Source organism: Durio zibethinus, chromosome 26 (genome assembly GCF_047325235.1).
Source record: "Durio zibethinus cultivar Kanyao isolate XHJ-2024 chromosome 26, ASM4732523v1, whole genome shotgun sequence".
Classification (NCBI taxonomy): Eukaryota; Viridiplantae; Streptophyta; class Magnoliopsida; order Malvales; family Malvaceae; genus Durio; species Durio zibethinus.
In genome coordinates this window covers 8,928,039-9,000,127 of record NC_143187.1, presented here as the reverse complement: position 1 = coordinate 9,000,127, position 72,089 = coordinate 8,928,039, and the positions used below count along the sequence as shown (strand labels likewise).

Here is a 72,089-nt window from a genome sequence, read left to right as displayed (position 1 = left end):
AAACTGGCAATGTAAACCGTGCTAATCAGGTTAATGCCAATTCCAAGATAGCTCATTTTGACGGTGGATTTTTCAGCATTAAAATGGATTTTAAATTTTTATAATAGGATTGGACCTTAATTGTGAACTTGACGTATAAGTACAAAGATTAAAAGTTCAAAAGTATATTTGTATTATTTTTATTTATTTTAGTTTTTGGTTTTATTTATTATTTTATTTTTGTTTATTCGGCCAAAAAGTCAAAAAATTAAAAGACTAACTGCTTATGGAAATACTTGGGTATTAAGATTGCATGGAAAAACAAAGGTCACAGAAAAATCTTAAAATGTTTTTGTAAATTCCGTGAAATTTTGGATTTTTCCAATTGAAGTAGGATTTAATCTTTATATGAAGACCTTAAAGTTCAATCAACAAGCACAAAGAAGTAAACAAGTAAGCAATTAAGCAATTAAGCATGCAAGAAACAGTAGCTAAAGCATTGAAAATTTTTTGGGTTTTGTTTCGGGAATTCGATTCAAATTTTTTGCTGTTCTTAAAAAACTGTTTTGGTATTTGGTTCTCTAGGCTTCTATTGTTTTAAATTTTCTGATTTTGGGATTTTTATGAAATTTCTAGGATTGTAGAATTTAGATTTTTTGAGGTTATTGTTTAATTTTTTGGGTTATTGTTTACTTTTTTAGATTTTTTAGATTTTTTTAATTTTCGGACGAAATTTGAATTTTTCAATGGGTTCATAGTGTTTGAAAGATTTTATGACAACTAGTTTCTAGGTTCTTTGAATTTTCTAAGAAAGGGTTGAATTTTTTGGCATTGTTTGAAATTTTGGGTATCGAAATTTGGGTTTTTGACCGGTTAGTTGAGTTTTTTGATAGAATTTTTAGAGAGAAGTCAGAGTAATTTTATGCTAAAGAAGAAAGGAGATTGGGATATATGAGAAAAAAGAGTTAGTTTTTTTTTTTATACTAGGCCTTAGATGGCATCATTTGAAGGAGGCCAAATTCACACTTCAACCCAAGGTGACCCATGCGTCAATACGCTCTTGACCCGACCTGATCGTAAGTTTTTCATTTTCATTTTTATTTTATTTTATATTTTATATTTTGTGCTTTTTATTTTATTTTTTATTTTTATATTTTTTATTATTTTCATTGAATTAAAAGTGATAAAAAAAAAAGAAAAAACTTTAGCAGGATTTTTTTGCATGATTTTTTTATGATATTTATTTGCATATTATGATATTTTTGTATGAATAATTATATTATATATTTGCATGATGCTTTGCATGGATCTAATTTATTTGCATGATTTATTACATAATATTTTGTATAGATTCTATTTACATGATTATGATTTATTTGCATAATATTTTTGCATCATGTTTTTTTTTATGATATTTATTATATGATATCTTTGCACAATTTTTTGTATGATTTTTATTATAATATTTTGGAATGATTTTTATATTTGCATGATTTATTTTGCATGTTTTAATTATGATATTATTGCATGATATTTTTCTATGATATTTTAATAGTGTAATTGTATGATATTATTTTGTAAATAAATAAAATGAATTGAGATTTGATTTAATAAAATATTTAATAAATTTGATGACGAATTTTTTTCAAATAAACAACAAATTCATCTTGAATACTTTTAAGGTAAGAGTTTTTTTTTTTTTTTTTTTTTATAAAAGCCTAAAGAATTTTTTCTAATATTTAAATATCAAAAGTAATAAAGTGTAATAAAAAATTATTTTTGATTAAGGCTTAAATAAGACAACATGTGATTAATTTGGTATCAATTTTGGGCGTTATGGGATGCTAAAACATTCCCTATACGTAATCGACTCCTAAACTTAATTCTATTGATATAGATCTAAACTTATTCTTTTTATAGATCCTGAGTTTAAGTTTAAGATAACCTTAAAAAGGATAGATTCATATAGATAGTCAATCACACTTATATAAAAAAGATTGATGACGATTCCATATTTTTTGTGTCAATAAATAGGTTATTAGATTTTAAATATTTTAATAGTTTGACGACTTTGCTAGGGATGGTTAGAGTGTCAAGCCATTAATGAGTTGTGTGTTACCTTAAGTTTTACTTTGATAGTTTTATTATGTAATTATTTGTGATTATTCATATGCACTAACCTATTTATATGTTTTGTGGTTTATGATTTTTTATGTGTACTAATTTATTTATTTGTTTTTGTAGATTTTGATTTTTTAAATGTACCAATTTATTTAATTATTTGGATTGACAAGTTGATTATTTGGGTTAACATGTTTTTGTAGGTTATATCTGAATATTGTCATAGCTATGGTAAATAAAATCAAATATTTAATGTTAATTTAATTTTTTTTATTGAAATACATGTTAATATAAACATTATCGACAAAATTAAGATGTATAACAATTTTTTTGCAATAAAAACAATATTTACATAACTAAAATTAATTATAAGTTCTTGATGAGCATAATCTAAACACTATTTAGATAAACCAACCCTTTTTCAACATAGACATAAATAAACATATTTATTTTTAATAAAATTTTACTTATAGAGTTATTAAAGATAGATATAATATGCGAAAAATAAAATTAAAAAAAAAAAACATGTCTAGTTCATCATTCATTTTTAATGTTTAGTTTTATCATTTACTTTTAATAACCAAACATATTTCATTTCTTATTTTTATACTTTAAAAAATAAAATTCCCCTTTTCTTATATACAACGAAATGAAGAATGAAAACATAAATCAACATTAGTTAAAGATAGTTTTTTATTAAACCTAAAATTTAGTTCAGTTGGTTCATTAATCACTCTTAAATGGTAGCATCCAAAATATTTGAGGTTCAAATTCTAATACCTATCTTAATACCTATTATCTATTATTAGACTATAACCTATTTTGTACCCAAAAAAATTTATTTTTATTACTTCACATTTTATATGTTACTTTTTGTGTTAAAAAATAGTTAAAACTACTTAAGTAATACAAGCTTTGAATTTCACAACCTGTACAAGATCATTTTGCATAAATCTAAACAAATTACTTGAAGGAAGTAGAAGTTTAATAATTTCAAAATCTCAAAAAGTAATTTACTAGTTTTTTTTTTTACAAATTTAAAAAAAAAATGTATATTATAATGATTATAATTAAATTGCTTATCATCAAAGTGTTAATGTTCAATTAGTAAATTACTACATCAATAAAAACAAATTTTCTAGAATGAGCTTTAATCTGGGGGTAAATATGATCAAAAGATTTTTAATGGGGGGAAAGCTTTTAATTTCCAAAACTTTTGAGCTTTTTTTTTTTTTTTCTAAAATAAATCTAAAAGAAATTTAAGAATTTAATTGGGCAGCTACCCCCACTTTACATAGATCCATCCCTGACTACTATAATCATTTTTTAAGCATTGATTTTTTACTATTTTGTTTTTGGTTAATCAATCAACATGTAATCAAAATTTTGGTTTAAGACCAAACGATATGTTCTGTTAATATTAGCTTCAAGTATAAAAAAAACAAAAAATAAAAAATTGATTTAAGAACTCATAGAGTGTTTCAAAATCTCTTGTAAAATTTAACAATATATGGAGATAAACCAAACTTTAAGTAAATGAAAATACATTAATTTATTTGCGTGAGAGAGTTCATTCCTATATATGTTGAATATCACTTAACTTATTTGAATTGAAACTTATACGCACACACACACACATACATATATATATATATATATATATATTACTTTTAAACAATTTTCAATGTCATAAAATATTTTATTCACATGTGAATTACCTAAGCAAAAACATCATATAAAGGTCTACAATTACATACAAATTGTCTATTAAAAATAACTCTGTATGCAGAAAGATATATATAGAATTTCGACTATTTCGATTTTAGTCATGATCAACTTTAAGGGTGTTTAGCACAACTCCATCATGTATATATCCACAAAAGCTAGCATGACATGACAATTAAATTAAAGAAAACCATGAATTGTGGTAATGCAAGGCTAATGGGGTAGCTAATGCACTTGTAACACTGATTAAGGATGAAATATTACCTTCAATAATGTATTTATCTTTTACTTACATATTTAATGTAGCCTTTTTAATTTCACCATAGATGCCCTCTAATTGAAAGCCTAATTAAGTGACAATTGTTGCTCAATCATCAGCCATTATAGTTTTTTTTAATTTTAATTAATTATAAGAGCACAAACAAGTGTTTTATTTGTTTGATAAAAAGAAAAAATGTAAAGCAATCTAAAAAGAAGCTTCTAGAGAAAAAAAAAAAAGGGATGGGAAAAGAGAAAGGAAAAGAAAAAAGCTTTCAGATAAACAATTGAAAATAAAATATAAGAGAAAGGGAAAGAAAGAAAGAAAAAGAATCAATCATAATTATTTTAGCATAACAATCAGATGGCTTTGGACAATAATTGGTGTGGGTTGTTAAATCGCCAGATATACTAGTGATTAAAGAGAAAAAAGTACAAAAAGAAAAACAAAAAAAAGACAAAAGAGTAAAAAAAGTCATCAAACAAAAATCCAATAATTATTTAAACTCTTGACATTTTATTGTGAACAATAAAGTCTTTAATTTTCTATTTCGATTCAATTAAACCCTTAATCGGATGAAATCTAATCACATGAAAAAATCAAATCAATCAATCCTTATATTACAGTCACTTGAACTCTTAGAGAAAGAAGAAGAGAAAATATGGAAGAAAAAGAAAAACAGTTATTTTATTTAATTTTCACATATACTAATTGCACTACATAACTTTTATTTATGTTATGATGTCACATGAAATTTTATTTTAATTGATAAAAAATTTTATAGAATTAAGTTTTTCATCCAAATAAAGACTTAATTGAATGCAAATAAATATTAGAGAAGTTAATTGATTACAATATAAAATAGGAGTTTGGATGATTTTTTAATTATAATTTAAGAACTTTTTATATCCTCTAGCCAAAAACAAAAATTGGGCTCTGTAAACATCTCTTCCCTTTCCACTTTGTTCTTTTTAAAAGAACTTTAACTTTTAATTTGTTTTTGAATCTATTAATACTTTTTGCTACAACCAAATAGAAAAATTATTTTATTTATGATTATATTATAGGAATTCCAATCTAAGTTTCTTACCTTTGTTATCAAAGACCAAATTGTTGATTGCATACATAGAAAGTAAGGTTTTTCTTTATTTTATAGTAATTATTACAATAACCAATATCATAATCATAATTAGGAATTTTCGAATGTATGCAAATGTGAAATAGAAGAATGTGTTAGGCTAATTAGAATTTAGTTTTCAATTATGTGTAGTTTTGTTGAAAAAAGTGTTTTCAGAATGTGTTTATATTATTTAAAGATAATTACTTTGGAGGACACATAATATTATATCGAATGTTAAGATTGGTGGAAGATAAGAGCTTTATAACAAATTCAGTATACAAAAGCTAGGAATTTTGGTATACATGTTTTTTTGTTATAAATTTTGTGATACATGATCTTACTATTTTTCAAGAACTACTCCATACATGAATCAGATGCTAGATTGATACGATCTTTCTTTACATTTATTCTCTATTGAAAGAGTAGTCTTTAAAAAAACCATTTGTAAAACACCAAAAGATATTGGTGAGTTTAGTTTATATAGAAATTGTAATTTCACTTTTTTTTATGCTGACTATCTTATGTTATCTTTCTTTCTTTCCTATTCCTTATTATAGTATATAGGCATTCTAAATAATCATTAGAAGAAAAAAAGGGTAAAAAGCTTAAACATTTATCCATTTTGAAAAAATAAAACTATAAGTCTCAAAATTTTTTTTCTAAAATGTGTCACATGCATTCTTTCAAGTATTTATTAGTGGAACTTCTTTTCAAATATTATTTACATTAATTACTTTTTAAATAATTAATTGATCTGGTGATACACCAAACTTAATTACATTATACTATGTTCAATGTTTTCTTGTTAGAATTAATCCAAGCTCACCAAGTCATTTATAGGCCAAAATCGAAATTTAAACATTGACCTCAAGTGGATGAGAGCTAAAACCCACTGCATAAAGGTCGTCGAAGCCTTTGCCAATGAGGGGAGCCATCGTAAGAGATGTTGAAGTTTGTAGTTGTTGATGATCGGATTTGCCATGCCAAAACAAAGGAAGAATGAGTTAGAAAAGATGAAAGGATTGAGAAAATGCTACTCTTGATCCTCTTTTTGATATAGTGCAAATTAGTTTAAGTGGACTAACCATTTGCCTTTTTATATGGGGCCAACAGCAAAAACCCCAATTGTTATATTATAACCCATCCCATTATGGGTGTAAACACGTAATTAATATCGATATCACATTTAATGTAAATCATACTATTAATTTGGATATATTACAATATAGTACCAAAACAATTATTCGTAATTTGACATTAATTGACCTAAGCTTATATTAATTGACCAGGTTAGTCCACAATATGAGAGAAATGCAACAATTTCCTACTTGGACAACATAAGTCAATTCTGAATATTTTGAAAATATAATGTAACACATACACACACACACACACATATATATATATATATACTTATATTTTTTAAAAAATAAATACATATCGACATAATGGTTATATATATAAAAAAAAAAAAACTAATGGTCATATAAAAAAAACTATCAAATATGAGTAAATACCTTAATCATTATACAACGAAATAGGGATTTATAAGCCCGATAATCTATTTTACTGATAGAATATGAATGTGTGTACTCACATGCTCCATACAGCTTTAAAGTGTTTATAAGCCTTTAGAATGTACTATATCAACAGGATACATCTATGTTGACTTATGAATACTTCACCAGCAGTAACAGAAATAACAAGTATTTATAAGCCCTGAGAATGCACCATACCAATAGGGAATGTGTATATAGACCTATAAACACTTCAGAAGTCATAGTATGACAGTGTGAAATGGAAACGACATGAAAACAAAATCTATATCCATTTTATTAGGTTCTTACATTTAAATTGAATGATGCATTACTTTAAAAAAATCACATAAGACTAATCTTGAATGTCCCATTCAACAAAATGCCATATTCAACAAAATACACGTAAACAGAATACATATGTGGCATATAAAAATTCATCCATCATAGTTGAAACTAATTTGATTACACATAGCTTCCACTAACTCAATACAATAGAAGACTCTACAAGCCCTATATAAGTGTTATGTTGTCAAAACACTTTAGCAGTCAAAATCAATTAGTGTTTACACTAGAATGAGCTATATACATTATGTGCTCTTCAGTTTACTCCAACAATGGATTCTATTACTCTCTCTCTAATTGATTGAACGATGATATCCATTTATTCAAAGTGTGAGAAACTTCTAGCATTTAAGAGAAAACTAATACTACAGATTTACCACAAAACATCTCCAGCATCTTCAGAATGAGAACCATAAAATAGAGCCTTGATATGAGATTCAACAACCAACAAACTTACTTGTAGCTTCATCATATGCTACATTTTTTGTTTCCATAATTGAAGACGATGTAAATATTTATTTCATATTTTTTGAGGAAAAGTTTTTTCTAGCCAATGTTACTAAAATTGGCTTCATATAGCATATAAAAATATGATTAAATATCTGATTAAATCTAAATATTAGATCACTTATGTCTAATCATAAAATCACTTAATTTTTTTTAAAGTACATCTACAATATACACAACTTCAAAATGTGTACTGACTTGAGCACAACATTAGATTACCCACTATTAAAGTATACTAAATGTTCAACATAAGCTCTTTCACTATCGATATGAAGACTTCGAGATTTAAACGATATGTCACATTTTACAATAAGCCCTTTACTAGAACAACTATGGTGCATAGCAAACCCACTTACTACTCATTGAATGTAGGTTTTGAGACCAACTGAATATACCTCTAAATTTATCATGATGAATCTCACTTAAATTTTTCATCGAAAGTGACATAACAACATGTTTATGTCTCAAACAACAAGTCAGTGTCTATAGCTACTTATATGATATCATCAATTTAGAGCACCTAAAATACACTATTGTTATTAGCAATGAGACATAGGCATTGATCACCAATATTTTCTTTGAATTGACAATCTCATTAACTTCTAAATATGATGAAATGGATGCCTTTTAAATCTATAAAAGGACTTATTTGAGTTTATAAACTGAATGTTTTATTTTAGAAAACCACATAACCTTCAAGTTACTCCATTTAAACATTTTAATATTTAGATGATACAACTTAAAGCTGAATACGCCATCAATGTTGTAAAGATTCTAAAAGAATCAATGCTAGAAATATGATAAAAAGATTCTTCACAATCAATTCCTTATTTTGTTTAAAGCCTTATATTACAAAATTCACTTTAAACTTTTTTACTTAGCTTATGGAGTACCATTTAACTTATAAATGCATCAACAATCTATTAGACTACAATAATGTGGTCATTCATCTAAACGTCACACATCATTATAAAATAGATATAAATATATAATTTCATCCTGCATGGCATACATTTAACTCAAAAGTTAGAATTACCAAAAGCCTCTTGAAACATAACAAAATCAAAAGACACATGAACACCACATTCATATTCTTCTATAAGTTCAGGTATAGTTCTAGAAATGAGATTGTTAGGATCAACTGTTGGTTTAACTGGTTGTGACATTTTTCATCAATAACTAAATTATCCAAAGGATTGACACAACATATCTAACACTAAAAATGACTTTATGGAGTTCAAGACCTAATACTCTTATTATCTAAGTCATCCTCTAGATAGATCCCATAATCAGACATGATGATTATAGTTTTTCATGATAGATGACTAAATTTAAAAATCTTTTAGATAGATCTTATAATCAGACATGATGATTCTAGTTTTTCATGATAGATGACTAAATTTAAAATTTCCAAAGCCGATGTAATAACCAACAAAATGCCGAGATAGCTTTCTCCAATTTTTTTTTTATTGTAACTTATGGGCCTATAATTTTATATTACAACCCTAAACTCAAAAAGCAACTCAAAAATTAGCTTCTTGTTTAACCATAATTTACAATGACTTTTAAGAACTAATTTTGCTTAGAACTTGATTTACATTGAATGTTGTAGTCTTAAAGGTTTCATTCCACATGAAATCTAGAAATATGGAATGGGTGGAAGGACTTAACATATATCACACTATATATATAAGTATGTAGTTTCCTTTCACTGCAATCTTATTTTATTTCAATATTCCAAGCATAACATACTAAATGCCAATACCAAAATTCAACAAAAGACTCAACAAAATAATAAAAAATTACACCTAATTTTATCATACAGACTATAATATTCATCACTTGTGTTTGACTTCATGGCCCTAGTTTTGTGTTTTTGAAAACTTAATAGCGAATTTTAAAAAACTTTAAGGCTTTCATAGAGATAGATTTTTCACTTCACATGATTGAAACTTGAATGCTCTTTAGTAAAGGCAATAAAGTGCCTACATTAACGAAACGCAATAAAGAGAGATAATTAAAAAATGTCAGTATGGATTAGTTTTTAAACTTCTTTGCATTTTTTAATCGCGATTGTATATCAGCAGCAATGTTTCTTTTAATGCAATCTACTTTTGTGCCAAGTTCGAAATGTCTTTAACGTCCATGCCATAACAAGGTAGGCTTTATAATTATTTTGCCAAGATTAGAACTAACGACCACGTTATTAATAATATGCATAATTGAAAAAGATTGCCTATGTTCATAAATAACACTAACATCCCTTCACCAAAAGCAAAACATATGGTATCTAGATTAGATTCAAATAAAAAAAGTTAATGGAATACCTGGCTTCACTTTCTAATCTAAAAAACTTTTACATATTGCCTTTTTATACCTAATTTATATCAAAAGTGACACACATTTCTAAGTTTCTCTAATTTCAGATTTTAGAAACGTTTATGAAATTAAATAAGAAGTTGACTGCACAAAGTTCTTTGTAAATGACATTTAATGGGACCTTTCTCAATGTTCCATTTGAAAATAGTGCTAATTTATGTCATTTAGATGATAAAATAAGATTACCAACTTATAATATCTCTTCTTTTTATCTGGTTTAGCACTCATGGTATTTAAATCTTACGCTTTCTTCTGTACTTTTGGGTGGATTTCAATCACATTATCACCTAAAATGAAGCTATTAAAAAATATGCCACAATAAAAATTGGTCTTGTATTTCAATGTTGGTCATTTTTGGAATGTACTCATGAAAATTGTCACCTCATCCAACTTGGTAATGGTGAACGATCTATGTGGTTCAATATTTTTACCTTATGAAACTTTTCAAATTAACTTTAATGGCAACTTTAACTATTTCTGTGTATGACACTCTATCTAATACATTCACTAAAGGTATACTTATACGTCATCAAATAATTTTAATTGGAGTGTCTTTAGGAAGCATACTATCATTTTGTCCTCAACCGAGCTCTTAAAAGTGGGCATAGAAGGTGATCAATTTTTAAGCTATTTTTTTTATTCATTATGCCCAAAATCGTAAAAAGTAATTCACCCTAAATGACCTTGTTATAAGACAGTTGCAAACACGAAACCTAAATTGGAGGTTTTGTAGAATAACTCAAATAGATATTATGCATGTAAATAGAATCATGTCATAATAGTTAATCTATTAAATTCAAGTTTTGAAAACTTCTATAGTTTACTAAAATGGATAATACAGAACTATTCGGATATAATGCTAAAATGACTTGCAATCGATAAAATAGTTAAATCACATTATACCTCAACCAAAATCCTCTTTTTCCCAAGCAACTTTCAAAATAATAACTAGTCTAACAAGGAAAATGTTACTATTTTTACAAATTATAGTAACTATTGCAACTATCATAAGAAAATTTTCTTATTATCATTTGAAATAAATTACTTGAAAAAAAGCCAAAAATCTTCATGATAATTCCCACGACAAACATGCTCTAATCAATTAGATTAGTAATATACGTAATCTAAAAATATTCACCAAATTATTTGACAAAAATTTAAAATAACTAAAATATGCCATCATATTTAGAAAATTGAGTCTAACAAAATCAATTAATTTGATTTAAAGTAAATATTCAAATAATAAGATAATTTTATTAATTAAATGAATTTTTACATGATTGAATGAATTATTAACGGATTAGGTAAATTTTAATTTATGAAATTATGCTAATCATTGTACCCAAATAATTCGTTTAGAACCCATTTAAGTAGGCCTAATATTAAAAAACAAAAAAAAAAAACCTATTAATTTTTAGATCCAAACTATTTTGTAAACTTTTAATCAAAATAGCCTTAAGCAAAATGGCAAAAAAACAAAAGCCCAAATTTGAATTTTAATATTGGTTTAAAACAGAATGACGAAAATTTAATTCTAATATTATAAATGGCCCATTTAAAAAAATTCAAAAGCCCAAAACTAAAAATTAAATGGTCCAATATTAATTAAAAAGGCCCAATTCAAACAAAACCTAAGGGCCTAATTTAATTAATATCATTGGCAAAATATAAAAGAAACTTAAAGGCCCATAATAATTAAAACTAAATGGACCAAAATAAACTAGTGTAAATAGCCCAATATTAATTAGATAGACAAATATAACTGATCCAATTTGAACAGCCCAGCAAGGATCAAACTAATGACCAAAAATAAAGAAAGAGAACAACACCCTATGGTTAAGAATTACAGACCGAAACAAAAGAAAAAATGGCCCAGGAGTATTCAAAAGAAAAGGCCCAACAAGTAGCAGCCCACAACATATTAAAGTTAAAGGGGCCCACCATAACATAAACTATGCACCCTCCCTAATTTTCTTCTTCAACCGATCGGGTGAAGACGCAGACAGTCGAGTCCTTTGACCCGCCCGACTATATCTCCCATATTTCAGACCCTTTTTCAATCCTTTTTCAGTCAATTTCATTCTCAAACATCAAGCCACAATAAAACAACAAATTTCAGCAGAAAAAGCACAAAAACAGTGCGAGATTTTGTCAAACCCGACCAAAAATTAAACAACCCATGTAAGGCTCCTTTTCAGGTTGAATCAGTGAGTTTGGGGTGAGTTTGCTCTGATACCAATTGTTAGAATTAATCCAAGCTCACCCAGTCACTGGTAGTGTAAAAGCCAGGGCAATTGGCTTGACATTCTACGCTACATGGGTTGTGTCAAGAATTTAAGTTGAGCAGAATCAATTGATAAGCACAATACTGTATCATCATTCAATAACACTTATCATCAATTTATTTTATATTGATGCTTAGATGTTTATGCATCAATCAACAACACTAGCAAGCTCAAATCTAACAACACTCACAACATTTGAAATGGAAAACAAGCAGTGATTCTGGACATAAGACATGTCCGCTATATATCACCTATGGGAAACATTTATAAAGCAACTAATTAATTAGATAGTTGGATAGAGAGCTTCCATCGCGAGGCCGCATAGACCTTCGGGGCTGTCAAAATCTCTCAGAATCCTCATGTAGCCATTCTCACCCCAACTTTCTCCCCATGAATTCTTGATCAACCAATACTTTGTACCGTCTTCACTAGTCCCATATCCAATAATAGTGACAGCATGAGTCAGAAAATTCCAGCAGTTTCCACTGAAAACTCCTTCCTTGTAAAATTTAAAGTCTGTTCCACTCCCGTCGATGGAAATTGAGACAGGTTGGTTTGTTACAGCTTTAAGTAAGGCTTCCTCATCATTGGAAGGTACCTCCTCATAGTCACTGATATCAGCAACTTGGGCTTGCTCCTTCTCTATGGCACAAGTTCCCTGCGTTCCCACGTATAGGTAGTTTTCCTCTGTGGTTAGACCCTGGTTTTCAATAATGTATTGGAATGCACTTGTCATCAAACCACCATTGCAACCCAGGTTGCCGCCATTTGTGCTGCAGTCCAATAGTTGTTGCTCAGACATTGAGATCAACTTACCAGTTTTAATCTGGGTAATCCCTTCCATGGCTGCCACTGCTGAAAATGCCCAGCAACATCCTATAAAACAAAATACCTCTTGTTAAGTGACTTGTTGGAGTCAAACTTTTTGAGATAAGAGAATTGAGAGGATGTTCTTAATCTTAGGCCTTACCACATTCGCCCTGGTCCTTAACAGAGGTGACAGCACCTTTCTCCCTCCAATCCAAGCTTGTTGGAACTTCTGTCACGGCTTCATACCTAAATGATGATGTTGTGGTCGTTGTTGTTGGGTTGTCCCGCTTCTTGTAGCCAGTACGAGCCGCTAGGAATTCATCATGAGTCATGTCTGCGAACTCATTAATGCTTAACTTATAAGTCCTGTTCCCTGCATTGTTGAAATTCTCTATATATTCCAAGTTGTCCTTGAATATCTTAAAACGCTTGTCCTTCTCTGATTGGTTCTCATAAACTCGACCAAAACGTGCCATCCATTGCTCGTGGTTGTTAGCAATGGCAGCTTCAGGCAATGTGCGGGACATGGCATGAGATGCCAAAGTCCCGAAAATGAAAAACAAGACAAGGCTTAAAGTCATTGTTTACACAGTGAAGAAAAAAAAGGAAGTAGAGTTTTTACTAAATTGTGTAGCTGTGAAGAAATAAGCACCCAATGTCAGGTATATATAGTAGTTTACAAGAGACTCTTATGATCTAATAATCGGTCCATATGTTGCAGAAAATTAATCAATCTTCTGCTTGCCAAACAATGTTTATCTAAGTGTGAAACCTGGAAATATTTTTTGGGGGTAGCCAGCCACTATGTAAGTGTTGAGTACGTTAGACATGCCATCTGATTGACTTCACTAAGATGATGCCTTCGTCAAGTTCATAGAACTAATCCCAGCTAATGATTCAGATACTTTCCAAAGATATTTTCAAATTTGGAGAATCTTCATGACTTGTGGGTTTTGTGTGCATATATTTTCACTTTTGCGCCAATTGTTGTTTCTTTGTCTTTCTGATGCATTATCCTCGCCATTTTCTGAAATGAATCACATTTCATAGGTGAATTTCTCTAAAAAGATATAGATTTTTAATAATGATGTTCTCAAAATCACTAGCTAATTTTCTCTGGTTTTCTTAATTTCCCATTTTTTAGAGTTTTATCTTTTTGGAATCGAATTTACAAAATATTTAAAGAACAAATTAAAAAGAGGGCAAAGAATACATAAACCAAATATTTGCAAGCGTACTGTTTATTCTTTTTTTTTTTTTTTCAATAAAACACAAAGCAATTTCTGCAAGACTTGATTCTTGTTTACTTTGTAAGTGTGTGTAAACTTCTAGCTCAAAAGGTGTTAGGAAAATGGGGTCCAGCCTCATGTAAGTGGTTTTGGATCAAATAAAGGTCATGGGCCTTGATCTTTCATTTTACACAGAGCCCTAGCTACTTAATAAAAAAGAGGTGAGGTTATTTTAAGTGTGTGTCGAAAATCAAGTAGAGAAATGAAGAAAAGCCAGGAAAAGCAGAGAAAAAAAAGAGAAAAGAGAGTTGGTTGAACGGAGTTGACCCGTGGTCCAATTGAGTTGGAACTTTATCATGAGGTTTATAATTCAGAGCTCTACATTCTGAACAGTGAAGATCGGGTTTGAAACTCTCTAGGAACAAATTCAGGGTGTATTTGTTGAGTCACTTATTTGGTGAGATTTCTCCAATTGTTTTCTCTAGTTGTTGTTTAGCTCTAGTTTTAGCTAAAGAAGAACTTTGTATACATATTATTTGATAGTGAAGATTTTTCTGATGGTCCGTGATTTTTTCCCTCTACATTGGAGGGTTTTTCACGTAAATCTTGCTGCGCTTTATTTTTCCTGCGTCTTTAATTATTGATTGTTATCTATTGCTTCTGTATTGTTATGATTATTGCTTCAGGTGCAACAACTGGTATCAGAGCAAAGGTTATTTTGAGACATCGATACAGAACCAACCCAGGATATAAGTAAATTCTGTTTGAGATCATGGAGGGTGATATAGGTTCCATGATAAAATTAACAGCATCGAATTATTCAATTTGGAAGCCTATGATGGAGGATCATCTATACTGTAAAGATTTGTATGAGTCAATATTAAGTGATTCAGTTAAACCAGCAGATATGAAAGATGAAAGCTGTAAGAAGCTAGGTAGAAAGACGCTTACTACAATTAGAAAATAGGTTGATATCAGCATGTTCCATCATGTAGCGCAGGAGTCAGATGCTCACATTGTTTGAAAAAAATTGACAGCATTGTATGAGAGAAAAATAGGTATGAATAAAGTTATGCTTGTTAAAAAACTTACAACTTTACAGTACAGGGATGGACGATCTGTTACAAAGCACTTGAGTGATTTTCAAGATATATTTAACCGAATGACAACTATAGAGCTTAAGATGGATGATGAAATGAAGGCGTTATTTCTTTTGGGTTCATTGTCAGATAGCTGAAATACTCTAATTGTGATTGTTCTTAATTTAGCTCCTGATTATAAGGTGACATTGGAGATGGTAAATGACAGTATGCTTAATGAAGAAGCAAGGCGAAAAGATGTAGACCCTGAAAATCAAGTTCTGATCACAGAGAACAGGGGTAGAAACATCGACAGAGGTCAGGACTCAAAAAGTCATGGTAAGTCTAAACATAGATCCAAGTCTAGAGGTAAAGTGAAGTGTTTCTATTGTGGTAAGACAGGTTATATAAAACGAAACTATAAAATCTTGAAGCAAGAGCGAAAAGATGAGAAAGGTAAGAGTTCAGATGATGGCAATATTACAGCAGTGAATTCAGATAGTGATTCAGTTACTTTGATTTATACACATGGTAATTGTAATCATGTTAGTAATCCCGGCATTGAGTGGATAGTTGACACAGGAGCGGTATATCATTATGTTCCTAAGAGAGAGTTGTTTAGAACTTATAAAGCAAGAGATTTTAGTTGTACCAAGATAAAAAATAAGAGTGTGTCACAGATTGTTGGGATTGGTGATATTATTATACAAACTAATACAGGCTGCATGTTGACTTTGAGGGATGTCAGACACATTTCAGATATGAAAATGAACTTGCTTGCTATTAATGTCTTTGATAAGGAGGGATATGAAAGTCGACAAAAGAATGGACAGTGAAAGCTTCTCAAAGGATCTATGGTAGTTGTAAGGGAAAAACTATACTGCACAATATATAAGACATAGATGTAATTGAACAGTAACCAAGTAAATACCGTTAAAAATGATGCTTCAGCAAACTTGTGGCACAGGAGGCTGGCACATATGAGTGAAAAAGGGTTACAGATTTTGGTAAGACAGTCTCTCATTCCCTTGATCAAAGGTATGTCTCTCGATTCATGTGATTATTATTTGTTTGGTAAGCATCATAGAGTTTTTTTTGTAAAAGTTCTCAGAGAAAAAAAAATAGATTGGAATAATTTATTCTGACGTATGTGATCCCATTGAGGTTGAATCATTAGGTGGTAGCAGATATTTTGTTACTTTTATTGATGATGCTTCACATAAGACTTTGGTGTATATGTTAAAATACAAAAGTCAAGTACTACAGTATTTTCAAAAATTTCATGCCATGGTTGAAAGAATGACAGGGTTACCCTTGAAGTGTATTTGAACTGATAATAGTGGAGAATACACATCTAAAGGCTTTAAAGAGTATTGCTCAAAGCATGGGATCAGGCATAAGATGACAGACTTGGAACATCGCAGCATAATGGTATAGCTGAAAGAATAAATCGCACCATTGTGGAAAAAGTCAGATGTATGTTGAGGATTATAAAATTACCAAAGTCATTCTGGGGTGAAGCAGTCAACACAGCTTATTATTTACTTAACAGGTCACCATCAGTTCCTTTGGGCTTTGACATTCCAAAAAGAGTGTGGATAGGGAAAGATACTTCATACTCTTACTTGAAAGTTTTTGGGTGTATAGCATTCATGAATGTGCCAAAAGAGCAGAGATCAAAGCTTGACAGTAAAGCTATACAGTGTGTATTTGTAAGATATGATGATAAGAAATTTGGCTACAGGGTATGGGATCCAGTAAAAAAAAAGATAGTCAGAAGCAGAGATGTAGTCTTTCATGAAAAAAAATCATAGCAGACCTTGAAAAAAAATAAGAAGATTACACGGGTTACTGTTGAGTGTGATATTTCAACACCTACAGGAATTTCACAAGAAAGAGAAACAGATGGTGGAAATGAGCAAAAAATAGAACTTGAGGATATGAATGAGCCAGCCACAGTTGGTGATGAGCCAGATGCAATTAGTTTTGAGCAGGGAGAGCAATCCTCTCTACCTAAGAGTGTTGAGCAGGAGAAGCTACCTTTGGCATCAAATGATGTAGAGTCTCAGCCCAGGAGATTTACTAGAGAGCACAAGTCATCTATCAGGTATCCAAGTTCAAATTTTATTTTAGTTACCAGTGAAAGGGAGTCAAAAAGCTTTCAAGATGTGTAGGTTACTCCGGATAGAGAGCACTGGTTAAAAGCAACGAAAGAATAGATGGAGTCATTACGAAAGAATGGTACTTATGATCTTGTTAAACTTCCAACAGGGAAGAGGCCATTAAAGAATAAATGAGTGTTCAAGTTGAAAAAAGATGGTGACAAACTAGTGAGGTATAAAGCTCGATTGGTAGTAAAAAGTTTTTCTCAAAAACCAGGCATCGATTTTGATGAGATTTTTACTCCAGTTGTAAATATGAGTTCTATTCGAGTGGTACTGGGATTAACAGCTAGTTTGAATCTTGAACTTGAGCAACTTGATGTTAAAACTGTATTTTTGTACGGTGATTTACATGAAGACATTTATATGAATCAACCTGAGGGTTTTGAAGTGAAAGAGAAAGAGCATTTAGTTTGCAAATTGAAGAAAAGCTTGTATGGCTTAAAACAAGCTCCGCGATAGTGGTACAAAAAGTTTGATTCTTTTATGGTGAGTCTTAGCTATAAAAGAACGACAGCGAATTCTTGTGTGTATGTTAAATAATTCCCTAATGGTAACTTCATTATTTTATTATTATATGTTGACGATATGTTGATTGTAGGACAAGATGCTAGTATGGTTTGCAGGTTGAAAGAACATTTGTCTAAGTCCTTTGATATGAAGGATTTAGGTCCAGCAAAACAGATTTTTGGTATGAACATTATTCGGGATAGGAGAGCTGAAAAACTGTGGTTGTCACAGGAAAAGTATGTTGAACGAGTGCTTGGTAGATTCAACATGCAACATGCTAAATCAGTTAGCAGTTCACTTGCCAACCATTTTCATCTAAGTAAGAAATCTTGTCCAGTGTCTAAGGAAGAGCAACTAGCTATGTCTAGTATTCCTTATTTTTTTGCAGTCAGTTTTTTAATGTATCTTATGGTTTGTACAAGGCCTGACATTGCTCATGCAGTTGGTATAATGAGTAGATTTCTTTCTAATCCGGGGAAGGTTCACTAGGAAGCAGTGAAATGGATTTTTAGATATTTGAAGGGTACCTCAAAAATGTGCTTGACTTATGTAGTTTCACAATCAGTTCTAGAAGGGTTTACTGATGCTGATATGACATGCGATCTTGATGGTAGGAAATCTACTTCAGGGTATTTGTTCACTTTTGCAAGAGGAGCTGTATCTTGGCAATCTAAGTTACAGAAGTGTGTTGCTTTATCAACTACAGAAGCTGAGTATATTAAAGCAATCGAAGCATGTAAAGAAATGCTTTGGATGAAACGTTTTTTTCTTGAATTGGGGTTGAATCAGAAAGAGTAGTGGTATTTTGTGATAGCCAGAGTGCTTTAGACTTGAGTAAGAATGCCATGTACCATGCTAGAATAAAGCACATTGATGTTAGATATCATTGGTTACGTTCAATGATTGAAGAACAACAGATGCTATTGAAGAAAGCCCATACTGATAAGAATGTAGCAGATATGTTGACTAAGATACTTCCCAAGAAAAAGCTTAAGCTTTGCAGTAACTTGGCCGAAATGAGTTCCCTGGCCAAGGTAAGTTTCAAATGAAACTGCTATGGTGATGAATCTCCTCCTAATGAGGCTGGAGGGGGAGATTGTTAGGAAAATAGGGTCCAGCCTCATGTAAGTGGTTTTGCACCAAATAAAGGCTATGGGCCTTGATTTTTCATTTTACACAGAACCCTAGCTACTTAATAAAAAAAAGGTGGGGTCATTTTAAGTGTGTGTCGAAAATCAAGTAAAGAAAGGAAGAAAAGCCAGGAAAAGCAGAGAGAAAAAAAGAGAAGGGAGAGTTGGTTGAACGGAAGTCGATCCGTGGTCCGATTGAGTTGAAACCTTGTCAGGAGGTTTATGATTCAGATTTCTACATTCTGAAAGGTGAAGATCGGGTTTGAAGCTCTCTAGGAGCAAATCCATGGTGTATTTGTTGAGTCACTTATTTGGTGAGATTTCTCCAATTGTTGTTTAGCTCTAGTTTTAGCTAGAGAAAAACTTTGTATACATATTATTTGATAGTAAAGATTTTTCTAATGGTCCATGATTTTTTCCCTCTACGTTGGAGGGTTTTTCACGTAAATTTTGTTGCGCTTTATTTTTTCTGTATTTTTTATTATTGATTGTTGTCTATTGCTTCTGTATTGTTGTGATTATTGCTTCAGACGCAACAAAAGACACGTAAACACAATTAGTTGATAGGTTAAGGTCAATATATACTGCTTAATTGAGTAAAGTCTACAGCTGCAGAATACATGAGGAACCAATTGAATGCAATTTGATTGCTTTCTTGTTGTTAAACTCCAGCGTTCACGTTTTGCTTTCTTTCTATAGATTTTTTATGCAAGTCACAGCCCTTTTTTTTCTCGGTTTCAGACCAGACTGTAAAGGTCCTTCTTCTTTAGAAAAATCGACCTCAAAAAATTACATTTTCTAGTCTGATTCATCGAATCAAATCAAAGAAAGTTGAAGAAAGTTGGGGAAGTTTTAAATGTAACATTTCCCTGGCACTTGGTCCGTAATCCATTCAATACGTACGTAACTACCTGAAGCATGAAAAGATGAAAGGCTAAAAGCTTTCACAATGATAAAGAAATTTGAAATTCAATCACTTTATTATAATTCATAAAAATATAATTATTGTGTTATTTTGATAATTTTAGTTTAATTTTTAATCTTGTCAAATTTTTATTATTAAAAATACTAACATTACTGTTAACTTAATGACGTAAATATTTATTTTATTGACATAGTATTAACTTTATTATTGTTACAACACATATAAATGAAATTACTTCTCAAATTACACAAATAGTCTCTGGACTTACAAAAAATTTAAATTTTAATCTCTTTAATATAATTCATAAAAACCTTGAGCTCGTGAATATTAAGTTTGATATTATTAATCCAATTAGTAATACCATTATTAATTTTACTGATATGACCATTATCTTTTAAAAAACTTTATTTAAAAGCTAGAAAACATCCTTAAAAACATTTTAAAGAACATCTAAAAAATTAACAAATATCCCAAAAAATTAAAAAAAATTATTTTTATAATTTTTTCAAATTTCAAAATATTTTAATTTACAAAAATCATATATATTTTTTATTTTTAAATAGACTTTAATTTTTTAAAAAAATCAAAATTCTGAATTATTTAGAATTTTTTATTTTGAAAATATTAATTTCAATTTTTTCAATTTTTCAATTTTTTTAAAAAATAATATTTTTTGAATTTTTATCAAAAATTAGATTTTATTTTTTAAAAAAAATTTTCAACTTTTAGAATTTTAAAATATTTACCAATAATTTATTTTTAAAAAAATTAATAGTTTATATTTTTTAATAAAATCAATTTTTAAAAAAAATAAATATATGTAATTTTTAGGATTATTTTACTTTTTTAAAGTATTATATTTTATATCTTAAAATTAAAATATTTTTAAAAAATTAAATTTAATATTTTAAAAAATTGATAACTAAAAATTGAAAATATTTTTTAATTGGAATCTAAATTTTTTTAAAATAAACGAAATATTATTTTTAAAAATAATTAAAATATTAAAAAATGAAATTTAATATTTTTAAAAATGAAATAATTAATAAATTAGAATTTTTTTAGATTAAGACCTTATTTTTCTAAAAAATTTCAAGAAATATCATTTTTGTAAAAATTAAAATATTGGAAAAAATATTTCCATGTTTTTAAAAATCCAAAAAATTTTAAAAATAAATATTTATTTTTTCACTTTTCATCTGTTTTTAATTTTTTAGATATTTTCTTTTCAATTTTTTAACACTTTTGAATTTTTAGATTTTTTTTAAAAGACAATAGTTAAAAGTTGTCTGGACTTCAGACAGTCAATGGAGCAAATTGCGAAATCCAATCAAGTAGACAGGCTCTTGTTTGCATCGCCAAAAGCATTGTGAACTACTTTTGGGTAGCATGGAATACATGTATTGTCAACTTGAGGTCTTCATAAAACTAGCAATAAAAACCGAGCTAATCAGGTTAATGCCAATTCCAAGATAGCTCATTTTGACGGTGAATTTTTCAGCATTAAAATGGATTTTAAATTTTTATAATGGGATTGGACCTTAATTGTGAACTTGACGTATTAATACAAAGATTAAAAGTTTAAAAAGTATATTTGTATTATTTTTGTTTTAGTTTTTGGTTTTATTTATTTATTATTTTATTTTTGTTTATTAAGTCAAAAAGTAAAAAATTTAAAAGAAAATTCTGAAAAACAGAAAAAAAAAAGTGATTAATTTGCAAAAAGAAAACTTGGAGATTTGGTTTTTAGATCCTATTGAAATTGAAAATTAAAAGACTAATTGCCTTTTGAAATACTTAGGCATTAAAATTGTGTGGAAAAAGAAAATCACAGAAAAAAAATCTTAAAAAATATTTGTAAATTCGGTGAAATTTTAGATATTTTAAAATTGAAATAGAATTTAATTTTTATATAAGGATTTTAAGATTCAATCAACAAGCATACCGATGAATGAAATTATTTGTTAAATTATGTAAATAGTTTATATACTCATAAAAATTTTAAATTTTAGTTTCTGTAATATAATTCATAAAATTCATGCATATGAATATTAAATTTAATATTATTGATCTCATTAATAATACAATTAATTACTTTCTATTAACTTTATTAATGTGATTGTTATTTTTAAAATCACATAAAATTACAAAAAAGTCATAAAAACGTTTTTTTTAATCTAAACAATTAAAAAATCCCAAAAAATTTAAAAATATATGATTTTTAGGTTTTTTTTTTTAATTTATAAAAACATTAAATTTGATTTTTTTCAAATATTTTTAATTTTTTTAAAAATCATATTTTTTTGAATTATTTTAACAACTGGATTTCAATTTTTTTAAAAAAATAAAAAAATATAGAATTATTTATAATTTTTTTATTTTAAAAATATTCATTCTATTTTTTAAAATATTTTTATTTTTTTAAATATAATATTTTTGAATTTTTAGGAAAAATCAATTTTAATTTTTTTAAAAAAATTTAATTTTTAGAATTTCAAAATATTTAACAATATTTATTTTTTAAAAATTATAAATTTTTAAAATTTAAATATATTTATTTTTATGATTTTTTTTTACTTTTTCAAAGTACCAAATTTAATATTTTAAAATTAAGTATAAAAAAATTAAATTTAATATTTTAAAAAATTGGTACCTAGAAATTTAAAAAAATATATTTTTAAAAAAATTGAATCTGATTTTTTAAAAAATAAAAGAAATATTATTTTTCTCAAAGTAATTATAATATCAAAAAATTGAAATTTAATATTTTTAAAAATAAAGAAAATTTCTTAATAATTTATAAATTTGACTTTTTTTAGATTAAGACCTTATTTTTAAAAAAAATTCAAGAAATATTATTTTTTTAAAAATTAAAATATCAGAAAAATATTTTCATGTTTTAAAAAAATCTCAAAAATTTTAAAAAAATCAGATTTTTTTAAATTTTTAACATTTTTTATTTTTTAGATATTTTCTTTTTAAAATTTTAAGACTTTTTAATTTTTAAAATTTTTTTCAAAAAAACAATTATATGGAAAGTAATTGATCGCATTAGTAATTTGATTAACATTATCATATTCAATTTATATGAGAACGAAATTTTTATAAATTATATTAGAGAAACTAAAATTTAAATTTCGTATAAATATGAGAGCCATTTACATAATTAATAATCGATTTCATTTATTTATATTGTCCTATTAACAAAATCAATATCACCTAAGTAATACCAACGTTTATGTCATCAAGTCAACTCCTATATCAATATTTTTAATAGTAAAATTTTACTAAATTAATAATTATATTAAAATATCAAATCAAAAAAATAAAAAAATTGTATTTTTATAAATTATAGTAGAGAAATTAAATTTTAAATTTCGTTAGAAAACGAGAACTATTATATAATTTGACCTTTGAAGGTCGTCTCTGGACTTTAGACATAATTAATAGAGGAAATTTCGGAATCCAATCAAGCAGACAGGTCATTGTTTGCATCGCTAAAAGCAATGTCAACTACTTTTGGGTGCCATGGAATCCATGTATGGTCAACTTGAGGTCTTCAAAAAACTGGCACTGGAAACCGTGCTAATCAGTTTAATGCCAACTCCAAGATAGCCTACAATGATTGTATGACCATGATAAACGTAGGTTCCACATGTTTTGAATTATTGCAAAATTTAAGTAAAACATAGTAATTCAAAGCTTCATGAATCCACTAATCAAAGGAAAAAGTCGAAAAATTCAAAGCAGAAATTAAAAAATTTGAAATACTTGATTGCAAATGAGTTTGAACATAGTGTAGACTTGGGACCCAACGGATGCATTCATCTTATATAAGTGAAATACTGCAAACTTCCTACAAAGTACAGTATAACTTGAAAAATCTAATGCACGTCAATTGTGTGCAGGTTATATGGTATCAACTGTTTTCCTCTGATAAGCCATAAATACCTGTCAACCACGTATGATACGATATTAATCTCAGTAAGAAGAGAAGTTGCAGCACATTTAGAGTGGGAGGAAAGACAACACGTGTAAGTTATTTCAAGTAGGCTGCTGAAGTTTAGTTTCCCATTCTACATACCTCATATAAAATCTGATAGAAGGATTTCGTAGACGCACAAAAATATTTTGCGCTACTTGAAACTATTTATAAGTTCAAGTTTAATTAATCCTGTGTCCACGTGTATCTGCTCACCAGATTGCCAAGAGCATTTATCAACGACTCTGGATCAAATATTATGCCGACCTTTGGGTCCTGTATTAATCAATAATGACCTCCAGAGAACCAAATTAATGCAGTTTGTTATCATATCTTATAGAATATGAGGTTGAAAATTGTTGAAATAGAACACTCTGCTTAAGTCTATGGATTGTAACGCTAATCAAGATGCTTGCATGAGACCAGAAAGGGCAGGCATTCCCTATAAGGCAACCCAACTTTGGCAACAGAGGCCATTTTGGAGACAAAAACAAGGCTGTTAATCAAGGTGTCAAATAGCCTCCTGATGATCGGACAGAGGCACCAGACAGTGAACTAACTTAACAGGGAACTCAGGGAAATAGCAGGGATTTTTTAAATTCTTTTCAACTCTGTGAGTAAGTTAGCCTTAGCGGTAGCAAGAAATTGGTTTAATAATAGTCAAATAATGGTTATAGGCAAACATACCACGTTAAGGATTCCCTGGCAAGAAAAGCTTTGAATGTCTAATGGAAATTTCACCATCTTTGATACTTACTTTGCTGCACAGAGACATTCACTGCAATAAATGAGATTACTCAATCTTCTTTCCGTTTTCCTTTTTTTTTTTTTGGTACAAGAGAATATTCATTCTTCTTCACGTATGTACTTCTATCTTGATTAAGGAAAATGTTTTCAATTTCGTGATAGATACATTAAAAAACCACTAAGCTAATTTGAACAACTCATATATTTGTGGATTCCAGTAATAAGTATCAATTAAAGCAGTCATCACATCGTAACCTATGCAGGGAGTGCAAAGTTATAATATCTTTTCACTCACAATGGTTGTTTAAACAATTATGAGAATCTCCATACGTACGATTCAGAGCATCTGTAATGGCAGTTGGCAGATAAAGGACAAAGTTCAAAGTGAATATACTTCCAAATTTCTAACCTGTAACAAATCGTCCATTCAAAAAGTTGTTTCTATCCTTATTCGACATGCCAATAAAATTTTAATTTTTTTCTATTTTTTGTGAAAAAAAATAGAAAACTAAAAATTTGATTTAATCTTTTGAACTTTTGGGTACCACTGTTCATAGTAGTTTGGTGGATCCCGTGATTGGATATTGATGGCCACGATGCAACGGGAGAGAACCAATGAGTTTTGCACGTTGCTTGATGCCTGTCTGTAATCAAAAGGTAAAATTATACTACTATTATTTGATTAATATTGTGAAATAGTTAAAATTAATGTCAATAAAAACATAATTATTTTAGAGATCAAAAGTTGAAGAAATTTTCAGCTTTCTTTTACTATTATTTACTCAGTAAAATTAAACCCATCGGACAAATCCTTGAGCTTGTAAGGGCCTACTCCTTACCTTGAAGCCTGATTTCCCAATGGATTTTTCCATTTTCAGGCAATGAAATGGTTAGCATTACTAATGGAATTTATCATAACCAAGGCAAAAAACACACACACACACACACAATGCACAGTAAGAGCTAAAAAAGCCTACCGCAATTTAAATAAAACAAGTTTCCATCAGTCCAACAATTTAGATAAAACTAGTTTTTATAAAATGAGGAGCAAACATATAAGACAACTAACAATTTTGCATATTTTTTCAAATAAAAAGAATTTGGGCCTTAAGCCCTAAATCATGAATTCAAAATAAATTTTGGGCCTACATCTGGATGTTGAATTGGTCTTGACTGCAAAAACCCAAAACTATCCCCAACGATTTGTAATAACTACTAATTTCACCTTCTGCCGCCAATCCCTTTCCCATCCATCGATCTCCGTCTGCCTCCCCAAGTCCAAGTGGAGAGAATGGAGCAACACGAAGAGCAAGAGCACGAAGTGTACGGAGGGGAGATCCCTGACGAGGAAGGAGAGATGGACGCTGACGTGGACATGTCTGTTGGAGCTGAAGATTACGAACGCAACGACCATGAGCTTGAGCATGATCCCAATTCAAACTCCCAGATTGCCCCCTTTTCTTTGCTTTTTTATTTTTTTTATTTTAGCTTTTTGTCTGATAAAAAACTTTTTTTTTTTGAAAAATTTAGGACTTGGAGGACATGAAAAAGAGACCTAAGGGGATGGAGGAAGAGGTCGGAGCTTTACGTGAAATGCAGGCTAAAGTCGGAGCTGTCCAAGGTTCTTTTTAGTTTCTCTTTTGGCTATTTTTTTAAAACAAATTTGACTTAAATTCGAATTTACCTGTGTCTTAAATTGAGAAAGAAAATATCTTGACAATTTTGAGTAGGAAATTAAACTTATTTATTATTGATTTGAATATTTATTTTTGAGTTGTGGATTATTGTGTGTAAATTGTTATGTTCTACAAATTATTTGTTTAGTGATTCAAGAAAATTGGAAAGAGCTTTGTGATTTGTTTAGTGATCTTGAATATCAAATTATTTTTTTATTTATTTTTATATTTAATTGATATATGGTAATCAATTTTCTTTTATTATTTTTTTAAGTTTTTATCCTTTGAAATTAGATTAACAATTATATTTAAGTGTTTAAGGTAATTACATAACAGTTATTAATTTTGCTCAAATATTAAACATCAATGTATTGATATCATTTCGTTCTTTTTGAAATGAAGATGAGGTGTGAGACAAATGCAGAAGTTAGAAAAAATGTCAAGTTAACTCATAACTAAGGATCGAGGGTTTTTATGGTTAGTTGTTATTCTATGGTAAATTTTTAAGTTAAAAAAATTGTTCAACACTATTGTTTTCTATTTAAATACTTTTTTTGTCACAAACACTTTTATTGTATGTACAATTTTGTAGCACAAAGATCATGAAAAACCTAATAAAATGAAAATTTTTAAGGCAACTCACTACTCAGAGAATAAATGATGGTCAACACCTAAAGCTCAAATAGCCTATGCAAGAAATTTTAAACTAAGAGTTATAATTTTATTATTGTAGTATGGTTCTTTGAGTTAACCAAAATTTCAATTAAATGTTAGAAAAAAATGTGGAGTTACAATCAGTTCCTATTGAAGAAGGAGTAGAACCTAAAACTGTTAATGCTATAATGGATGAAGTGTTCGGTATTAGGTCGAGATATATTAAAAGACTTGGATACGGGCCTAAACCTAATACTAAAATCTTGTTTACAAGTGTTACAAGCTTAGAAGAAAATCTTAAAAAGACACAAGAAGAACTTCAGTAATATAAGTCAACTTTTGGGTTTCTTCAAGCTCAAATTAAAGCTATGACAAATGCTTTAGTAGCTACTGGAATCCAAGTGCCTATCACCCAATTTTCAGGTATATACTTGATTTTGTTATGGTTGTGATGTTGCAAGATTATATATACAGTTGGTGGTGCCTTTTGGTACATTAATTCTATTGTGGTTGTGATGTTGCAATCATTATATATTTAGGCTTTCTTTGATACCTAATTCAAAAGTAAGAATTGGTACTTTTTTTATCACTCAATTTTTAAAACTCATTTGATTTTTCTTTATTTGCTAAGTCTTTATGAAGTTTACTTGTCAATTTCAAAGTTACAAAAATTCTCATAGTCCCACTACAAATTTCACCTTTTAACAAGTTACAACTATATTTGTAAAAAGGAAGCTTCATCTTCAAATTCTTTATCAAAAGGCCTTTGCCCAGTTCTTACGATTCTTGATTTAATGTAGCTACTTGTGCTGTGTCTATGAGTTTTTGCTTTATTTGTTTGTATGTTTATATCTTAGTTTAAATTATCATTATAACTTTTACCTTTTTGTCTTGATTTGGATGATAAAATGTTATTCCTATGATGCAAGATATATCAAAGCGTGATAATGATATAGGCTTATTGAAAGCAAGAGCAATTGTAATTATTCCATGATTTATCTGAATCGATTTAAAAATAGGTTTGAGGTAATAGTGATTACTTGTTTAAACATGAACCACCCATCTTTTATCTATTTCCTATGATTAGTATCATTGCAGATTGAGAAGTTTACTTATCAATTTCTTGACAAAACCTATTCTTTAATACAAGGTAGGTCTCATTTTATAAATTTCATATGCATAAAATGGATTAGTTTGTTTTTTATATTAGTTTTGATCTTATTGTGTGTATTGTCGTTTATTTTGATATTTGCTATTATTTATTTATTGCAGCTTCAAGTAACACAAACTCACCATCAACATAATCACCCTCGACACAAGATTTGGATTGAGAGCTTGAAGGTAAGATTTCGATAACTACCTATTTCATAATTATTACTTGTTTTTAAATAATATTATTTCTATATGATTTTAGGGTAGACTTTAAAGAATATAACACATTTAAAAACCAATTTAAATATTTAATGGATTTGCAAGAACACTACATTAGATTATTCCATAAAAATATTTTTATATATAGGATTTAATAACGTTAATTATGCCACCAACACTGTGATGATATATCTTTCATCACTAATATATTAAATTTAATCATTTATTTTGTGACGATTATAGCATTTAATGATATTTTTTCATAAATAGCTAACGAAAACTAACGTAACAAAAAAAATAAAGCATAATGTGACGTTTGATTTATTGTTATGTTTGATATTACCTTGCGACCATTTGTGACGATAATTATGTTTATAATACTATGACGATTTACCTTTCGTCATTAATATAATAGATTTTATCATTTAATTTGTGACTATTATAACCTTCAAATGACATTCTTCTTTATAAATAGCTGACAAAAATTAACGTCATATAAAAAAAAAGCATAACGTGACATTTGATTTTGTTGTCATATTTTATATTATCTTATAATCATTCGTGACGATAATTGTATCATCAATATTGTGATGATTTACTTTTTTTCACTAATGTATAAGATTTTATCATTTATTTGGTGACGATTATAGCTTTCAATGATGTTTTTGTTTATAAATAGCTAACGAAAACTAACGTCATAAAAATTAATGCATAAGGTAACATTTTATTTTATTGTTACAGTAGATATTATCTTACAATCATTAGTGATGATAATTTTGTCACTAATACTGCAACGATTCACTTTTTATCATTAATATATTATATTTTATCATTTTTTGTGATGAATTTACCCTTCAATAATTTTTTTTTCATAAATAGCTGATGAAAACTAACGTAAAATATATATATAGGGTGACGTTTTATTTTATTGTCAAGGTAGATTCACAATAAATGATGATATTTGCTATCGTCATATTAAATTTTTAGCGACGATGCAACCGTGACAAACATATTGACGTTTAATTTTTTGTCACAGAATATATGGGGTGACAAAAATAAATATTTACTGACATTATTCTATGCGCCACTAATGACCAAATTTGTTATAGTGTGGGAAGTGGACTTCACAAAGTTTTTCTTTTTCAATGACCTTTAATGGGACCTTTCTCAATGTTTTGTTTGACAGTAATGCTAATTTATATCATCTAGATGATAGAATAAGTTTACCAACTTATAATATCTCTTCATTTTATATGGTTTTAGCACTCATGGTATTTAAATCCTATGCTTTCTTCTGTACTTTATGGGTGGATTTCAATCACACTGTCACCTTCAAAATGAAGTTATTCAAAAATCTGCCACAATAGGAATTGGTCTTGTATTTCAACGTTGATCATTTTCGGAATGTGCTCACAAAAATTATCACCACATCTAATTTGGTAATGGTGAAAGATCTATGTGGTTTGATATTTCTACCTTATGGAACTTTTCAAATTAATTTTAATGGCAACCTTAATTATTTGCATGTATGAAACTCTATGTGATTCGTACACTAATGATATACCTATACGTCATCAGATAATTCTAATTAGAGTGTCTTTATGAAGCATATTATCCTTTTGTCTTCAACCGAACTCTTAAAAACGGATATAGAAGGTGATCAATTTTTAGGCTATTTCCTTATTTATTATGCCCAAAATCATAGAGAGTGATTCACTTTAAATATTAAAATGATCTTGTGATGAGATAGTTGAAAAGATGAAACATAGATTGGAGGTTTGATAGAATAACTCAAATTGATATTATGCATGTAAATAGAATCATGTCATAATAGTTAATCTATTAAATTCAAATTTTGAAAATTTCCATGAGTATACTAAAATGGATAGTACAGAACTAGTCGAATATAACGCTAACATGACTTGCTATCGATAAGGTAGCTAAATCACATTATACCTCAGTAAAAAAAAAAAATTTCCCAAGCATCTTTCAAAATAATAACTAGCCCGACAAGGAAAATGTTATTATTTTTACAAATCTCAATAAGTATTGCAACTATTATAAAAATTTATCTTATTATCATTCAAAATAAATTACTCAAAAAATGAAAAAAAAATCTTCATGATAATTTTCACAACAGACGTGCTCTAATCAATTTGATTAATAATTTGTTTAATCTAAAAACATTCATCAAATTATTAGACAAAAATTTAAGAAAACTAAAATATGTTATCATATTCAAAAAATTGAGTCTAACGAAATCAATTAATTTGATTTAAAGTAAATATTCAAATAATAAGATAATTTTATTAATTAAATGGATTTTTATAGGATTGAATGAATTATGAATTATTAATGGATTAAGTAAATTTTAATTTACGAAATTAGGATTCATTTAGAACCCATTTAAGTAGGCCTAAGATTAAAAAAAAAATCTATTAATTTTTGGATCCAAACTATTTTGCAAACTTTTAATCAAAGTAGCTTTAAGAAAAATGGCAAATAAATAAATAAATTAAGCCTAAATTTGAATTTTAACAAATATTGATCTTAAATAAAATGACCAAAATTTAATTCTAAAATTATAAATGGCCCATTTAAAAAATTTAATAGCGCAAAATTAAAAAATTAAATGGTCCAATATTAATTAAACAAAAGGCCCAATTCGAACAAAAGCTAATGGTCTAATTTATATAATATCATTGGCAAAACATAAAGGCAAAAGGCCCATAATAATTAAACTAAATGACCAAAATAAACTAATGTAAATGGCCCAATACTGATTAGATAGACAAATATAACTGATCCAATTTGAAATTGCCCAACAAGGATAAAACTAATGACCTAAAATAGAGAAAGAGAACAACACGATATGGTTAAGTATTATGGCCCGAAACAAAAGAAAAAATGGCCCAGGAGTGTGCAAAAGAAATGGCCCAGAGTGTTAATACAAACAGCCCACAACACGTTAAAGTTAACTGGGCCAACCATAACATAAACTATGCACGCTCCCTAGTTTTCTTCTTCAACCGATCGGGCGAAGACGCATACAGTCGAGTCTTTTTGACACGGATTTAAGAGGTAGTCCTGAATTTCACATCGAACATAATAGAAAGGTCACTAGGATATAAAAGGGTTTACACCATCTCCACCTTGTGAGTCGTCTTTTGTAGGACAAAACCGTGAAGCCAATGAGTCAGAGCGGATAATACCTGACAAGGGTATGAACCGTGACAGGAAGGTTGATCTAGGACATCGGAAGGGTGAATGTCCGAGTCTCGAAGCCGCGCGGGTTCGGAGCTTGAGTCTCGACCCGTGACAAGTGGTATCAGAGCAAGCCCTAAACCGTTTGATTCACGCCAAGCACCTCGAGAGAGGTAGGCAGGGTGGCAAGTTTCCATGACAAGGGCGTCACGAGATTGGGTGCGAGAGAATGTCACGGATCTAAGAGAAGTCTTGAATCTCACATCGAATATAATAGGAGGGTTACTGGGATATAAAATGATTCACATCATTTTCGTTTTGTGAGGCGCCTTTTGTAAGATAAAATCGTGAGGTCAGGGATTAGAGCGGACAATATTTCATAAAGATGTGAACCGTGACAGAAAGGTTAATCTGAGACATCAAAAAGATGAATGTCTGGATCCTAAAATCACGCGAATTCAGAGCTTGAATCTCACCCGTGACACTTTGACCTGCCCGACTATATCTCCCATTTTTCAGCCCCCTTTTCAATCCTTTTTCAGTCAATTTCATTCTCAAACATCAAGTCACAATAAAACATCAAATTTGAGCCGACAAAACATAAAAACAGTGTGGGGGGTTTTGTTAAACCCGACCAAAAATTAAACAACCCATGTAAGGCTCCTTTTCTGGTTGAACGAGGGAGTTTGGGGTGAGTTAGCTCTGATACCAATTGTTAGAATTAATCCAAGCTCACCCAGTCACTGGTACTGTAAAAGCCAGGGCAATTGGCTTGACATTCTACGTTACACGGGTTGTGTCAAGAATTTAAGTTGAGCAGAATAAATAGATAAGCACAATACTGTATCATCATTCAATAATACTTATCATCAATTTATTTTATATTGATGCTTAGATGTTTATGCATCAATCAGCAAGCTCAAATCTAACAACACTCACAATATTTGAAATGGAAAACAAGCAGTGATTCTGGACGTAAGAAGACATGTCCGCTATATATCACCTATGGGAAACATATATATAGCAACTAATTAATTAGATAGTTGGATAGGAAGCTTCCTTGGCGAGGCCGCATAGACCTTCGGGGCTGTCAAAATCTCTCAGGATCCTCATGTAGCCATTCTCACCCCAACTTTCTCCCCATGAATTCTTGATCAACCAATACTTTGTACCGTCTTCACTAGTCCCATATCCAATAATAGTGACAGCATGAGACATAGAATTCCCGCATTCTCCACCGAAAACTCCTTCCGAGTAAAATTTAAAGTCTGTTCCACTCCCGTCAATGGCAATTGAGACAGGTTGGTTTGTTACAGCTTTAAGTAATGCTTCCTCATCATTGGAAGGTACCTCCTCATAGTCACTGATGTCAGTAACTTGGGCTTGCGCCTTCTCCATGGCACAAGTTGCCTGCGTTTCCACGTATGGGTAGTTTTCCTCTGTGGTTAGACCCTGGTTTTCAATAATGTATTGGAATGCATTTGTCATCCAACCACCATTGCAACCCTCGTTGCCGCCGTTTGTGCTGCAGTCCAGTAGTTGTTGCTCAGACATTGAGATCAACTTACCAGTTTTAATCTGGGCAATCCCTTCCATGGCTGCCACTGCTGAAAATGCCCAGCAACATCCTACAAAACAAAATACCTCTTGTTAAGTGACTTGTTGGAGTCAAACTTTTTGAGATAAGAGAATTGAGAGGATGTTCTTAATCTTAGGCCTTACCACATTCGCCCTGGTCCTTAACAGAGGTGACAGCACCTTTCTCCCTCCAATCCAAGCTTGTTGGAACTTCTGTCACGGCTTCATACCTAAATGATGATGTTGTGGTCGTTGTTGTTGGGTTGTCCCTCTTCTTGTAGCCAGTACGAGCCGCTAGGAATTCATCATGAGTAAAGTCTGCGAACTCATTAATGCTTAACTTATAAGTCCTGTTCCCTGCATTGTTGAAGTTCTCTATATATTCCAAGTTGTCCTTGAATATCTTAAAACGCTTGTCCTTCTCGGATTGGTTCTCATAAACACGACCAAAACGTGCCATCCATTGCTCCTGTTTTTTAGCAATGGCAGCTTCAGGCAATGTGCGGGAAATGGCATGAGATGCCAAAGTCCCGAAAATGAAAAACAAGACAAGGCTTAGAGTCATTGTTTACACAGTGAAGAAAAAAAAGAAAGTAGAGTTTTTACTAAATTGTATAGCTGTGAAGAAATAAGCACCCAATGTCAGGTATATATAGTAGTTTACAAGGGACTCTTATGATCTAATAATCGGTCCATATGTTGCAGAAAATTAATCAATCTTCTGCTTGCCAAACAATGTTTATCTGAGTGTGAAACCTGGAAATATTTTTGGGGGGTAGCCAGCCACTATGTAAGTGTTGAGTAAGTTAGACATGGCATCCGATTGACATCACTAAGATGATGCCTTTGTCATGTTCAGAGAACTAATCCCAGCTAATGATTCAGACACTTTCCAAAGATAATTTCAAATTTGGAGAATCTTCATGACTTGTGGGTCTTGTGTGCATATAATTTCACTTTTGCGCCAATTGTTGTTTCTTCGTCTTTCTGACGCATTATCCTCGTCATTTTCTGAAATGAATCACATTTCATATGTGAATTTTTCTAAGAAGATATAGATTTTTAAAAATGATGTTCTCAAAATCACTAGCTAATTTTCTCTGGTTTTCTTAATTTTCCATTTTTTAGAGTTTTATCTTTTTGGAATCGAATTTACAAAATATTTAAAGAACAAATTAAAAAGATGGCAAAGAATACATAAACTAAATATTTGCAAGCGTACTGTTTATTTTTTTTCTTTTTCTTTTTTTTTTCGATAAAACAGAAAGCAATTTCTGCAAGACTTGATTCTTGTTTACTTTGTAAGTGTGTGTAAACTTCTAGCTCAAAAGGCACGTAAACACAATTAGTTGATAGATTAAGGTCAATATATATAGTAGTTTACAAGAGACTCTTATGATGTAATAATCGGTCCATATGTTGCAGAAAATTAATCAATCTTCTGCTTGCCAAACAATGTTTATCTAAGTGTGAAACCTGGAAATATTTTTTGGGGGTAGCCAGCCACTATGTAAGTGTTGAGTACGTTAGACATACCACCTGATTGACTTCACTAAGATGATGCCTTCGTCAAGTTCATAGAACTAATCCCAGCTAATGATTCAGACACTTTCCAAAGATATTTTCAAATTTTGAGAATCTTCATGACTTGTGGGTTTTGTGTGCATAAATTTTCACTTTTGCGCCAATTGTTGTTTGCTCGTCTTTTTTATGTATTATCCTCGTCATTTTTTGAAATGAATCACATTTAATTTTTCTTAGAAGATATAAATTTTTAATAATGATGTTCTCAAAATCACTAGCTAATTTTCTCTGGTTTTCTTAATTTCCCATTTTTTATAGTTTTATCTTTTTGGAATCGAATTTACAAAATATTTAAAGAACAAATTAAAAAGAGGGCAAAGAATACAAAAGCTAAATATTTACAAGCGTACTGTTTATTCTTTTTCTTCTTTTTTTTTTTTTTTTTGATGAAACACAAAGCAATTTCTGCAAGACTTGATTCTTGTTTACTTTGTAAGTGTGTGTAGAACTTCTAGCTCAAAAGGCACGGAAACACAATTAGTTGATAGATTAAGGTCAATATATACTGCTTAATTGAGTCACGTCTACAGCTGCAGAATACATGAGGAACCAATTGAATGCAATTTGATTGCTTTCTTGTTGTTAAACTCCAGCGTTCACGTTTTGCTTTCTTTCTGTAGATTTTTTATGCAAGTCACAGCCTTTTTTTTTCTCGATTTCAGACCAGACTGTAAAGGTCCTTCTTCTTTAGAAAAATCTACCTCAAAAATATTATATTTTCTAATCTAATTCATCAAATCAAATCAAAGAAAGTTGGAGAAGTTTTAAACGTAACATTTTCCTGGCACTTGGTCCGTAATCCATCCAATACGTAACTAGCTGAAGCATGAAAAGATGAAAGGTTAAAAACTTTCACATTATTTTAAGGATTTATATTTGATATATTGTTAATATATAGATTTTATATATTATCAATTAATAAAATGATATTATCTCATTAATAAAGTAAATAAAATAATGTCACATCATTAAATTTTTTAAAACATATTAATTTTTGTATATTTATTTTAATGAATGTTATTTAGTCATTAATGAAGTGGTAACATTTTAATTTTTATATATTTATTTTAGATATTGATATTTACTCATTAATAAAGTAGTATCATTTGATTTACTGACAGTATATAAAATTTATACACTGACAGTGTATCAAATATAAACTTATGTTTTAAAAGTTGTTTTTAGTACTTTAATGAAATTTAAAATTTAATTTTTCTATTATAATTCATAGAAGTATAGTTATCTATTATTTTAATTTGATAATCTTAATCTAATAATTAATTTTGTCAAATTTTTTTCGTTAAAAATATTAACATGACTGTTGACTTAATGATGCAGACGTTTATCTTGTTGACATGATATTAACTTTGCTAATACCATAATACGGATGAATGGAATTCGTTATCAAATTATGCAAATAGTCCTTATACTCACAAAAAAAATTAAATTTTAGTCTCTTTATTATAATTTATAAAACTTTGTCCTTATGAATGTTAAATTTAATATTATTGATCTAATCAATAATTCAATTAATTACTTTCTATTAACTTTATTAATGTAATTTTTATTTTTAAAATCATATAAAAATTAGAAAAAAAAGTCCTAAAATCGTTTTTTTAAAAAATCTAAACAATTAAAAAATCCCCAAAAATTTTAAAAAATTATTTTTAGGCTTTTTTTTTAATTTATAAAAACATTAAATTTGATTTTGTTCAAATTTTTTAATTTTTTAAAAATCTTATTTTTTTTGAATTTTTTTAACATTTGGATTTCAATTTTTTAAAAAAAATAAAAAATTGAATTATTTAGAATTTTTTTATTTTGAAAATATTAATTCTATTTTTTAAAATATTTTATTTTTTAAAAGATAATTTTTTTTAATTTTAATGAAAAATCAATTTTAATTTTTAAAAACTAATTTTTACTTTTTAGAATTTCAAAATATTTAACAATATTTATTTTTTAAAAAAAATTAATATTTTTTTAAATTTAAATATGTTTATTTTTATGGATTTTTTGACTTTTCGAAAGTACCAAATTTAAAATTTGAAAAAAAACTAAATTTAATATTTGAAAAATTGGTAACTAAAAATTCAAAATATTTTTAAAAAAAAATTGGAATATGATTTTTTTAAAAATAAAAGAAATATTATTTTTCTCAAAGTAATTATAATATTGAAAAATTGAAATTCAATAGTTTTAAAATGAATAAAATTTCTAAATAATTAATAAATTTGAATTTTTTTTAGATTAAGGCCTTATTTTTAAAATATAATTCAAGAAATATTATTTTTAAAAAAATTAAAATTTTGGAAAAAATATTTCCATGTTTTAAAAAAAATCCAAAAAAAATTTAAAAAATAATTTTTTTTTAATTTTTATCTTTTTTATTTTTTAGATATTTTAATTTTAATTTTTTAATACTTTTTAATTTTAAAAAAAATTTTAAAAAAACCTACGTTAGTAAAGTCAACGGAAAGTAATTGATCACATTAATAATTGAATTAATATTATTAGATTCAACTTATATGAGAACAATATTATTTTAAATTATTTTTAAAAGACTAAAATTAAAATTTCTTGTGAATATAAAAATTATTTACATAATTTAATGACCAATTTTTTTTATTTATATTGTCATATTAACAAAATTAATATCACGTAAGAATACCAATATTTGTGTATCAAGTCAACACCTATATCAATATTTTTAATAGCAAAATTTTACTAGATTAATAATTAAATTAAGATTATCAAATCAAAATAAAAATAATATATTTTTATAAATTATAGTAGAGAGATTAAATTTTAAATTTAGTTAAAAAATAAGAACTATTATATAATTTGACCATCAAAAGTCGTCTCTGAACTTTAGACATAATTAATGGAGGAAATTGCGGTATCCAATCAAGCAGACAGGTCATTGTTTTCATCGCCAAAAGCATTGTGAACTACTTTTGGGTACCATGGAATCAACGCACGGTCAACTTGGTCTTCAAAAAACTGGCAATGGAAACCGTGCTAATCAGGTTAATGCCAACTCCAAGATAGGTTCCACGTGTTTTGAATTGTTGCATAATTAAAGTAAAACATAGAAATTGAAAGCTATATGAATCCACTAATCAAAGGACAAGTCGAAAAATTCAAAGCAGAAATTAAAAAAATTTGAAATACTTAATAGCAAATGAGTTTGAACATAGTATAGACTTGGGGCCCAACGGATGTATTTATCTTATATAAGTGAAATACTGCAAACTTCCCAGAAAGTACACTATAACTTGAAAAATCTAGTGCACGTCAATTTTGCACAGGTTATATGGTATCAACTGTTTTCCTCTGATGAGCCATAAATACCTGTCAACCACGTATTATACAATATTAATCTCAGTAGGAAGAGAAGTTGCAGCATATTTAGAGTGGGAGGAAAGACAACATGTGTAAGTTATTTCAAACAGGCTGCTGAAGTTTAATTTCCCATTCTACATACCTTATATAAAATCTGATAGAAGGATTTCGTAGACACGCAAAAATATTTTTTCTACTTGAAACTATTTATAAGTTCAAGTTTAATTAATCCTGTATCCTCGTGTATCTGCTCACCAGATTGCCAAGAGCATTTATCAACGACTCTGGATCAAAAATTATGCCCACCTTTGGGTCATGTATGAATCAACAATGACCTCCAGAGAACCGAATTAATGCAGTTTGTTATCATATCATATAGAATATGAGGTTGAAAAATGTTAAAATAGAACACTCTGCTTGAGTCTATGGATTGTAACACTAATCAAGATGCTTGCATGAACCCAACTTTTGCAACAGAGGCCATTTTGGAGACAAAAACAAGGCTGTTAATCAAGGTGTCAAATAGCTTCCTGATGATCTGACAGACGCACCAGATAGTGAACTAACTTAACAGGAACTCAAGGAAATAGCAGGGATTTTTTAAATTCTTTTCAACTCTGTGAGTAGATTCGCCTTAGCAGTAGCAAGAAATTGGTTTAATAATAGTCAAATTATGGTTATAGGCAAACATACCACGTTTAAGATATTAGCGTGATCTTAATATAATCATTAATTTTGTCAAACTTTTATTGTTAAAAATATTAGCGTGATCGTTGACTGGATGATGTAGATGTTTATTTTATTGACATGATATTGATTTTGCTAATGTCGCAACATGGATAAATGAAATTAGTTACCAAATTATGCAAACAGTTCCTATACTCACAAAAAATTTGAATTTTAATCTCTTTAATATAATTCATGAAATTTTGTGCTTTTGAATGTTAAATTTAATATTATTGATCTAATTAATAATACAATTAATTACTTTCTATTAACTTTATTAATGTGATTTTTATTTTTAAAATCATATAAAAATTATAAAAAAAAGTCCTAAAAACGTTTTTTTTTTAAAATCTAAACAATTAAAAAATCCCCTAAAATTAAAAAAAAATAATTTTAGGCTTTTTTAATCAAATTTATAAAGATATTAAATTTTATTTTTTTCAAATATTTTAATTTTTTAAAAAAAATATATTTTTTTATTTTTTTAACAATCAGATTTCAATATTTTAAAAAAATAAAAATTTAGAATTATTTAGAATTTTTTTATTTTGAAAATATTAATTTTATTTTTTAAAAATATTTTTTTTTAAGGATAATATTTTTTGAATTTTCATGAAAAATCAATTTTAATTTTTAAAAAATAATTTTTAATTTTTTGAATTTCAAAATATTTAACAATATTCATTGTTTAAAGAAATTAATATTTTTTAAAATTTAAATATGTTAATTTTTATCATTTTTTTACTTTTTGAAAGCAACAATTTTAATATTTTAAAATTAAGTATTTTAAAAAAATTAAATTTAATATTTTAAAAAGTTGGTAACTAAAAATTGAAAAATATTTTTTAAAAAATTGGGATATGATTTTTTAAAAAATAAAAAAATATTATTATTCTCAAAGTAATTATAATATTGAAAAATTGAAATTTAATAGTTTTAAAAATGAAGAAAATTTCTAAATAATTAATAAATTTGAATTTTTTTAGAGTAAGACCTTATTTTTTAAAAAAATTCATGAAATATTATTTTTTAAAAATAAAATAATGGAAAAAAATATTTCCATGTTTTGAAAAAATCCAAAAAATTTTAAAAAGTCAGTTTTTTTTTATTTTTAATTTTTTACATATTTCTTTTTAATTTTTTTAAGACTTTTTAATTTTTTAAATTTTTTCAAAAAAAAAAAAACTACTTCAACAAAATTATCGGAGAATAATTAATTACATTCGTAATTTGATTAATATTATCAAATTCAATTTGTAAGAGAACAAGATTTTTATAAATTATACTAAAGAGACTAAAATTCAAATTTTGTGAGAATATGAAAACTATTTGTATAGTTTAATAACTAATTTCATTTATTTATATTGTCATGTTAGCAAAATCAATACCATGTAAGCAACACCAAAACTTATGTCATCAAATCAACACTTATATCAATATTTTTAAAAGCAAAATTTTACTGGATTAATAATTGAATTAAAATTATTAAATCAAAATAATAAAAAAAATTATATATTTTTAAATAATAGGAGAAAGATTAGATTTTAAATTTTGATAAAAATATAAGAACTACTATATAATTTGACCTTTAAAAGTTGTATGAACCTTAGACATAATTAATGGAGGAAATTGCGGAATCCAATCAAGCAGACTGGTCACTGCTTGCATCGCTAAAAGCATTGTGAACTACTTTTGGGTACCATGGAATCCATGTATGGTCAAGTTGAGGTCTTCAAAATAGTGGTAATGGAAACCGTGCTAATCAGGTTAATGCCAACTCCAAGATAGCCTACAATGATTGTATGACCATGATAAAAGGAGGTTCAACGTGTTTTGAATTATTGCATAATTAAAGTAAAACATAGTAACTGAAAGCTATATGAATCCACTAATCAAAGGACAAGTCGAAAAATTCAAAGCAGAAATTAAAAAATTTGAAATACTTGATTGCAAATGAGTTTGAACATGGTATAGACTTGGGACCCAACGGATGTATTTATCTTATATAAGTGAAATACTACAAACTTCCCAGAAAGTACAGTATAACTTGAAAAATCTAGTGCACGTCAATTTTGTACAGGTTATATGGTATCAATTGTTTTCCTCTGATGAGCCATAAATACCTGTCAACCACGTATTATACGATATTAATCTCCGTAAGAAGAGAAGTTGCAGCACATTTAGAGTGGGGAGGAAAGACAACATGTGTAAGTTATTTCAAATAGGCTGCTGAAGTTTAATTTCCCATTCCACATACCTCGTTTACAATCTGATAGAAGGATTTCGTAGACACGCAAAAATATTTTGCTCTACTTGAAACCATTTATAAGTTCAAGTTTAATTAATCCTGTGTCCTCGTGTATCTGCTCACCAGATTGCCAAGAGCATTTATCAACGACTCTGGATCAAAAATTATGCCCACCTTTGGGTCATATATGAATCAACAATGACCTCCCGAGAACCAAATTAATGTAGTTTGTTATCATATCATATAGAATATGAGGTTGAAAAATGTTAAAATAGAACACTCTGCTTGAGTCTATGGATTGTAACACTAATCAAGATGCTTGCATTAGACCAGAAAGGGTAGGCATTCCCTATTAGGCAACCCAACTTTTGCAACAGAGGCCATTTTGGAGACAAAAACAAGGCTGTTAATTAAGGTGCCAAATAGCTTCCTGATGATAGGACAGAGGCACCAGATAGTGAACTAACTTAACAGGGAACTCAAGGAAATAGCAGGGATTTTTTAAATTCTTTTCAACTCTGTGAGTAGGTTCGCCTTAGCAGTAGCAAGAAATTGGTTTAATAATAGTCAAATTATGGTTATAGGCAAACATACCATGTTAAAGATTCCCTGGCAAGAAAAGCTTTGAATGTCTAATGGAAATTTCACCGTCTTTGATACTTACTTGGCTGCACAGAGACATTCACTGCAATAAATGAGATTACTCAATCTTCTTTCTGTTTTCCTTTTTTCTTTTTTTTTTTTGGCACAAGAGAATATTCATTCTTCTTCACGTATGTACTTCTATCTTGATTTAAGGAAAATGTTTTCAATTTCATAATAGATACATTAAAAAACCACTAAGCTAATTTGAACAACTCATATATTTGTAGATTGCAATAATAAGAATCAATTAAAGCAGTCATCACATCGTAACCTATGCAGAGATTATCATCTCTATTCACTCACAATGGTTTTTTTAAACAATTATGAGAATCTCCGTACGTATGATTCAGAGCATCTGTAATGGCAGTTGGCAGAGGAAGGACAAAGTTCAAAGTGATAATACTTCCAATTTTCTAACCTGGAACAGAACGTCCATTCAAAAAGTTGTTTCTATCTTCATTCGACGTGCACATAAAATTAAATTTTTTTCTACTTTTTGTAAAAAAAAAAATAGAAAACTAAAAATTTGATTTAATCTTTTGAACTTTTGTGTACCACTGTTCATAGTAGTTTGGTGGATCCCATGATTGGATATTGACGGTCACGATGAAACGGGAGAGAACCAATGAGTTTTTGCACGTTGCTTGATGCCTGTTTGTAATCAAAAGGTAAAATTATACTACTATTATTTGATTAATATTGTGAAATAGTTAAAATTAATGTCAATAAAAACATAATTATTTTAGAGATCAGAAGTTGAAGAAATTTTTAACTTTCTTTTACTATTATTTACTCAGCAAAATTAAACCCATCGGACAAAGCCTTGAGCTTAAAAGGGCCTACTCCTCACCTTGAAGCCTGATTTCCCAATGGATTTTTCCATTTTCAGGCAATGAAACAGTTAGCATTAATGGAATTTATCATAACCAAGGCAAAAAAACACACACATACACACAATTCGCAGTAACAGCTAAAAAGCCTACCGCAATTTACACAAAACAAGTTTCAATCGGTCCAACAGTTTGGGTTTCCTCAAGCTTACTCGAGTGCCTAATTCTCTCCTTCTCTATCTATACATTTTAACCGAGGGAAATTCCAGTCTCATTCATTAAGAACGTTTGTCTACATTCTTATTATTTTATCTGCGCAACAAAGGCCATAAACAAAAACCAATTTAACTTTATCTAAACAATCTCCCAATCTGATTCATAAAATTCCATGTCTTGTGATTCAGATTTGTTGGTTTGACTGGATAGTTCAGCACTGTTTCCTTTCTCCTTACTAGATCCAGCATGCTGCTCATTTTTCCACTTCGCAAACCTTGTCTTAGAAGAAAAAGCCTCCCGAAACTTCTTCTGTTCCAGAAAAGAACATAAAATGTCAGATTCAACTAACAAAAGTAGGAAAAAAGCTTGTCTCTGGCAGAGGTGTTCAAATCAAGCTAAACTTCTGCGAGGAGCCTGAATTTACCCAAAGAACAAAGTTGGAGGGAGGGAGACAGTATCCTACCTTGAATGACCGGCTTTCTCTTAATTTATTAGAGAAGGAATGAAGCTCACTTCCGTCTACTATAACGCAGCTTTCTTCGAGCTTTACCTTATCAAAAGATGGAACAGGAACAGCTTCCAGTTCCACTTTTGAAACAGATTTATGGCTAGCCTCTTCTGCAACAAAATCATTTACTTTCAGTATAACGGTAAAAAGTACTTTAACTAAAACATTGAGGTTTTCTTCCTTTGATTTCAGAACAGAATACAACTAATTATGTTAATTTAATGTGGAAACAACCCTTACTCTTAGATAATGACTGCTTGCATGGTTTTTGGTGGTTTCTGGGGCAGCATATATGGGAATTAACAAAGAGCATTAAAGAAACCTAAAGATAAACTGATATATCATACAAATAGAATAACTACCCTTTGATTCTAATGAGGTGTCATGTAGAGTAGAATCAATGTCACGAGCTTCATTCTCAAAAGCTTGAACCAAAATTACAGAGTCGGATGGTATGATGCCTGCACAATGAGCTAGGGCACTCTCATCCTCTGTACTTGGCTCCGAAGATAAACCAAAGTGCACATCCTCAACAGATTCGACGAAAAAGGAATGGATCAGTTCCTTGTGAGAGTGATCTTCATCAACACTTATGTTCAAATATTCATTGGCTGTGACGCCAGCATTTTGCACCAGAGATGAGTTAAGCTCTTCCATCGAATTGATAGGAGATGAAGGGAGCACCTCATGTATTAATTCTGTGCAGAAATGTTTAACATTAGCACCCACAGTCTGCAGCTGGTCTTCAACATATTTCAATGTTTCCTATCCAAGAATGCCATCAAAATTATGAGATATTAGCAGCATTGGAAAAGCTCATTAAGATACAGACAATAAAAGCAATAAAAATGAACTTTATTAATGTACATAAAGCAACAGAAGTGTTGATATTTTAATTTTACAAGGGCAAAAGGATGAATGGTAATCAATACCTGGCACACTATATCATCCACCTCCATGCACATAGCTTCAAACTTCTGATAGATGTTGCCAACCCAGGCTATGCCTTTAGATTTGCTATCCATATTGAACAATCACAAGGATGCTTTAATGCAATTTTCAGATACAGAAGCAGGTTTAATCAATTTACCTCATACTTGGACGTTACATGAACTGCATAATGCCATAATTCAAGAATTAATTAGTGAAACTCCATATCCAAGTACAAACAAGAAACGTTTCATCAACTAGTCAAAACTTTATTGCCCAGATACAGATGCTACAACATCATATTTTCAGCAGTGCTCGTGATCAATGATCATAATTCAAATCTAGGACAGAGAATATATTTCAGTAAAAACAAGTTGAGATCACAAAAACAAATTAAGATTTGGGGACCAACTAGTTAAAGAACATGTAAACATGTCAAAAAAATGTGGTCTTGCAGTTGAAAGCATCTGGAAGTCTTTGTTTCAAGTTGCAACCTTTATAACTGAATTAAACCAAATGGTTATAGAGTTTTGAAATTTTTGAGTTGATATAAGAAAACAGAAATTAGGATAGAGAGTATGAAATAATTACAATCAAAACTAGCTCCTTTTAACATGCAGTGAATTCCTTTATTCCCAATTTAAGTTTCTTAAATGGGTAAAGGTCTATTCAACAGTAAAATAAAGAGGGACTGCTTCAAAATTTTAACAACTCACGACAGAAGAGTGAACCCAACTGATCAAAATTTTATATAAGTTGCAATGCAGACAGAATTTGATAAAAGTTTGAAGTACCAATCTCAATTTGACCATCAAAACTTCCAAATTTAACCCCAAAAAGTAATGACAAGCAATAAACCCAAAGCTGTGATTGTCCAAGTCCAAGAGAAACAAGTCTTCTTCAAAACCAAAACATAAAAAATAATAAACAAACACAAACTTGAGCCAAAGAAAAAGAATTCATAAACTAAAATAAGAAAAGAAAAAAAAAAAAACTAATCATATGATCAATATGCAGAAGCAGAAAATTTTAACACAGGAAAAAAAAACACCCAGATGATCAACAAACAGAAACATTATTATTAGTAAACGGTTAAATTATTAGCAGATAAAAATAAATAACCCAAAGTTTAAATGATCAATTTCAAAGACCTTTGAGACTTGTTACCGCGGGCTGGGCAAAAGCGTGGGATTAATAAAAAAAGGCTTAAATAAATTAAGAAAGAAAAAAGTTGAAAACTTTGAACAGACATACAGGTTTTCTTAGGCGTAGAAGAGGGGAAGATTCCGAATTAAACCCTAGTTCACTTGGTCCAAACCCCAACTCCTAGTAGGCCAAGGCGAGTAGAATAAGGAAATACGGCTAATATTTCTCAAAAAAAAAATAAAAAAAAATAAAAAATGAAAGACGGCAAATAATAAATCATTAATATTAGTATTTATTAACTAGTAAAAATATTATGAATTGATTTTAAGAAGGAAGGGAAAGTTTCGGGCGGTCAAGGACAGAGAGGTCCCGACAAAACAGTGAGAGAGAAATAGACTGAGGAAGGACAGACGCAAGAGTAGTGGAAAGAGTACTTGTTTACATGAAAGTATTTTACTTATATTTTTATTTATTATAATATTATAATTAATTAATTAATTATAAAAGAATATAAGATTTTATTATTTAAAATTGTAAACATTATATAATTTTATTATAAGTTTTGTATAGTATCAATTTATAATTAATTAATTACATTACAATTAATATACCTTCAATTTATGTTTGGTCGAGAGATTTTGAAAAAGAAATTGGCCGCACTTGACTCTTTCCCTAACATGACAAAGATTTTGCTGTAACCATGTACTGAAGTTACCAAGTTGGAAGTGTTGTTTGTTGCTTAAGTGATTCTTGTCTTAACAATCATCGTGTACTATGTTTATGGTTTCGACTTTGAACCGGTTTTCTCTTTTGTCATTTTTTTTTTCTTATAAATGTTTTACACTTTCTAACCCCCAAAAAAAAAAAAAATCCCAATTTTTTACCACTAGTAACGTTTCTAACTCGAAAATCTACCATTACAAAAAGCATCATCAAATTTACGATCCAAAACCCCCATTACAAAATAAAATTCCCATCTTTTTTTATCCAAAAAATTTTCACCCAGGAAAAAAAATAGGGAACACAATCAATTGTCAGAAAAAAAAAATCGAAAGAAAGAAAGGGGAAGTGTGCTTAGAGTTTTGGTTTTGAGAGTTTAGGATTTGGGGTGGGTAGAAAGTGGGAAAAATAGGAAAGGGAGGCAGAAGAACCGTTTGTGGTGGTTCCAATGGGCGGCGGCTGAACGAAGGATTTAGTGCATTCTTTCACAAAGTTGCTGAATTCTTCCATCTATGTGGGGAAAACCTTCGTTATCTTTCCCATCATTTGCAATAATTACATGCCATTGCAAAAGAATTGCACTCCAATTTCGAAACACAAAAATTGATCATCAAAGTGTTACAGAAAACAGTTTAGTAAGGCAAGCTTTTAGAGCTTGTGCTGAGTACCAAGGACTTGAGATTAGAAGAATCACCAGCAGCATTGGCTCTTCGGGTGATCATTTCCATATTCTTTAGAAGACTTTGCTTCACCAGATTCTTCATCATTTTCTTTCCTTCCTGAGCCTCCCTTGGATGCAGAGGTGAACCAATTGCAACCCTTCCTGTTTGTGGTCCAGAATGAGGTCCCATCTTTGCTTGCCTTTCATCTTTAAACCATTGTAATAATTTCATTGCTCTCTTTTGAGCTAAAGGGCTTCCCAATAAGGACACTTCAAGAATTACAGGAACAATTCCTGCCTTTGACATTTTATCCCTTTGTGTTGAGCTTTGATGAGCTAAAATCATTAGAATGTAAGCTGATAATTCTTGGCATATGGGTTTATCCTCCCATGTTAAAATCTCAATCAAGCTCTCTGGTACCACTGAACTATCTTCCATGGCCTTTTTTCCCATTAAGGTCACCACCAAGTGACCTAGTGCTGCAAGTGCCTTTTCTGAAAGTTCTTTGAATGAAGATAGCTTCAAGAGAGTGTGCACGATTCCATTAGATACCATAGGTCCAGCATTTTCTACCACAGCAGACAGTTTGTATAGAACACCTAAACAAGACTCCTTAGTTTCAAGGTTGGAGGCTGACTCAAGAATGCCAATGAGAAACTGGAGGATCTCAGATGTGGCTAGAGAGAAGTGGGTATTTGATATAGAAGATAATGATGATAACAGTTCTGCAAATTCGTGCCTCGTTTGTTCTTCTATAACATTAATGTCTTTTGGTAACTTCGATAATATTCCAGCCTCTAGCATTAAAGCCTTGTTTCTGAAGCAAAGACAAAGAAAGAGAAGAGAAAAAAGATTAGGAAGAATAGCAGAAAGTGATTAGACATTTGATCTAACTTGAGGTTTACCAAATATAATAACAACCCAAAAGATAAAGTCAACAATGACATCGAAACTTCAGTTGAATGATAGACGAAAGAATAGTAATTTTATGGGTAGATGAGATGATAAGCCAAAAGTGCTCCATTATTGCACAAAATAGAACTCCCCAAATAGGGAAAAAAATGTGGGAGCAGAACTAACCAGTCAATAAAATAAACCGATACAACAGAGAAGTCAATGAGAATCCGAGATTTAGATCAGGGTAGGAAGGTGAGGGTCAACAATACTGATTATTTTTCTTAATTGTTCAGAATAATATCATATGAATCTGATCAAATACACTATATCCGGTTGTTAGCAATATCTCTCTCTATTTCTTTGGAGACAACATTGTCTCTTTGCTAACATTATTATTGTTCTTCCAACTCCTACCACCATGGGAACCTGGTGGACAGGCAGCGCACCTTGCGGCCTCTGGATTTCAGGATTATTAAAAGCATTTACTTAATTACAGAATCACTGCTTCCAAGTAGTGCCCAGATCTGTAAATTTCATTTCATTTTCATTGCCATTAATGTTTAAAAGTTCCAGAAGGCTAAAGGTATATGCTCTATTACACATGACAAGTCTCATCATCTGAAATGCAAATGGTATATATTTAAACCCATTTTAAAAGTAAACAACTCAGAATCTATAGATTAATTGCTCTGTTTTGATTAGTCCAGAGTAAGAATTTAACTGAGAACAAACCCCAAAGACTACTACCATGAATTCAAAAGGAATGGATAGCCTATGATTATTAAAATGTAACAGCCTGGACTGGAGGGTGGATGAGGGAGATTTAGGCTTAAAACCAAAGAGGGTAATATGCTGTCATTAATGTCAGCAAAATGCAAAGCAGCTGAGAATCTGGGGACCAAATTTCCCGTCTGTCCAAACTGCCAATCTAAATTAGGCAAATGACCTACCATGTGAGGTACCCTGACCTTAAAAGGTCAAATAATTCCGGTGCCTCCCCAATAGGCTCCACTCAAAATCATTTTCTTTATTTCAATTGGGGAAATTAATTCATAAATAAAAAAGTTTCCATTTTATTAACTAATAACAAACTTAGAAATACGTAAGCTAAAAAGAATAATAGAATTAAAACAGTACTAATATTTTGGGATTAGAACAATTTTCTGTCTTCTAAACATTTTGGAAATGTGATATGTATTGAAGTTTGTACTATAATTAATCCACAATTTTTAAATATTATGAATTTGATCAACCATATGGACCCCTTTTCCCAATCCTGATGAAATGTATGTTACCTATGCATATTGAGATCCTGACAAAAACAAAACAAAGCTCCATTATTGCAAAGCCTTATGTACAACTTTCTTTTTCATTGCAGCATCTTTTTCTGAATGGAAAAACAAAAAACTACAACTTCAAGGACAAGGAGAAGAGTCCTTTCCCCTGTCCAGTCCCATCCCTCTAATTATATTTCTATCCCAAGGTATATTACTTCATACCTCGGAAATTCAATCATTCATGTTATGTTAAAAATCATTTATGATTATGTTAAACTATCCAACTATAAGAATTATATCTACCAAGTAAAAACTTGAAAGCTGACCGTATTTCACATAATTGCAAAATAAAAATAAGAACGGAAGCCATGAATTCAACCCTTACTTTTTCTTTGACTCAAAATACAAAAAAGAAAAAAAGAAATCAACATAAATTGTGAAAAATATAGGAAAACTTACGTAAAAGTTCCATTTGCAAGCTCGATCAAGGCCTTGATGGCGGCCCGACGGCGGCCAACCACATCAGTAGCCACCATAGACACAAGCATATGTATAACTCCAAGCTCTGCCATCAACTTCCTTGTCTTAATATCTTCTTTAGCGAGTTTCTCGATCGCCTTAGCAGCCATCTCTTTCTCTTCCCAGCTCCCAAAGTGAAGCATCTTCACAGATTTTTGCAACACCACGGAACCATCGAGCTCGCTTTCTTTCTCCATATCTAGCTGATCTTCCTCTTTATCAGTGTAGTTTTTTATTATTAACTTGTTTGAATGTTCAGATGATGATGACCCGTAACGTTTCCTTGCTGCTTTGGATTGCGAAAACCTACGGATTCTAGTAAAGAACTTAAGTTTTCTACAAGAAAGGAACCAGATAGAAGAAGAAGTAGACATGGCTTGATGAGTTTGAGAGGGAGACATGGTTTGGAGAAGGGAAATTGAAAGAACTGTTTTAAAGGTTCATTTGTTTATACAATACTAAAACGTAAATCTAAGATTTGGACTTCTTTCAGAGATAAAAAGGAGAGAAAAGAATATGTAAGGATGAGTAAGAGACAAGAGAGAAGGCTTCTCTATCAGAAAACACAGGGGAGGGAACATAAATCACATGCAAAGGAAACAGTGTTGTTTCTTTAACCTTCCTAGCTAGGTTCTGACATACATTTAAGACAAACAAGATTTCTCTGCTTAATTTGGGTTTTATGCTTACTTCCCAAATTGCCCCGTTGTTAAACACTTTAATTTGCTGGAATGGGAAGAAATTTATGTGAGAAGTTGAGGGTTAATGGTCCAATAAGGCTGCGAATTTTTCCCCGCGTGGTACATTCTGTGAAGGTTCTTTCACGTATCAAAATCCTAAACCATAGACTTTTGGGCAAAGATTATATTCTTTACTTTAAGTTTCAAGTAACTTAATCTGGGTTTTGATGCAAACCAATGTTCATGGCATGTGGGATTCAGGGAACAAGGAGCCTTGATGCTCCCAACAATAACATCAGGTTCATATATTTTATACAGACGTGACATTCATTCTATAAGAAAACAGGGCTGCAAATAAAACCTTTTAAATTTAAACTATTGAAAAGGAAGTTGATAAGGATATCTGATCTGTATTAATGAATTTGAGAAACTTTCACATGTATATAGGTTGCTTTTGAAATTTCTCTGCGCATATAAGCTTTGATCGATCCAACAAAATTAAATATTTAATTACATACTTGCAAGGGTAAAATTTTTTTGTTTTGATATCTTTATGCACCGCATAATTTTTTTTTTTTTTTATAAATTTTACCTAATTAAAAAATAACAGATAAAAAAGATAAATAAAAATAACATGAGAATATCTTAATTTATATTTTTTCATAAAATTTATTTAATAAAAATAATAAATACAAAAAAGTAAAAATAAAAAAATGAAAAGAAAATCATAGGATTCTACATTGACATCTCATATTGATTTTAAAATATTAATTTTTTAAATTAAAATAAAAAATAACTTTTTTTGTGTCATATTTTAAAATGAAAAAAATGTATCATCCATACATCAAATAAGTGTATTTATTTAAAATACAATGATATTTGTCTATACAGGATCATCCATCAAAATTAGACATAAAAATTTTGCTGCTTTAATATTTAAAATATAATTTAAAAAAAAAAAAAACTAATTATATATTTAAGAGTGTAAATGTAATCTTGGTATTCGCTTTTCCATGTACAGAATACTAATCCCATTTCTTATAGATATAATCGTAAAATACTTGCATTATTTACTGACAACTTAAAATTCTAGCCATATGCATAGCAATTTGGTCAACAGTGTGCGGGGCACAAAGATTTCTTAGTGCACCACTTAGGCTAATCACCAAAATTGACCTCTCTTTGCCGCTCTGGCTTTCTTTCCCATTCTATCTCTATCACTAAAAACTTCGGAGAAAAAAAAAATGGTGGAATGGCATAATGGGTTCTTCCGACGGCGTAGAAATTCCATGTCAGAATCCACTAGTAAAATTTCTATTCGATCTTTCAACCATAGGCATGGAAAATTTCCCACCTGCCAAACAACTACCACCAACCATCCTATAGCTTTGCCCTGACAAATCAGTAGGATATTTAGATTTGAACTCAAAAACTTAAAGGGTTGGGTGCTTCTATGACGTGTACCACAATTAATCTTCAAAGCCTAATTCTTTCATCTTTTCTTAGTCTCTCGATATGCCATAAGTTGAGAATGGATGTGTGAAAAGTGTTCCTTTGTCTTACGTAATCTTTCCATTTTTATCAATTTTGTATGTTGTTAAAGCAATTCTCTTATAAGGAAATCCAATGATCAATCGATCATTGTCCCTCAAAAATGATACGAAAGGCTCAAAATCTTTTCTGTTCGTGAACTTAAAAGGCTAGCTTGATTTTTTAGAAGTAATAGCATATGTATGTATTTGTATTCATAAAAATACAAAAGAAATAGGTTAAGCTAATATTTTATTATGTCTCCAAAGAATCAATTTAATGCTTTACGTCCAACCATATCTAATAAAACGTCTCAGTGCGCTTGACCCACTGAAAACTAACCCCTCCAACTCTTTTATTAAAAATTAAAATAAAAAATAAGAAAATGTAAATAATCTTTGTCTGTAACTATATGCTATCTTACCTCCATATGTTTTTGTCTACAAACTTCTTACTTGCGCAACAAGTGTCCAACTTAGGACACAAAAGAAATTTGTAGATTTATTAATAATAATTTTGAAATTTTACATATGGAAGATAAAATCAAACACTTTTTACAAGAAGTCTGTGTCCTTTTTAAAATAAAGATGAAATTATCTCATTTGTCTTTGTTAGAGTGAAGTTTATTAGTAATTAGTATGGGAGGTACAATAAGCTCATTAGAGAAAAAAGATATCCAAATTGTCAAATAATCATTAGTTGGTAACAATAGGCGTGTAGACATGTGAATATGTCTTATCAATAATTAACTTTTAAACTCATTCTTAAATTTTTTATTTTTAGGTTTTCATCGATGTGAAACTATTCATTTTAAGACACAAAATGAATATAATAATTTTTTAATAATATTTTTTTAATTTTAGCAAATAAAGGATAAGATCAAAATATCAATGATGATAGACATATCTGACTCTTAAAATAAGAATAAAATGACATTCATTTATCTTTTTAATGCAAAAACCAACCATTCCTAACTCTTTGTCTTTCTCTTACGTTTTTCTTTGGGTTATTGTTTGTTAGAGCCTTTTTTTTTTTTTTAAGTACGAGACATCGCAGAAACTTCTTTCATTGACTCAAAAAATTGATGTGGATTCATTGATTTTCTTACAAAGCAATGATATTTCATCTTCTATGTTTAAATTGTTTCAAAAAATCATTCACAACCACCCTTTTGTTTCTATTTTATTTTGCTAATAGAATTCTTGCACATCAAACTCAATTTTTGGAAAGGTGAAACCTTTCAAAATACTTTTTGACAATGATTTTTACGTTGGTTTTGCAAGAGATACTGACCAAGCCATACCCAATTCTAGGTATGTACCCAACACCTTTTGCTGTTTATTTGATGGTTAATAGCTTTTTAAATATATAATGAGTTCATTTGTAGTATCAAAATGAAAGGCTTGCTCGGTATGCTATATCATTTTCTTTCATTTTAATGTGCAATAGCAATAGTAACTTAATGTTTGTATGTTTGCAAGTAGTTGTTATTGTTAATAATAAACCAAAAAAATAAAAATAAAAAAAAACTCTAACCTAAGGTGAACTCTTTACTTAATTATTTTTGTATGAAAACCTTCATTATAGAAATTTTTTTTTCATTTTTGTGGTAATCTTTAGTTTAGAAATAAAAAAGACTTTGACTTAAAGTAAACTCTTTATTCAATTATCTTTGCATGAGAACCTTTATTATATAATTTTTTTTCTTTTATTTCGTGATAATCTTTAGTTTAAATCATTTTCAATTTTTTGATTTATCTTAAACTTTATAACAGAATTGATAACAACTCAAATTTCTATCAAACATTAATTTTTTCACACTACATTAATAAAATGCTCGAGAGAGTCAATTATCAAAGTATATAGTGATCTTCTCAAAGCAATAATCAAAGTATATAGTGATCTTCTCAAAGCAATAAAAAAACACGTTGGAAAAGAATAGTAGAAGAAGTATTTTAATGAGTACATAACACAATAGTTTAAGAAGAAAAGTCAACTTTCTGACCCATTTTTGGTTGTCCAAAGGATCAAGCTTGCCAATGATCATACATTTTCACTTAACAGATTCCATCATCACAAGGTATTATTGTCTTTTAATGCTTTGGCTTTAGTACCACATATCTTATTTTGTTTGTTATGATTAGACTCCTTATTATTGTATTTGCTAATTGCTTTTTAATTTTAATCGTCTGTTTCACGATTCTTTAAAATTTGTTAATATATGTATAAGAAAAATTAAGAGATTTTTTGTAGCAATAGTATAATTTTTTTAATCTTTAGCTTTTTTTTAAGCAAGGATTAATAGAAGGCTTTAAGGTGCCTATCACTGGTTTCTCCAATGAGGATGCAGTTATGATTTCTTCTAATTTATTTTGCCATTACTATACATGTTCTATTTAAAATTTAGTCTATTAATTAAATAATAATAAGCAAATTAAATGTCTTGCTTCTTGAGTTTGCAGACGTTGTAAAGCAAATTATGCATTTGATTGTTTCTTTTAGTTTTTTATTAATCTTTTTTGCTTTATTGTGGTAGGTTTATTGCTTCTATTTTTTTGTACTTTATTAAATTCATGCATTTTGAGTATGTTGAGTTTACTATTGGACTTTATGGAATGACGCATTACTGTAAAAATTAGTTCATCAATTTAGTTTATTGCCCTAGATACCTTTTATATAATAGTTTCATGCTTGCCTTTTCCCAAGACTCAAGAAATTTATTATTACATTCTCTAACTCTTATCATGAAGGATTCAATTTCATAATTTTTCAATTTAGTATTTTCTCAATTTAAAGGTAAGATTTAGTATGTTAACTTATAGAATCATTTGCATTTACCTTGATTTGTATTTTCAAGTTTAATTGTGCGAAGACAAAAAATAAAATTGAAAAGTATGAATATGAGAAAATTATTTTAGATATTAAAAGTAGAATTATTGAACTTATAAAGACAAATAAAAAGGGTAAACAAACTTTTTAGGACTATAATAGTAGGTACTTCAAACATCTACCATGGGATTTTGGGCAATTACAATTGGATTCTAATTTATAAGACAAGTCTTTTAAACAACAATGAAAAAAATTATACTGAGATTTTTGCTATAAAAAAAGCTACTTGCGATCTTGGAAGGAGTGTCAATCTTTCATTGAAATAGGTTGACTTAGGGTTAAGATTAGAAAGGTTGAGTTTAAGAGAAGTAAACTCTTTAGTAGATTTTTTGGCTAATTTAGGTGTTACAAAGATTGATATGTTTTATGTTTGTGTTAAAAGGATTTATTTCTTTTTATGGCTGAGTTTGTTTCTAATAGATTATGATTTTTTGGAGCTTTGCCCTTATATTGTAGGTCTTGATCTAGTTGCAAGTGTAAGACTCTTCTATGAATAAAAATCATATTTTGAGTAAAAAAAAATTGTTTATCACTTTGATGATGCATAATTTGACCTATTTTATTTAGCAAGATATTATATGAATTTTTTAATTCAGATTTATATATTTTGTTTTTGGTTGCTTATCAAAATTACTAGTGTTTCTTTAAACTGTTTTTTGAATATATTACTTGTGATTTAAACTTTGAACTTAACTCTATATTTAATATCTTATAATATTGCATTATATAAATTCTCTTATATTTGATAATTATATTTTTAATGTTGGATTATATAGATGCATATTTTAAATGTTTTATTAATTCTGCATTGATGCGCTGATTGACTTTCTAGTTTCATATTAAAATTATCTTCAAGAATATAAATAAATCTTGTTTCACTGTAACTTGAGTTAAGAGAAATGTGGTCGGTTTCCAAGCCTATATACCTAGCTACACCTCAGGACTTAACAGTGCATTGAATTTGAGGGTAGGGTTTTCAGGTATAACCCTTTTTTTTGTTCACTTCTTTTAATAGAGTGAAAATTCTCTGCAAATCTTTATATTGGCAATGAGACACACCCCAAGATTGAAGGAATCCACTTGTAGAAGCTGAAGAACTTAGGTGTTGATTTCCACGTGGTGCCACAAGGTAGATGCACCTGCAAAATCAGCTAAAGTTTATATTAATAATGGAGTAATGGACATCCTACTGACGTATTAAACCGAAACTAAGAGTTAATGCCCACAACAACAACGGCATTAGCAAAGGATAGAGAAATTTGTGGGATGACTATATCATCCACAGTACTAACAATGATTACTAAAAGTTATTATGATATGAGTCCACTTCGACAAGCGAATAGTGCAAAAGCCACTTCCTATAAAGCTTAGACCTTTTTGCAAGACTTTGAGATGGCAAAGACCTTGAGACTTAAAAAGTTTCCAGTCTTCTTTGAGCAACTGTTGCTTTTTCTGCCTTCAAGTGAAGGTTCTCACGAAGCTGTAAATTTTGAATAATTTTTCATCACTATTTTATTTGCATTATTGTAGGATTTCTTAGAAAATACATTAGATTAGACTTGGAAAAAGGAAGATTTTATGGGTGGTGAAGAATTTAGGCCACCAGAACTTCTGCCTAATATTAAATTGGTCATATTTGTTGCACTGTTTCTTTTATGTTGCAGCACAATCTGCTGCTTTTAACAAGACCTGACTGACTTAAATTTATGCCAAGAAAAAATTTATTGTACCCCTCCGAACACCTTGTGTTCAAAACAAGAAAAGGTAAATGTAGCGGGCAATTTCACTTTCCAGGACCCAAAAAAGAAATGGTTTTTGTGTTTTGCAGTTTGAACTAATTACCTGAAATTGATGAGACATTTCACCAATTTATTCTTCAGAAGTGTAAAAGTAGTACTACTAGATTACCCGACCTACTTTAATTACTTGAGAATGATTTTGATGGTGAGCTTGTGTCTCAACTACATTACTTCCCAGTTCTCACTTTTATCTGTTGGCCCCAGATGAAGTGCCACTTCGAATAGGACTTCAGAAATTGGATCAATGCAAAAATTCACTGCATAATCACAGACTCAGAAACGAAAGGCAACAAGAGAAAAGAGTGCAGCAGTCCTATTGATCATGTTTGATTGTTGAGTCTATCAAGTCACTGCACAATCACAAAAAGGGCGAATGAGAAAAACACTTGTGAGAGTCTCACTCAATGAAGACAAAATTCGAAGCTTTGCTTTTGAACTAAGAGTTGTTTGTGGGTTTAGAAATTCACGGTTCATGGTAGATAATAATGAGATCAAAGAATTGATAAGACGGATTATTGTTAAACCCAAAAAGAAAAAGAATGATGGGTAATTTGACAACATTTTTGTCAGTTTACAGAAAAGACAAGTTCTCAGGAGATCTTTTGGGAAATTTCTGCAAAAGAGCTGCACCAGCCGGGAATCGAACCCGGGTCTGTACCGTGGCAGGGTACTATTCTACCACTAGACCACTGGTGCGTTGCTGTGTATTGCATCAGTAAGAAATTACTTAATGTTATCTAACACTTAACGTACATTGAAACCGTCCGATTGAATTCAAATGGAAGATGAAACTAAGAACCGATATAAACTTGACACTGCTGTTCTGGTTTGTTTTATGCAATTAACAAGGTTGTGTTACAAAAGAATAAACTATTACGAGAATTGGAAAGTATAACCGAATCTTCATATTTCGATGCAATCATCATCAACATCCTCTATTTCATCATTCCAGTCTAGTTGAAAAGAGTTTGCCGATCTCATCAACTCTGTTAGTCCAGTAAGATCCTCAAGATAGGTAGGATGGTTAATCGCTTGGAGTATGAATTGCATCCCTCTCTTGCGATACTCCGACACAACCTGAAAGGATTATTCATGATGATCAGAAGGGTAAGAAACCTCATGCGATTTATTTAGAAATTTCAGCTAAATATCAGAAGCTGAAACAAAATATAACCAATCATGCTTGAAAATTTAATCTTCTTAATAAAATAAAATTTGAAATTTATTCTCAAAGATTCTTCAATGAGAATTCGTCCAATATGATATATTCTGTTTATGAGGGTAAACCAGCAATAATTAAGTAGGCATCTGACTTTTATTATACCTACTGGGAATGAAATTGTCTAAAGGGCTCCGAAGTTACACAAGGACAAACAATTTATCAATATAAGAATCGCTCAATATCAACTAAAAGAAGGCCCATGCAAACTCCTACAAGGCAGTATTGCTAAAAGAATCATACAGAAACAAACCCCACATAGACAAGAAACCTTAAAAGGATGAATAAGAAAACAGAAGATACAAAAGAAGAAAAAAACAAAGAACAAGACTAATAGTAGCAATGAACTTACAGTGCTGCAACATGCTGTGCAACTGTTAGACGCGTGGCCCACAAGGGTCATCTGCTGGAAGTGGGGTAGGGACCACGTATCTGATGGGGTAAAATACCCAGAGGAAGCTCAGAGTTTCCACCATTATTGGAGTTGGAAATCTCAGCTTCAGCAAATATCCTGCATATATAATTGGATGGTCTATGAACCAATCTGGACTTCCGCTTAGCTTTGATTAAAACAAAAGCTTGTTAAATCTCCCACGAAACTACAATGAAGAAGACTTTTCACATAGTTTCCAAGGATTTACCCATTAGGATGATGCAATATTCCCACTAAAAGCTCAACTGCAAGTGCAGAAGCAATAGGTGCAAGCCCTGGACGTGTAACAGTGCACTGTTGATCTAATGTGCGGTTTGAAGTTGACTGCACAAACCACCACAGTTATACAGCTAAGCTGGACATACATAAAACAGCTATAATACCAATTATTGCATTCTATAAACTCTGGTAAATTACATCTGTTGGGGCAACCACATCATTACAGAAGTAACAACCCAGTCTATGCCCTCTATCTGTATTTGTTAGGGCAAGGTTATCCACGCCAGCAGATAAAGAATTTGCCGTTTCAGCTTTCAAGCCAGGATTGGAGTTAAAAGGACCAGGTCCATGGCGCATAACCAAGAAGCTGTCAAACCCTAGAGCTGAATTAATGGCTATCTGCATAATGAGAAGCCAGTATCAAATGACTCAAGTCCGGTAAAAATCTTTAGGAATCCTAATCAATGATGCCAAAACAGAATGCCAAATATCAAAGCAATTCATATACGAATTAAGGAGATGAACCTTATTAGTGTTGGCACAGAGAAGCGTAGGGAGCCATCGACTCTCTCTAGTATCGGTCAACAAGAAAATTACATCATGAGAAGCAATCAAATCATTGAGTCGTCTACAATCTTCAAGCACACTTTTCTCTTCTTGGCTGGACACTGGATGTCCAGGCATAGGAATGGCCATAACAACACCTTCTACTTCCTAAGAAAGGTATAATAAGATAAATGGTGAGAGGAGATGGAAAGATTTTTCTGTTCTGTGTTGAGCTTTGTGTTATAGGCCTCAAATAAAATAAATTACCACTGCAGGAAATATTTGTTGTAGGCTTCTCACTGCTACTGTGGCTTTAAAATCACCACCATTAAGGCAGTCATCCAATGTATACAGCGACTGCCTCAATGGATTAGACATGGCCACCCTGCCATTGTCAAGTAGTGTAATTTTGCGGACACCCCAAGCCTGCAACACATACAGTCTTTAGTCTCAAGATAAATGAATTATTATCCAAATTTGTGGTTGTTGGTTTCTGAATAATTACCATAAGCATTCGAGCAACCTGACATCCAAGGGTACCCGCTCCAAGGAGAAGGCACTTTATGGAAAACAAGATGTCTAAGTTAAGAGATGGCAAAGCACGCCATCTCATTAGTTTCAAGTTTAAGTCAGCTGCAGATATGGCTAACCTGTGGAAAAAGTGGAAAAATGAATAATACATTAAACAGATAATACCATAATGCCTAATAAAGTGACAATGCATAAAAAGCTACCTAGTTGGATCCCTGGATTTAGCAAGGTTAATACACATCGGTACTTTTCTCCCCTTATTTAGTTCCCATCCTACAGCATTGGGCACACATTGATGTTCCCTCCATCCTAAAGAGATATTTAAGTCAGAAAAGCTAGCATAAAACGAATTCATAATGTTGGAACAAATAAAATAATTATCCAGCAAAAAGCTGTCATCCAAATTCTGCCACCTACCTTGTCGAGCTGTGATCAAGGCTTCACCAACAAGTGACAAGCTCAAATCAGCAAAACCACGATTCTCTCTATAGCACAAAAAGTGGACTGTTTTCAGATACCATCTGACACAAATAAGTGCTAGGAAGTTGCGGAGAGGCCAGCCAGGATTGTTTTGAAGATGACATGGGTCATAAAATGTAAATAGCAACTGCCAATAACATGTGTAGTAGCTTTGAGAAAGAGATATCCAAGGTTTTGTAGTTTTTAGTCTATCAATATCATCAACCATACGGAATTTTGATTAAAACTGTCCCCTCTGCAATGATAAACAGATTCATATTCCCAAAAGGACATGACGAGAAAGGCAAAAAGACCTTTTGGCCATCACGTTGACAAGCTTCCAAATCCTTAAGATGCCTAATGGCAGCACGTGAATCAGAACCAATACAAACCAAAAAGAACGGAACATCTGCAATAGACTCATAAATTCAGGCTGTGAAGGATGTAAAAGATATAGACAAAAAAGGGAGCATAATCACATTTGAATTTCAATGCAGTAACATCAAAAGAAATATAGAACTTGCAATAGCAGAGAGGCAAAATCTACCAGCTGTTTCACTTGAGTTCCGCCATTCATTACATTCCGCTGATACAGATTCTGCCTGCAAGTCAAAAATTAACAAAAGGAAACCTTTAAACACCAAAAAAGACAAAATAAATAATCCAGACAATTTGCTTGTGTTAAGCACATTCTAGCACCTCTTCCAAGGTGAACCATTGAGAAGCTGGCCTCAAATCAACCAAAGTAGCAGGAGGATCAAGTGCAAGAGCAGGAAAAGCAAACCAATAATGAAAGCTCCATCTTTTCAGGTCTGCAAATGAGATAAGAAGGAACCTTGATAATACTGCACAATCTTCCACGGCTTTTCCACTATGAATATCCTCCCAAATCTAATTGTAATTGACAGAAAACATAAACTTCTCAAATAAGATTCGTATCGCATTAAGCCAATTACATGGCACGCTCTATAGTAAACCATTCAAACTGTTTCACCTTCCTCGCTTCTGCCTTGAGCAACCCTTGTTTATCCAAAGCATGGAAACTTTCAGTCGTATTGGTGTTGTAAAGAATGCCCGGAACAGAGCACCTATTTCGATTGCCCCTAGTAATAGCTGACATTGCTGATTCCTCATTCAAATCAGACGGCAGGGATTCAGCGAGGAGAGTCAAATGATTCGAAACTAGAGGATGCGAGCAGGGTGCGTAGAAACCTGCAAAAAGAAAAGCAATTTATTTTGATTATAAAAGGCCAAATTCAAACTCAAAGCTTCCCAATTAAAAATCTTTTGCATTAAAAAAAACTCAAAAGATAAGAAAACTTCATAACTTGCCATTATTAACAACAGAAACTTGGATTAAACCAAGTCCAATCAACAATTAATTATAAATAATTAAAAAAATTTACTTTTACAGGAGAATAGAGACATTAAATTTTCAAAAACGAAAAATAAGACTAATAAATCAGATTTTTGAGCGAATTAAGAGTGAGAAATTTAATTTTACAAAAAGAGAAAAAGAAATTGAAAGGGAATCGGGGAGGTATGGTACCGGAGATAGGAATAGGAGAATCGTCGACGCCAAACTTGTCAAGATTCAAAGAAGATAATCGGTGCCAAAATCCTTCGTCTATAGAACTCTGAAACGGTGCCAATTGAAGAATGGATCCACTCCCTTCTTTCGCCATGCTTTCCCCGTTTCTCTTTCAGTTCCACTTTATTTGCTTGCCATTTCAAATTGCCAGCTCTCTCTTCCTTTTCTGGAATCGTATGAATGTCGTCGAAAAGAAGCCTCCTAGTCCCACTCAGCTCCAAACTAATGCCACGTCGGATTGCTTTTTGTTTTTCAAAAAAATATATATCATTATTGGAATAACTTTTAATTCTTTTTTTTTTTTTATTGAAGATATTAGCAAAGTAGCATTGATTCTTTTATGAATTGTGATTTTATATCAGCTATGATCTTTTTATGAGTACTATAATTCTTCAATTAATTCCAACTTTAACATGAAATTCACCATAATTTTTATTTTTTTATGAAATCCGTCTCTACGGATAATTGAGATTGCCTAATAGTATAAATATTTATTTGATGTTTTAATTCATCCATGCTTAAATAATTTTTACGAATTTTAAAATTTAAAAAAAAAATAATTTTGAGGATTTTTTTTTCTAAAAATTCAAAATTAAATGAAATTTTCAAAAGAAAGTGAAAGACTTTATAGATAAAAATTAGATGTTAATGGTTATTCTTAAAATATATATTAAACTAAACTTAAGCTGAAATTGCACCGAAAATAAAGAAAAAAACAAGCGAGGAATTTTCTTCTTTTTTTTTTCTTTATAACACGAAAACGATCATATCATTCATTATTATGATAAAAGCGTATATCAGAGTACAGTTTCATTACAAGCCGTTTGAAAGTGTTCTAGACTTTTGGATACAATGTTTATATCGTAAATATAGATATGGCATTTAAAAAAAACAGAAGGTTTAAGTATTCCAAACCAATATTTGCACATAAGAACACCCATATAGAAGAGATATCGCAGTGTCGATCGACACAAACAAGACGAGGGCTAATATTTTACGAAGATGAGCTTGACGAATCCAAGTAAGGGATCCTTCGTCTCTTGTTTGAGAATCTTGAACATGGTGAGTATTCTGGTGACGTAGAAGCCTTCTCCAGGACTGAATTCAGGGCCTGGTGAATGGAACATGCAAGAAATTGCCGTGCCTCCGCATCATCGGCATGTGCAGCAATTCTGCTGCCGGTGAAAAAGAAATCATTCCTCAAGCGACTTCCCAATGTCGATATTTCTGCTTTTACCATCTTAATTGGAAGGGCATGGAGAGCTTTTCGTAGGTCAGTCAGAAGTTCAGGTCTATAATCACAACAGATTGATGCTTTAAAGGAAGATGTCCCATTGGCTTCATCAACACATGGTTCAACTCTCACCTCATCATCGTCCATTGGAACAAGAAAAGCTTTGCTGACTTCAGTTGCATTCTTCTTCAGTTCTTTCACTTGTCTAATTACTTCACCAAGTAATGTGGCTTTATCCATCTACAATGAACAATTGATCGGCAGGGTTAATGATAGATCATGAAATTACTATCAACTCAAAAACATCTTCTGGCTTCTGTATGAAAATAAATAGGCTGCTAGTCTCGCCAATAGCAAACTAACCAATCAAATTATTGGTTCCAACTACCAGCATATTCTTCTAACAAACCTGTCCACTGAAGCAACTAGCAATACAGCCAAGATAAGTCTTCTTAAAGCATAGTCCAACTGGTGATAGATAATTCCTCAACTATGAAAACAAGCCATACAGACTCAGATAAATCAGCTACGGCAGGAGTCAGATCAAACCAGTAACTACCTGGTAGATGATTTATAGACTTTGATCCAGAAAATATGAATCCTTTGACTTAGTTAATTATTAAAAAAATATTGACAAATGGAGAAGAGCAACAAAAAAAGAATGTAATATAAGGACCTTTCTAAGTATCCCATGTCTAATCCTTGCTTACGTTCCAACCATAATATAAAATCACATTACTCTACTAACCAACACATATCTATGTATGCCTCGTATAATTAGTTAATATATTGAAGAAAAAGCCCGCGGGAGGATCCACAGCAGAAGAACAGCTGTTACATTGCTCCATCAATCTAATCATTATCATCGCAGTCACTTCCGAATATATATATGGTGTCCAACCAACCGGCTATAAGCTTTGTCAGCGAAACTAATATTTTATAACGTTATGTCAATCTTATGGGCATGTTCTTTGTTAATTAACACAAAGATATCAGCAGAGTAGAAGCAGTTGCAGGTAGAAGGAAGGTGTACCTAACCATTAACTAGAAAAGTTCCTGAGATTGAAAATTAAACAAGATGAAAAAAATTTGATCCGATGATAATCAGTCTTGTTTTTTAATCTACATTGTAACTTACCTCGAGTTTGGTTTATTATTGAGCATACCCAAACACATAGACTGTCATCCTCTTTTCTTTCTGTACACTTCTTTCATATAACAATGCAGATCACTCCTGTAGACAAGCTTTCAATGTTGGTTTTGCTTGAAAGCACAGAACCAAACTCATCTAGAACTTTGAATGCCCAATATGATGCAACTCATGTACTACAATTTATCAGAAATATACCAATCATCCACAGAAGGTCTGAAATTGGGGGCAGAACGGCGTTCCCAACCATAAATAAACCTTAATCTCATAATAGTCAAATTCTAAAAATATCTATTAAATTAAAAAATTGATGCATCCCATAGTTGACTCTAGCATTTCTGAAACTCAGAGTTGACCTTCCAAGTGCAAAAATAATGCAACAAAAAGTGGATTACACAATTGCATAAGAGATTTGAAACTTAAACATTAAATACTTGTTTCATGACCTACAACTTCATTTCTTTTCTTCTCATAGAGGACAATAAATAATACCATTTGAGGAGGCTGATATAAATCAAGAACTCTGCAATTTTACAATGCATATTGAATTAAGCCCCTCATAATTTGATAAGAATATCTGATTCAAGTTTATCCTACAAAATAATAAATTTGTCATCATTCATTCATAAGGGCCTGACTCATTCCTATCACGGAACTCATTATGGGCAACCTCTAGGTTCTTGAAATGTTAACTGATATTCTAAAAATTGAGGGAAAAGAATCAAGTACACCAGTAATTAGTCCAAAATTTCAAGATGTTATTATATCTTTTCAAGATTTGGGAGAGGAACCAATTAGACTATGCCTCAGCTACAATTAGGCCAAAATACTTATTTTAGTCTAAGTTGTCTAATGTTTTGCATTCTCCATTGCTCTTCCCTTTGCCTTAAACACCTAGAGCTTGGAGTTCATTTCTTTCCCTAACTCTTCTAAGCAATCAAACATACTCTAAATTAACCAGAAACAGTTAAAAGAAGAGCTTGCTGCATATGATCTAATTGATACTGCTTATTAACATCTATGAACTGTTTTAAAAGCAGTTTCAGCGAAATTGATAAAATCAACAGGATATAGCATGCAAGTGTCACAACCTGCACATGGCCGGAAGAGTCAATTCCCGGTTTCAGGAGCCACACATGCTAGAGCTTGAGACTCAGCCCTGACATAAGCCACCACTACTTTAATTCAAAGAATCCTATCAAGCACATAATATAAGCAAACTAATCCATATTCCTCTCCCAATAAAATTTTCCAATAATCAACTTTCAAGAATTGCTTCAAAATTTTAAATTAACTGAATTATATTAGTCATTAACAAAGATAAACCAAATTCTAACGTAAATTGTACTAGTACATGAAAAATAGAATAACCTTTTCTCTGCAGGGCAAGAGGGTGCGGAGGGTTTCAAGATGAGCATTGATCCTTTCTCTCCTTCTCCTCTCTGCTTCGCTATGACTCTTCAACGCCGCTATAACTTTCTCTTCCGACACGTTTTTTTCCCCTACTTTCAACGGCGTCTTCACCAGCTCCCCTTTCTCACTATCCAAAACCAAGGACTGTGACACCGACACCGACGAAGACCCTTCATTGCATGGACCCGAATCACGTGAAAACGGATCAAGGAAACCAGAATAACAATTTCCAGATGAAAAGTTATTGTTGAAAGAGAAAGCTGCCATACAAGAACAAAAAAAAAAAAAAAAGTTCCTTGCGAGTTTCTTTTTGTTGGTTTTTACGAGCCAGAAATGAAAGAGAGTACACCGGGTGGACGTGTGGTGGGAGCAAACCAAAAGGAAATCTTTTCGAGAGGGAAGTTTTGTTGCTTAACGTTGTTGATCAGTGCTATGACTAATATGATGATAGCTTCCATTACGAAAGAGGACAACACTAGGGGAATAGTTTTAAGCAGATGAAGATTAATAATAAAACATCCACATTTTCATCTTGATGGTCTTGAATTCTAGCATTTCTTCGAGATATGTATGATTCTTTTGAGAGTTTTGAGACGTTTGAACGAGAAAAAAAAAAAAACAAAAAAAAGTTTTTGATGGGATTTTTGGGATTTCGATGAATAATCAAAAAGGAAATGGACAAACAAGTCAAAGAAGATTTGGGTTCCAAATCCAAGTAGCAGAGAATTAGGCTTGCAGAACAGAACAAGATAAACTCTGTTTCTCTGAGTTTCTTGGAGTTTCTGTGAGTATAAGACTTTTTCGATTTCGGTATCGAACTGAGGTATATAAATTGGATAGGAGCGAGATGGACTTAAAAAAAGTGTTAAAAAGGTCAATGGGATCATAAGAGGAAAGACCCACGAAGCTTCGTGTGTCAATTTTTTATTAAAATGGATTAAATAAAATTAAAATTTTAAATTAATAAATTAAAATTTTTTATTACGTAGATTAAACTTGTAAATTTAAAAATATTTTAAATAAATCATGATATATTTTTAAATAAATCTTTTTATTAAAAATTTTAACAGAATTTTTATTTTTTAATATTTAAGTTGTTAAGATTTGAATATAATTATTAAAACTAAAAGTTTAATATTCTATTAATAAGCCATATAAAGATTGGTTGATAAAATTTTTATTTGTTAAATAATTACAAAATAAATTTGAATTATAAATAATTTTTTAAAATTTTTTAAAAAAATATTATTAAATTTTTATTAAATTATTGATTTATAGGTCTATGTTTTAAATTAAAATTTGGATTAAATATTCATATAATTCTTTTACTTTATATTTTATGTAAATTTAATACGTAAAGAAATGAAATTTGTAATTAAGTACTATCATTCATAATGGTGTTTTTAATTAACATTTTTATTTAACTTGTTGATGTGATATAAATATATAATAAAATGCTAATGATCATACAAAATTTAATCATTGCCACGTTAACATTGCAAAAAAAATCTAAAAATTAAAAATCTAAAAATAAAAAAAACTAAAAATTTTAAAAAATGAAAAAAGAACTTTGAAAATTTTAAAAAAGAAAAAAATATATAAGGAAACTAAAAAAACTCAAAAAAAACTAAAAGAAAATGGAAATTAAAAAATATTGAAAATTAAAAAAATCTAATTTTGAAAAATTAAAAAAATCACAAAAAAATCTGAAAGTAAAAAAACTCCCAAAAAAAAAATCTGAGAATTCCAAATATTATCTTTTCAAATTTTTAGAAGATTTAAATTTTTAGATTTTTTAAGTTTTTAGGATTTTTTTAAATATTAAATATTTATGATTTTTTATTTTTCTTCATTTTTAAAATTTTGATTTTTTTTAATTTTTATGGTTTCAAAAAAATTTTAATTTTTAATTTTTTTAAAAGTTTTTTTGATTTTTTTTAATTTTAAGAAATTTTATTTTTATATTAAAATTTTTAGATTTTTTATTTTCTATTTGAATATTTCGAAATTATTTTTTGAATTTTTTGGATTTTAATAAAATTTTCAAATTTTTTATTTTTTTTATTTTTTCAATTAAAAAAAAGTATAATGTAGATATCATTTTTATATCTAACTCTAAGATTTTTATTGACTATTTTTAATAAAAAATTTCATAAAATTTACCTAAATTTTTCATCTAAATTTATTCATTAACCGAAAAACTTCATGGAAGCTTGTTTAGTTTAAGGTGTCTTAAAGGCCCAAAAAATCCAAATTTATTGTATAATCAAACCTTTAATCTTAACAACATTAAATCATAGGGTATTTTATAATCTTTTACGTTATTTGTTTTTTTTTTCTAATTTCTTGCAAGTAGCAGCTAGTAACATTTTTTTTGGGATGCCAAACACAAGATTTTATTGGCTTGATAGCAATCCATCCACAATACAAGCGAGTCGCTCAAGACATATTCTTGTAATCTAACATCTTACAGAAAACGCCACCAGCTAGTTATCTAAAAAGATACTAGAGACAATTCATCTCTTATGGTGGAGCTGGAAGCCCGTCCTTGTTAGGTAAAATGTTGGGTTTGTATAAATTTTTTATCTGATTATTAAAATTTGATTCTTAAATGTGAGTGATTAATCTGTGTTACATTGTTAAATGAATTTATATCCTTGTGCACGTATACATAGAAGAAATAATTTGATCTATGAATTTTATAATGAATTTTATGTTATATCAATATGAAATTGTAGGATTATTCATCCAATTATCAATCACTTTGAATAGAGTTTGGCATGACCAATTTTTTCTTTGCTATTCATTGTAAAAAATGTAGGCTAAAGCCAAAAAATAAGTTAAGATAAAAAGTTTGACGGTAAAAAAATCAAATTAAACATAATTTATGTGACAGAAATATTTGTGGAAGAATATATTTTAATAAATAAATAAATAAAATTGATTGAGTTACGAATTTAAAATAAGAAAATCTCTTCTTACCCTAAGTTTTATTCCAATAAAGAACTCACCTAAATCACTTGCCTTTTTATTATTGTGAATAAAAGCTGATTTGGAACGCTAAACTCCTTTTGTAAGGCTTTATAATAGTCGAGAACTAGGAAATGTCTTCTTAAGTTAAGCCAAAACACAACAAATAAGTTGGAGGGAGGGTAACGCAGGGGCTAGGGGCCAATCGTTTCCTCACTTCCCCTCTACCACTTCCTCCGTTGACATCAAGATTCCATCTAATTATTCTTAATTAATTTGAAATAACAAAGAGCAAAGCAAAACTTTGCTTCCACAAATTTTCCATGAGAAAGTCTTAGAAAGTAAAATTTTTCAAATGAAGTTTGTGGAATATTTTATTAAAAATTTTTAATAAAAAATAAAATTAAAAATTAAAATATTTTGTTATATAAATTAAGTGTATAATTTTTTAAAAAATTAATAAAATTTGATATAATATTTAAATAGATATTTTTAACAAAAATTTTGATAAAATATTTATCGTTAAAAAATATTTATCAAATTTGAATTATAAACGATAATTTTTTTTTCATATTATTGATTTTTTTATTAAATTTTATCAATTAATCAATTTTAATTTTTTATTTGAATTTTTATTAAATCATTTTTAATAAAAAAATTCATATAAATTTTTTTAGTTTTCCAATAATATGTTAGAAAACTTTCTTTCTAGATGCTTGGTAGTCTTGCTTTGTCATCATCTAACTCTAGAAGTGGTCAAAACTTTCCTTGTTGGTAGCATCTCATATATAAAATCAAAATAGGATTTCATTTTATAATTATGGGTTAGTTTGTCTAGATTCAATTCATTTTCAAGACTATTTATAAATTTTATGAATTTTGTCTTAAAGTTTGTGTATTGATAACCTACCATTTTATCAAAAGCTTGAACATCTATCATTTTTGTTTTTTTAATAAAAAACATAGTAATTTAAAAATAAAATTATACATATTAAAACTTAAATTTTTAAATATTTTTTTAAAAAACAGTGTATATACCCATTGAATAAAACGTGAGTCTAATTTTTCTTAGATTTATGGCACAGTTTGAATGCAAATGTGAAGGATGGATCATGAACTTTTTATGATAAGTAGTGAAGAGATGAACCAAGCAAGTTTGTAATTGATGTGATGCTTTTGATTAAAAAGAGAGAATGGACTTGAGATCAAATCGTAGACATGACCAAAGCTCTCACTTTCTCTACCATATAAATGTGGTTAATTACTACTTTCTACTTATCACTTTCGGAGCAGTCTCATTTATTTAAGTTTCTTACATCATGCAACTGATGGTAATGTAATATTGCTGGATACTTTGAAATCTATTGGATAGAAAAAATTGTTATGGAAAAACCAAAGGGAAATAAAAATGATCAAATGCAAACAATTTATTTGACATTAAAGACGTCTTTTTCTTGACAAAATAGTTAAATCCAAATAGCATAGTAAACAATTTGAATATAAATAGAATTTTATTATGTATATCATTTATTTATTTAATAAAATTTTTTTTAAAATTATTTATAATAATTTATTAAATTTAATAAACTAATATAAATTAACTATAAGAGTATTTATAATTATTTGTTAAATTTAATGAATTAACAAAAATTAAGTTTGTTCATAATTTATTAATTTAATTAATAAATGTTAAAATGTTATTTATATATGATAATTTATTAAAATTAATAAATTTGTATAATAGAATTGAAATAAAACTTTTTTACAAAACGTTCTTTTAGGAAGTTTCTTGGAAGTTTCGAGGCTGTTTGCATCCCTAAATCCAAACTATCCCAAATTGAGTTATTAAAACATCCGGCCAAAATCCATAGTGGGTGGCGGAAAGCAACTGGATGTAAAAAAAATTCCAAACCCCACTATTCCACTCACCTCACTTAAAAAAAGTATAGTGGAAAAACTTGTGGCATTGGACCGATGGATGGCAGTTCTCTAGTGTTGATCATGGTTACGATAGCTAAAATCAAGTACTGATGTACCAGCTTTTCTTGTCTTCTGCTTCGGCTGATGATTTTATACTATTATTCTACTAATCAATTTGAAGCTTATGTTATGAAATTTGTCATTAGTGTGCAAGATGCTTCCTTAAGACAGATTCTGGAGCAGATTTTCAATTTTCATAAGCTTCATTGTGTGATAAAGCAACAGCATTATATGATATAGCATACGTAGATAGAACCTTGATGATTATTTTTAAATTCATGGATTTATTGGATGTCTTTTAGTGATAATTTGAAATTCTTATCAGTATGTAAAAATTATAAATAATATGCATTTACATTTTATTCTCACAATTTATATAATAAATTAAATTTAAATTCAAAAATTTTAAATTCATCTTTTTAAACATAACAGAGTAAAGTCGTAAAGTTAGAAATGCAAGGAACCATACCAAATTCAAATTAATCTCGAAATAGCTACAAGGAAAATGAAAAAGAAAATTTCAATAACATCATCCACAAAACAAGGGAAGAGGACACCGGTTTTTTTTTTTTTTTTTTTTGAGAAAGCCATGCATCACGCGTGCTCCCGAGTTTGACTCGCATAATTAGGAGAGAACATTTGGTGGATTCAATTTTGAAAGTTTAAAAATCGAATTAACCTTTTTTTCATTTAAAATAATTGATCAAATTAAAATGGTTAACTTAAAATAATAGAAATCAATTTAGCTCGATCGGGTGATCTAATCAGTTTTAACTTAAAAAAAAAAACAAATTACTTATATTATTATATAAAAACAATTTTACATTTATATTATATCAAATAAACGATATATTATATTATAAATAATTTTAAATTATTATATTAATTATGTTATATTTATATATATAATAATATAATTAAAAATAAAATAAATCAATTAATTCGTTTATTAATTTTAAACACGTACAATCAATCGAATTAACTGAATTAATTTTTTTTAACTAATTAATGCTGATACCAGATAAATCAAACCGAATTTACCGAACGTGGTCGGTTTGGGTAAGGTAAATCGGTTCAAGGGGCTAGCGAACGTACACCAGCGTTAGCACTTTCTCTTCCCTTTCCCCCTCACCAGCTTTCTATAATGGCCGCCACCACCACTTCCTTTAAAGCCTCGCTCTCTTCTACACCGTCGATATCTTCATCGACCGAATCAGTGGCCCTCAAACCACGCTTTACATCAACATTGTCATGGTACTCGCCGACTCCAAAATCACTGATCGTTGTTCATGTCCCTACAAACAAACGCGCCAGATCATCATCGATCGCAGCCAAGATGATCCCCGTTCCTTCTTCCATTTCTCCAACGACGTCGCTCGACTTTCATACCTCCGTTTTCCAGAAAGAAAAGATCTCTCCTTCTGGTCACCACGAGGTTAACTGATGACTAATTAAGTCATTTCATTTCATTTCTTCTTTTTTTGGTTTTGTATTTTTTTTGCTGGTTATTCCATATATAAATATATATTTATATTTGATTGGTTTGTGTAATTGGCAGTACATAGTGAGAGGAGGGCGACATTTATTCCCTTTGTTGAATGATGCTTTCAAAGGAATCAAACAAATTGGAGTCATTGGTTGGGGTTCTCAGGTAATTAATTTACCACATTTTCGTTTTTTTTTTCTGTAAAATTAAAGCAAAAAGAAAACCCCTTTTTTTCACTGTCTATGAAGAGCAAAATCATGCTTTTCATTGACTATGGAAGTCTAAATTTTATTTATTTATTTTTTATTTTCGCAAGTATTCTTTAATCTTATATCCAAATATTACATTCCTTTTAACTAAAATGTAACCTTTTGTTACGTGAGTACTAAAGAGTT

The 72,089-nt window shown here is 29.8% G+C and overlaps 6 protein-coding genes, 1 long non-coding RNA gene, 1 other non-coding gene and 1 pseudogene across 13 annotated transcripts in view; 2 read left to right on the top strand and 7 right to left on the bottom strand.

The window, feature by feature from the left end:
* Window positions 1-12,374: 12,374 nt before the first annotated feature.
* LOC111318707 (senescence-specific cysteine protease SAG39-like) lies at window positions 12,375-13,881 on the bottom strand. The gene is made up of 2 exons (XM_089755282.1): window positions 13,226-13,881; window positions 12,375-13,131 (listed from the first exon to the last, which is right to left on the bottom strand). The coding sequence occupies exons 1-2, from the start codon at window positions 13,644-13,646 to the stop codon at window positions 12,539-12,541; spliced, it is 1,014 nt and encodes a 337-aa protein (XP_089611408.1). The 5' UTR covers window positions 13,647-13,881; the 3' UTR covers window positions 12,375-12,538.
* An 11,958-nt stretch (window positions 13,882-25,839) lies between these two features.
* LOC149511316 (uncharacterized) lies at window positions 25,840-30,054 on the top strand. 2 transcript variants are annotated; one of them, XR_016334114.1, is made up of 2 exons: window positions 25,840-26,450; window positions 28,432-30,054. It is a non-coding gene; the product is annotated as an uncharacterized LOC149511316 (long non-coding RNA). The 2 variants fall into 2 exon arrangements; XR_016334115.1 differs by having other exon boundaries at window positions 25,840-28,309.
* A 2,510-nt stretch (window positions 30,055-32,564) lies between these two features.
* Window positions 32,565-33,934, bottom strand: LOC111274982 (senescence-specific cysteine protease SAG39-like). Its single transcript, XM_022860036.2, has 2 exons — window positions 33,457-33,934; window positions 32,565-33,362 (listed from the first exon to the last, which is right to left on the bottom strand). The coding sequence occupies exons 1-2, from the start codon at window positions 33,875-33,877 to the stop codon at window positions 32,770-32,772; spliced, it is 1,014 nt and encodes a 337-aa protein (XP_022715771.2). The 5' UTR covers window positions 33,878-33,934; the 3' UTR covers window positions 32,565-32,769.
* An 8,874-nt stretch (window positions 33,935-42,808) lies between these two features.
* On the bottom strand, window positions 42,809-45,756 carry LOC111318704 (uncharacterized). Of its 4 annotated transcripts, none has more exons than XM_022921579.2 (5): window positions 45,599-45,756; window positions 44,347-44,527; window positions 43,777-44,179; window positions 43,370-43,524; window positions 42,809-43,215 (listed from the first exon to the last, which is right to left on the bottom strand). In XM_022921579.2, exons 2-5 carry the CDS (start codon window positions 44,437-44,439, stop codon window positions 43,045-43,047), a joined length of 822 nt encoding a protein of 273 aa, XP_022777314.1. In that variant the 5' UTR covers window positions 44,440-44,527; window positions 45,599-45,756; the 3' UTR covers window positions 42,809-43,044. The 4 variants fall into 4 exon arrangements, with proteins under 4 accessions (XP_022777314.1, XP_022777316.1, XP_022777315.1 ...); XM_022921581.2 differs by having other exon boundaries at window positions 43,370-43,521; window positions 45,599-45,738; XM_022921580.2 differs by having other exon boundaries at window positions 45,496-45,634.
* A 651-nt stretch (window positions 45,757-46,407) lies between these two features.
* LOC111318703 (U-box domain-containing protein 45-like) lies at window positions 46,408-50,202 on the bottom strand. The gene is made up of 2 exons (XM_022921578.2): window positions 49,506-50,202; window positions 46,408-47,689 (listed from the first exon to the last, which is right to left on the bottom strand). The coding sequence occupies exons 1-2, from the start codon at window positions 49,964-49,966 to the stop codon at window positions 46,843-46,845; spliced, it is 1,308 nt and encodes a 435-aa protein (XP_022777313.2). The 5' UTR covers window positions 49,967-50,202; the 3' UTR covers window positions 46,408-46,842.
* Window positions 50,203-57,088: 6,886 nt separating this feature from the next.
* Window positions 57,089-57,159, bottom strand: TRNAG-GCC (transfer RNA glycine (anticodon GCC)). Its single transcript has one exon. It is a non-coding gene; the product is annotated as a tRNA-Gly (tRNA).
* Window position 57,160: 1 nt separating this feature from the next.
* LOC111274981 (ubiquitin-like modifier-activating enzyme atg7) lies at window positions 57,161-61,691 on the bottom strand. Its single transcript, XM_022860035.2, is given in 15 exon segments — window positions 57,161-57,540; window positions 58,035-58,105; window positions 58,108-58,193; window positions 58,324-58,439; window positions 58,533-58,733; window positions 58,860-59,048; window positions 59,148-59,306; window positions 59,386-59,530; window positions 59,615-59,720; window positions 59,829-60,018; window positions 60,185-60,279; window positions 60,418-60,472; window positions 60,570-60,761; window positions 60,865-61,082; window positions 61,420-61,691. Coding segments are annotated over 15 exon segments (2,133 nt in total). The 5' UTR covers window positions 61,556-61,691; the 3' UTR covers window positions 57,161-57,366.
* Window positions 61,692-62,202: 511 nt separating this feature from the next.
* LOC111318702 (transcription factor bHLH30-like) lies at window positions 62,203-66,085 on the bottom strand. Its single transcript, XM_022921577.2, has 2 exons — window positions 65,217-66,085; window positions 62,203-62,935 (listed from the first exon to the last, which is right to left on the bottom strand). Exons 1-2 carry the CDS (start codon window positions 65,523-65,525, stop codon window positions 62,456-62,458), a joined length of 789 nt encoding a protein of 262 aa, XP_022777312.1. The 5' UTR covers window positions 65,526-66,085; the 3' UTR covers window positions 62,203-62,455.
* Window positions 66,086-71,267: 5,182 nt separating this feature from the next.
* LOC111274980 (ketol-acid reductoisomerase, chloroplastic-like) overlaps window positions 71,268-72,089 on the top strand; it is a 3,531-nt pseudogene continuing 2,709 nt past the window's right edge. The window contains exons 1-2 of the transcript XR_016334213.1: window positions 71,268-71,643; window positions 71,767-71,859. The product of XR_016334213.1 is annotated as a ketol-acid reductoisomerase, chloroplastic-like (transcript). The remainder of the gene's footprint in view (window positions 71,644-71,766; window positions 71,860-72,089) is intronic.

Coding starts and splice junctions, on each gene's coding strand:
- LOC111318702 (XM_022921577.2), bottom strand. CDS start 65,525: ATGGCAGCTTTCTCTTTCAACAATAACTTTTCATCTGGAAATTGTTAT. Junction 62,936..65,216: donor TCTTGCCCTGCAGAGAAAAG/GTTATTCTATTT, acceptor TGTTCATTGTAG/ATGGATAAAGCCACATTACT.
- LOC111318707 (XM_089755282.1), bottom strand. CDS start 13,646: ATGACTTTAAGCCTTGTCTTGTTTTTCATTTTCGGGACTTTGGCATCT. Junction 13,132..13,225: donor TAAGGACCAGGGCGAATGTG/GTAAGGCCTAAG, acceptor TTTGTTTTATAG/GATGTTGCTGGGCATTTTCA.
- LOC111318703 (XM_022921578.2), bottom strand. CDS start 49,966: ATGTCTCCCTCTCAAACTCATCAAGCCATGTCTACTTCTTCTTCTATC. Junction 47,690..49,505: donor CTTGCAAATGGAACTTTTAC/GTAAGTTTTCCT, acceptor TCTTTGCTTCAG/AAACAAGGCTTTAATGCTAG.
- LOC111318704 (XM_022921579.2), bottom strand. CDS start 44,439: ATGGATAGCAAATCTAAAGGCATAGCCTGGGTTGGCAACATCTATCAG. Junction 44,180..44,346: donor TGGATGATATAGTGTGCCAG/GTATTGATTACC, acceptor ATTCTTGGATAG/GAAACATTGAAATATGTTGA. Junction 43,525..43,776: donor CACCTCATTAGAATCAAAGG/GTAGTTATTCTA, acceptor ATTTTGTTGCAG/AAGAGGCTAGCCATAAATCT.
- LOC111274982 (XM_022860036.2), bottom strand. CDS start 33,877: ATGACTCTAAGCCTTGTCTTGTTTTTCATTTTCGGGACTTTGGCATCT. Junction 33,363..33,456: donor TAAGGACCAGGGCGAATGTG/GTAAGGCCTAAG, acceptor TTTGTTTTGTAG/GATGTTGCTGGGCATTTTCA.